The following is a 65252-nucleotide window of genomic DNA, read 5'->3' as shown; positions in this document are numbered from 1 at the left end:
TAATAAATATTCTTTAAAAAATTGTACCCAATAAATTAAAAACTGACTCATTTATGTTTGAAAACACAGTAGCCTACAGGTAATTTACATTGTAAACGGTAATTTTGTACAACGCTAAACAGTAGCGCTGACAGGGGGTCCAGGGTAACGTTACCTTTGGATCCGGGTCTTAGGTCATTATAGGAGCCTTAAATCTTTCCAGGGCAGACGGCCCATAACCAAACAAACAAGTATTTATTGGATACCAGTTATTTTTGAAGAGGTGTCTTGTTTGGTTGACCTGGGCCTCTTATTGGTAGACCTATTGGGCCCAAAGTAGGCTATACCTTCTCAATATTCCTGAGTCGCTAAAAGTGGTTAAATTTAGTAACGTCACTTCAAACTATTCATTAATTGCTTTGCTATGTTTGTTTCAGAAACACGACGCCCTTTCCCAACAGCAGCAATTTTTGAAGCATTTGAAAAAGCAAAACGTCATCGAAGAAATTTAAAATACTCCGAATCACTTGTTGCAGTACGAGAAGCTGCTACATTGTCTGAAGCTCTTTCCGATTCAAGTGCAAAGGTCTCAACACTCTGCAGTTGTGCCGAAATTGTCCGTGATGTCGCTTATTCAATGTTTGAATGTGATTCTCTGAGGAACGCTATAGAGAAAAACATTCTTCCTTTTCTCGATGAGATTCTCCAGCAAGTGACTTCGGTCGAATGTGTAGACAAGACTTGTAAAATGGAAGCACTGTCGTGGTGTTTGTTTTATATCGGCTGCTGTTTGTTATGCGTTGAAAATCACCAGCTTGCTTCTGTTAATATCAGCAATGCAATAGACATGCTAATACAGCTACACGGGAAAAAAGCAAACAAACTCCGTTTACTAGCAGCATGCCACAAAACAAACGGTCACGCATATTTTGGGATGAAAAAATTTAAAATTGCTTTCAGCCAATATTCGAAAGCTTTAGATATTTATCAAAATGCAGATGGCTTTTCCACAGAAGAAGAGAAGTTGATGCAGTTAAAAATGGTAAAAGTTAGATTGGCAAAAGTTAAGAAAATTCTTGCTCAATCGCAATAGATTTAATATTTGTCTCAAATTCGAAAAATTTGTAGCTTATTGTTGTGGGAACGCTATATTAAGTGTTGTCAGAAATGGCATAGTTCAGTTTTGTTACAAAAGTTGTATTTTTCAACGATGAGCAGACATATATCCAAGCAACAACACTGCATTGACCATGACTTAAAACTATAATAAGTTTTATTATGATATATGCAGTGTTGTTGCTTTAAATATTTTATTACATATCATCCCCATTTTGCTGATTTCACTTTTTTTCCGTTATTATTCGTTTTAATAAGCAATATTTTCTTAGATATTAAACACAGGTTGATTTGTACTTTCCTCTTGTTTATGTGGCGCGTTGTAATTAAAAGTTTTGTACTACTATTTCTGAATTGGTTGTCACGGCTTGTTCAATTTTATATTGTCTATTCATTGGTTTCAGCTTTTTCTCACTTTCACTGGCACGATAGGATTACTCTATTAAAAACTCTTAAATGTGTCACCCTTTTTAAGTGAAGTTTTGGTTGACCGACAACTCCAAAGCATTACACTGAGTGGATCACCAGTCAGTGCCGGTCTTAGGGTATTGCGGGCCCTGTGCGAAATATGTTTTGCGGGCCCCAAGGACAATGATCCAATTCAGTAACGTATTTAGAAACGGGAGGGGGCGTTGACGGCCGGCAGGCGAAGCCTGAGGGCGTGCTCGCCGAAGGCGACACCCAGCGGCGAGGGGTCTGGGGGGCCTCCCCCAGAAATTTTTAAAAAATTACTTTGAATTTGGTGCATTCTGAGAGCATGTTCAACAAAAATTTGGGTATGAATATTACTGTAAAATGGTGCTGTCCGGTGGCATAACAAAAGGATAAGATCATGTTTTCTTGGGCATTTTTCAGAAATAAAGTTAAGTCCCTATGTTTTCTTGTTGCTAATTCCTGGCTGAGATATTTGAATGTTTGGTAACAGGGTAGGAAAAAATCATGATTTTTTTAAAAAAATCAAAAAAATCGGATTTTTTTGATTTAAATCGGATTTTTTTGATTTAAATCAGATTTTTTTGATTTTTTTTATATAAAAAAGCGTCGAGTCTACTTGGGGGAAGAGATCATTTTAGTAAGATAGCAGAATTATTTTTAACCCCTTGGTTGATTGAAAGGCTTTGCTTTGTAAGTGTTTAATCATTTTTATTATCATATTGTAGGCTAGCCTGTCTAGTGTCTATTGCACGGTACTACGACAGTTTATCGAACGACAATTAATCGAACAACAGTTTATCGAAACGACAGTTAATCGAACAACAGTTAAACGAACGACAGTTTATCAAAACGACAGTTTATCGAACGACAATTAATCGAACGACAGTTTATCGAAACAACAGTTAATCGAACAACAGTTTATCGAACGACAATTTATCGAACGACAGTTAATCGAAAACCTAACCCCTAACCTTTACCCTAACCACTAAGCAGTAAGCCTAATCCCTAACCATTATCCCCTAGCCCCTGAGTATTCCATTGCATATGTTCTTCGTTGTTCGATAAACTGTCGTTTCGATATACAGTCGTTTGATGAACTGTCGTTTCGATAAACAGTCGTTTCGATGAACTGTCGTTCGATAAATTGTCGCGTCACGCTATTGCACATATTTTTAAGTAGGTGTGATATGTTGCTTTATACTAAATCATAATGTGCATATCGAGATTGAGGTACGTCTCAGACTGTCATCTCACTACACTAAAATCTTTCCTTACGTTTGAGCACACATTACTTTGCTTTTTTGCTCAACTGATGCATAGCCTACAACCAGACTTTTTGCAAAGAAAGTTTAACTGTGTAATATAATTATGTTACCGACGTACCATACCAAAACAATAAAAGTTCAAATGACACAAAATTGCAGTTTATTTTGCATTGAGAAGTTTGTACATAAATACAAGCTCGCCAGCTTTTGCAGCGCCCAATCGATTTCAAACTTCTGATTGAACCAGACTAAAAGTGGAAAAAACTTGCTCAAAAACTATGTTTAGCGAACAACACTGTTTGTGAACTGCTTAGTAAACTAAGTTGCCTTTCAAAACATGCATAGCCTATAGCCTTAAGTATTTAAATATAACTTTTGTATTACAGAGAAGCAGTGAAACGTTTGTTGATGTATTTATTTTTATTTTAGCAAATAAAAAATCATTTGATTTTTTTAATTGATTTTTTTGATTTTTATTGTTTGATTTAAATCATGATTTAAATCAATGATTTAAATCATTTGATTTAAATCAGCCAACCCTGTTTGGTAACTAGCTCTTTTAATGTAGTTTCATTTAAAATTAGACAAACTTTGTTTTAGAGACATAGGTTGATCGCTTTTTTGCCAGATTATTACAGTTTTATTATTGATTAATTTTGTCCTTGGTTGATCAAAAAACGATCTTATTCCGGTAAGCCACCAAGTTTTATGCTTTAAAGTTAACCCAAAGTTTAGAAAATGTAAACAGACGCCATACATCTCGATGAGTATCAGACAAAAAGCTTTAAGACAGTGAACTTACTTCATTTCTGATATATTCAAGTTTTGTATAACGAACCCCTGTAATCAGCTATAAATAAAAGATCAGTGCAATTTTTCACAGCTGTGGATATTGCAGTGTTTCCATGGACTGTACGAGTTAGCTGCAGACTGCTATGGATACTAAACAGCTGTAGAGCATTATAGATCCTATACCATACTAATTTAGTGTTGATTAGAAAGCACAAAAGACTGAAAGCATAATTTTCAATATCGTGACATCACACGCGTTCCAAGGGGTGGGGGGGGGGGGGGTGTAACTCCCAAACTCTCACTTGGCTACGCTACTGATCCAATTTGATTTAAGAAAATCGGTTTACTTTTACTTGGTTGCATAAATATGCATACAAAGCATGAATGAAAATACATCAAAAACACAATGCTCAACTTTCATGAAATGTGTGCATATTGTTTTATGGGAATATTTAAGCATGAAATATAACAATGCAAAAGAAGCAAACCCAACCAAATGTACCTGTGCAGCAACCAGCAAGGACTCCTTATTATGCTTAAATTGGTCGGAATCCATCTGAACTCAGAAGTAGGTAGGCTACCTAGATTGAAGTTGTTTGAAATGCTTGCAAAATGTCCAGCAGGTTCACTTCAGAAAAAGTTTTTACTAAAACTGCTGGCTGCCAAACTCAAAGTAACCCTGCAACTGAAGATGGGCAATATTCTCTGTCAGAGTCAGTTTCTATACAGTGGCAGAACAGCATTTAATTAAATTGTTTGCCTCATTCCTGCAAATGCAAGTTAAAACATAATCAAGCAGGCTAGAAATGGATTCGTACATGAAACTAAGCCACAACAGCAAGACAACAAGGGGAAATTTTGAAGACGAGTGAAGGTGTTATTATTGAAGACATCATGCATCAAGTACATAAATCATGCATCTTAATACTTTGCGGTGAAATACCTCATGTTATACAAACATATTGAAAAATAAATACAGCTACTCAATCCAAGGAAAAAAGCACATTGAGATGTATATCTCAATAAGTTAAATATGAAGTAGGCCTATCATATATACCGTAATATTATAAAAAAATGAAAACCACTGCACTTGCTATTTGCATGCCACGTCTAGTAGCTCAGAGTAAAGACATGTTGTAAAATAATTTTAAGATTATGGTATAGCGCACACTAAGCATGCCATGTAGTTCATTAGGTCTATATAGTGAATGATGTAAAATACATGCAAAAATGCTATGGCCAGGGCCGTTTGAGAAAATATTTATCTGGGATTTCTTATCATCAACACTAAATTTAACTGAAAAGACATTTTGTACGCACACTAGCTCTTCGAGCAAAAACTTGGCGTTTAGGTCATTTGGGTAAAAATTAGCCAGCACATCACATTTAGAAGAAATCGAGCATTTCTGCTATTGATCTAACATCATTGCAAGCAGCTGGAGTTTGAATAAGGCAAAGCTGACCTCAGAATTTAGTGGAATTAATCTGTTACCACCAGTAGTGACATCATTTAAGATGTTGTCAAAGAAGTAGATTCACTGGTGTCGTTACTGCATTTACTGCAACTAGTATATTTTAAAAACTTAGAAATTGAAGAATGCTTTGTAGGCTATAATTGCTCAACAACTCTTTTTTTAAATCCTTTTTTTCTTTGCTCCACTTTTACAATGATTAGGTATAGCTAATGGATAAATCACTAATGGTACTCTATTATTGAGTTAAACAACCTTTGCTGGACAAAAATTACATTGGTATATCATCAATCTTCTTGCTTATGAGGCAGCAATTCAGGTAACATCTCCCAATTGTTGCAACTAGAGCAGTGTCTTCATATATCATTGTATCAATCAATCACAGTCCTGATTATATTACTATTCAGTGAAAAAAATCCAAGCAATGAATAAGTGTACATTGTAGTCTACTGCACAAACTGTACATATCTAAATACAATAACAAGTAGCCTATATTAAGATTTAAAAATTGTTTAGGTTGGGTACTACAGAGTAATCAATTTGAAACAATTTGAAAAGATCCGGGCCCCTTAAATGTTATTTTTCAACCCATGGAATAACAATGATATTTTAGTACCTTACTGGAAGTAACATGTATCTAAACACAGTTGCCACAAAGTTGAAAATTTTGGTTTCTGTTGTCACTGAGCAATGTTAAACATTTGGTAGCCTACATGGCGTTTTGAAAAAACCTGGGCCCCTCAATATTAGATTTTAAAAATTACATGCATGGGGCATAGTAATGATAGTTTAATACTGGAAGTAACATGCATTTAAATTTTCACAAGAGTGAAGTTTCCTGAATTCATAGAATATTAAGTGATTTGATACATGGCGTTTTAAAAATCCGGGCCCTTTAAATGATTAGTTTTAAAACTACATATCATATATATGGCATAATAACAATGGTTTTGTATAGAAACTAACATGTATTCTATTTAAATGCAATTGTCACAAAACGAAATTCTGTTGTCACACTGCCATGTTAACTATTTGGCACATGGTGAAATGTCATGGGGGGCCTAAAAGCATGTAAAGGTGGCCCGACGCGACAATTTCAGCACTTGCCTCACCCTAAAGCCGCAACTGACTTCAAGGATACCGGTACTTGGTTGGGAATCGAATTGAATATTTTCCATTGGACATGACAAAAATTACTGCATTTTCTGAGTAAATTGCGGGCCCCCTAATTTGCGGGCCCTGTGCGATCGCACGGTTTGCACACCCCAAAGACCGGCACTGCACCAGTAGACTACCTAACTGTACAATGCAATACAAAATTTGGAGTGCCAAAACATCTTATTTTATTGCCTGCTTTAAAGAACTTTATGTAAATCAACAGGCAGCAGTTCACTGTAGTGAAGGTTTAACTGACTAGGTTGACACAGATGAACACATCAATTGTGTGTTTTATTATATACGGCTTAGCAATGTAGATCTCAAAACTTTTGGCGGTGGTCCACATTAAATGCAGAGATGATCAAATGTTCCACTACAGCAGTAGCCTATGTTCATTTTTCATAAGACATTACATTTAGAATGGTAGGTTTAAAGAGTTTTCTTAATTTTCCTAAAAGTAATTGTTTCATAAAACACACTGGACTAGACTACATTTTTTTAGGATTAGGCCTATCTTAGTGCATGCTAGTTGTGATTTTGAAAAATGCCGTGCATATGTTGTTAACTTATTATTAAAAAAGGAAATGCTTCATCCGGTTGCAACGGATTTGTGTCGACTATTAGCTTAGGCAACTGTTGAACGTTTGCATTACATTATTTGACTTTAAATTGTATTACAAATTCACCCAACCATTTAAAGAACAGTGGTTCTTATCCTGGGTTCGTTCGAATCCTTGCAGTTTGAAGGTACCAATTCAAGGTTTTGACAAAAGTGTTCTAAAGTTATTAACAACGTAACAAACGTTTGACCGAATTATAACACTAAAAGTCTGAGAGCTTGTTTGCAAGTGACACTTTGCCTAAAACTGACGAAAGGGCTATAAGCTATAAGTTTAATAGGCACTAGGCAGTCGCTCTGTGGTCTAGCTTGTAGATCCAACTTATTTTAGCCAAGTTCAGATGAAGAATGCTATAGCAGTTCAGTAAATTTTGAAAAAAAACTTTTAGTTCATGTTTTGACAAGTAAACCAGGGTAAGATAAGGCTACTGATAAAACCTAGGTGTTATTTAAATAGGCTAAACTTAATTTTGTTCTTGGTGATTAGGTATCGTTCTAATAATTTGGCATATCTTGAAAAATAAATGCAAGTTGTCCAGTAGCCTACAGTTTTATTAAAGTTCGACGTAAACTTGATAATTGCCGTATTGTTCATAATTATGCGGTGCAACTCTCACAACAGACGAAATAAAGGTTTTTCTCTTTCTCTCTTTCGTGGAAGAATCATTGCGGGGAAGAACAATCACCTTCTTGCGTTTCCCCCTGTAAGTAGCATCATAAAAATGCCAAACGAAGTCTATCGAATCGGAACCTCGACCGGAAATGCTCAACACAAGACACCACGGTAACCGCTCTTTTTAGAGCGCGGCAGTTTCACTGTCGACAAGCACCGTCGTCCCACCATCTTACAGTTCAAAGCTGAGGGCATCAGATCCATTAAGATTGATGTGATCGAGCAACTCGCTTATAAGAACTGAGCTTTGTCTCCTCCTCCAGGAAAACCACTGCACTTCTGCAGACAAGCTAGTAATTCCACTCTACTCACTAGCTGGGTCTACCCAAAGCAAGAAACATGGCCTTGCCACGTTTGCCCATGAGAGGTTGAACTGGACGCTTGCAAACTGCTCCGCCAATGAAGAAATATAATGGGTTTGTGTGAAAATTAAAATTTACAACATCATCCATGTTTACAAGCCACCATCCTCACGCTTGAACCCATCATCTATACCCGCATTCCCCTCACCCAGGATTTATGCTGGTGACTGTAACTGCCAGCACGCCGACTGGGGTTACAAGTACATCAACAGCGACGGAGAATGCCTGGCTGTTTGGGCTGCAAACAACAACCTCGTCCTTTTTAACAACCCAAAAGGTCAAGACAACTTATGGTTTGGACGCTGGAGAACGGGCACAAACCCAGACCTGGTGCCACAAACCCAGGCCTCACCAGGTGCTGCCTCTATCTCAGCCGCAACAAGACTGCTCGATCGGCTGGACTCACAGAGGTTAGAGCGATGGAAAGACAACGTCAACACTATCGACTTTGTACACTCTAGTCGGATAGCATGGAGTAATGTCAACAACCTTACGGGCCGTTCAGCACGCCTTTCCCGCCAATGTCCCATCGCATCACAACTGGTGAAAAACCGGACCTACAAAATAGGCGACCGCAAGTTCTCCAAACTTGTAAAGAGGGAAACGTCTGATCTCTGGAAAATCTCCACACCAGACAAGGAAAGCATTTCTGGTGATTTCACATCGGATGAGTTCAACCCTAACCTCCCATCAACTAAGACTCGCAAAGCACCTGATCCCGACAGCATCTGCCCAAAACTTGTAGTCTATGCTGGCACCGCCATGAAGTCTTGGCTGCGCAAATTCCTGGCTTCCTACTTATGCCAACTCAAAATCCCTAAAATCTGGGGACGAGCCAAAGTAGTCGCGATCCCTAAGCCTCATCAGCTTCAAGAGGATTCGAAGAAAATTGAATGCCACTATGAAACGACATTTTGATAAAAAATGTAGTAGTTTTCTTTTTAAAGTCAAATTTTAAAAAAATATATTGCTTTTCTCTTAACAGACAAAATGAGCAAAAAGCTTCATATGTACAGCATTCACCTGCTGAACTACATTCGGCAATCAGTAGCCTACAGCTTGCTGCGCAGACATTGACATAACAAGCCACAACAATATAAAGTACCACACTAAGAATTTGTGACCACGAAACATCACATAGCTACGCATACGGTATGAAAAAAGTTGCCCTTAATGATGTAACAAAAACAGTTGTGCATGAAAATTGGTATCAGCAACAATGCAACCCCAACCCTAACCATTTGAAGACAGATAAATGATGAATATGAGAAATAGCTTGCGGCACCCCAGAGTATTGTAGCCTAAATGGCATCCAGTGTGCCGCGGCACCCCGGTGAGGAACCGCCATCGCCGTTTCCTATGCATGCATGTAGTGTGTCAGCTGCATAGCCGAGTGGTGAAAGCCTGGTAAGGCACTCGAAAGGGTGTCGGTTCGACACCGCTTAAGAGCATGCGGCTGTGTCTTTGATAGGACATTTGAAGACAGGCATGAAATTGGACATGAAGGTTGGCTTCCTTGCCTTCAAGTCTACTTAATCTTAATCTTCAGTCACTTGGTGAAAGCCTGGATATGAGTGCATTGTATTTCCTACTAGTAATTGCAAAGTCTTAAATTAAGATCCAATGCAGTATTATATTGTTTAAGTGTTCTTTTCATTTAAACTACTTTTTAGACCAATCATTTTTTTTAATTAACCACTAGATATTCAACTGGCTATGGAAAATCAATACAAACTTCAAAGTATGTTCAAGGCGTTAACAAAATCTCTCAATAAGAATCTGGCTGTGTATTCTGAGTATGCATCTTCATATGATGAAGCAAGAAAGGCGGTAACTTTAACTGTTCCAAGACAAATAGTATCGTTGTGTAAGAAGCATGTAGACCTTTCTCATAAATTTAAATCAGACTCTTGTGTTGTTCTTGACATTGGTTGTGGCACTGGTTTATCTGGAGAAAGAATAAGAGAAGTGGGATTTAAAGGACCAATTGATGACATAGATGGATGTCAAGATATGTTGAAAGAAGCTGCTAAGAAAACCATTTACAGGTAGGCCTATAGATGCTTTTGATTAAATTTTAAGAGTTTTAACAAGTTAATAAGCTACACATAATTTTATATGTAATCAACAATTAGCCTACAAAGCGTCACTGAAACTGGTCTATGACATTTGACCACATTTTGTCTAAAGCTCAAATTGCAGCTGTGCACATCAGGCTATTATTTCCCATACATCCGTCATTGATTAGCAGTCAAATAGGCTATTCAAAATAGTATTCAAATAGGCTAGAACTCAGAATGTATCAATATTTAAGTGCCAACATTATCAACCTCCCGAAAAAATTAAGCAACTGAAATGCACTGTCTCAAGATGGTGTTGTGATGTCAAACTTTGTGCCATACTTTTTGCTTCCTGATTGAAAATATATGCAGCTATAACACTGGGGAACAATTTTGAAATTTTTTTTTGTTGACTTTGATTTTGCACTTGATTTAGGCTAATTCCGGCGTGCTGATTTCAAAAATGCCACCAGTTTTCTTCTATCACGTCAAGTTTTTGCTCTACAGCATACATCCAAAATATGCAACTTTTCACGAGTTTAGCCGTGTTGCTTTTCCATACGTAAAAGGAATGCACAAGCTAATCATATAGTAAGTTATATACAAGGAGGTTCAACTGAATTATTAAGTAAAAAAGGCACATGCATCGATTTAGGTGGATGCTAGGCTATTTCCCCATTTTTGGTAGGAGGATGCAATCATCCAACGAAACTAGATTACCGTGATGAAATTGAAGTTAGTTGCTTTCCACTTTCAACCATGTATGTACTACAATCTACATGTTTGTTTGTTAGAATACTATCTTGTCTGCGTCTGCTGTTTCTCGTCGTCAGTGTCTAAATAATCCGGATTCTATTTGCTATATTTGCAGCAGTTTTACTATTTTTAGCCAAAGAAAAGACGTCATTTGTTAAACAAGCCTACTTCACATATTTTAAAAATAAAACTTGGTGATCAAAATAAGTCTTGGGCACCCCACAAGGTATGCAAGCAGTATATCGAGAGTTTGCGGATGTAGACCAAGGGAACACGTGACAAATTGGCATTCGGTAGACCCATGGTTTGTGGCGAGAGCACAAAGATCATTAGTCTACACAATTACTTTTGTTTGGTGCAAACTTCAGGGTATAAAAAGAAAAACAAACGTAAAATTGAGTATTCAAGTTTTCCATCAGCTATATGTCCAGTGCCTCATTCAGTTGAAATCCTAGTTCCAGTTTTCGTTCAAACACCTACGCTCGAAGATTTGGATCATGATGAATGTTTTACTGATGAATCAATCATTCTTTATTACAAAAATATATGGAAAATCAGCAGAGCCCAATGGGCATATGCATTTCGCTCTAACTGTAGAGCATCATTACTCATTAGTGCCTTATTCAAATAGAAACTAAATGTCACGATTTCTTTCTATCTCTTACCAGGAAAAAGACTTGGAAAGATTCAATGACGTAGTTTAATGGGTCAACCGAAAAGAAGTCAATTAAATGTCGAATAATTCTACTAGTGAAATGATAATCTGACTTCTTGAAGAACTTTAACGAACGGCTTCTCAAATCACTCTAATTTCTGCATCAACTACCCATTCACAACTCATAGCACAACTCTCATAATCAACTCGTAACAATCACCATAATAATAATCTCAGAATCATCTCAGAATAAAAATTACACAAACTACACCACTATTTATATAGTTGGTTGTTCAGTCCAGTAACTTCGAGAAGGTTACATCATAAAGAACCATCGCTCGGTCACGTAGCATTTAAATGTCAACAAGCAGAAGCTTATAGAATTCTAAAGAATGTCACGTTCGCAAGAAGATTCTTACATAATAACGATTTTGCAATCGGACATTTACAGATAAACAACCTTATGACGTCATGACAAACGACGCTCAGAAATCATGAAAAACAACAGAACCTTCTAGATTTGCATGCTTACAGATGATTCTAGAAATACGTTACATAATACAAATTTCTCAATCAGAGGTTACTTCAGGTCATAACCGATAATAACACAACGCACCAGAATTCCATAATGAAAACAACACGCTTGTTGAAGATACCAAGCAAGCCATCGCGAGGCATTGCACCTTGATTGTGACATACGCCCCCCCTTAGAATATTGTTGCAAACAATATAACAACACAATCAATACAAAACACACCATAAAACAATTAATTACTCAATAATCAGTTCTCATAAGTCTATCGTTGCATGATCTACCAACGATAGCTTTTCTCAAAACAATAGTCACGTTTTCTGCGAAAGTCTCCAACGTCCTCAACATCTTCAGTGCATCGGCGAGCGAGATGACCCATCTTCCTACATCGGAAACATCTCCTCTCCGGACAGTCCTTGGCGAGATGACCTTCCTTGTGACAGTTGTAGCAAGCCTTTTCACCAAAAGGGCAGCTCCTGGCTATGTGTCCAATCTCCCCACATCGGTAGCAGTGGTTGTCACGGCAACGTCTATTTTCCGAATGTCCGCCGTCAGCAACGCACTCCCTGGCGAAGTGTCCGCGTCTACCGCATCTATAGCAAACTCCAAATGGTCGTCGCCTGCCTCTTCTCTTCGGTTCTTCGCGCTCATTGTATCCATGATCGTGAGATCGTCGCTGATTATCTGCAGAACAATCTCGAGCAAAGTGACCATTCTTGCCACAAGAATAACAAGTAACTTCAGAATTTCTCTCAATAACATTTCCGATTATAAGATCAACTAAAGAGTTTTGTAAACATAACGCTTTCACAGTTCCACTACAATACGGAGTTTCGATGTATATCATCGCTAACGGTCCTTGGATTGAAGTGGTATCTATCTTTGTCACATGGCCAGTTTTTCCCATTAACTGATTGTCATTTACTAAATCTCTTCTCACCATTATACCCGTAGAACCAGAATCACGTAAAACTTTTACCTTTTTGTTTCCAACTTTTCCATCCACTACTGGCAGGTGATCTTCAGGTATTATTTTTCCGCAAACATCTTCATCCGGATTCTCCTCGTCAAGCGTGGGTTCAGGAATCATTAACGCACAACCGCATCGATAAACGTCCGTGTCTTTATCTTTTCCAGACTGATTGGATCGGGAAAACGACTTGTCCTTGCATTCCTTCGCTTCGTGTCCTTGCCTATTGCAACGATTGCACCACTTCCTCGATTCCTGATGATTTCTGTTAGTCTTCTTCCGGCAGTTAACAGACTTGTGACCTAAGCCATTACAATTAAAACAACGTACTTCTCTTGGAACAGCACCTCCTTTAAAATTATTTGTTTGCTCCTCGTCATCATCGCATGACTACGTCTCTTCAGCCGACAACCTCTCATCATGAGCAACTAAGTACTGTTCTGCCACACTGGCTATGTCTTCTAAATTCTTCGGACTTCTTTCCATTAAATAAACAGACAGATCTTTTGAACATGAATCTGTGAATTGTTCCTTAACTATAAGGTTTGCCAATCCGTCCAATGATTGTTCGGCCCCCGAAAGTTCAAACCATTTTAACAAAAGGTTTCTCAAACGTTCAATAAATTGACCTGGACTTTCGTGTCGTTCAGGCTTTGCCTCACGGAATCTTTGACGGTATCCATGCTCGGTAAAATTGTATCGTTTTAACAGAGCTAACTTCAATCTATCGTAATTCATGGCCTCTTCTTGCGAAAGTCTTGAATATACATCAAGAGCTTGTCCCGATAATAACATGCTCAGCTGGGTAGCCCACGTCGACTTCTCCAATTTGGCTATTGTAGCATATCTTTCAAATCTTAACAAATAACTATCCAACTCATCTTTTTCTTCAACAAATGATGGCAAATCTGGACGTCTAACTTGCGCCACAATAACATCTCGAGCATTATCATTAGTAGAATTAGATCGCTCACTAATGTCCAGCTTTTGTCTTTCTAATTCAAGTTTTAACTTTTCCAATTCATATTGCGCTCTTCTTTCTTCAGCTTCTGCTTCGCGTTGCGCCCGATTCTCTTCGGCTTCTGCTTCGCGTTGTGCCCGCTTCTCCTCTGCTTCAGCTTCAAATTGTGCTCGCTTTTCCTCAGCTTCAAGTTGTGCAGCTTCAGCCTCACGCTGTGCTCGTTTTTCTTCAGCTTCAAGTTCTGCTTTCCTTATTTCACGAGCAGCTCTTCTATCTTCTCTTTCGTCAGCTTCTCGCTGAGCTTTTTGGTCCATTATCTTGTGATACTCTTCCATCACAAACTGAGACTTCTCGTTACCAGTCAGCCCCATTCGTTCAGCCATGCTCCCTAAGTCTTCAATCATCTCATGTTTGACAGTATCCGCCATCTTGACATTAATTTATTATTCTTTCAATAAATCTTCGGTATTCTTCGGTTTTTCGGTTAAATTTTTTCGGTTTATCCCGGACGAGCCCCCAGAATGTCACGATTTCTTTCTATCTCTTACCAGGAAAAAGACTTGGAAAGATTCAATGACGTAGTTTAATGGGTCAACCGAAAAGAAGTCAATTAAATGTCGAATAATTCTACTAGTGAAATGATAATCTGACTTCTTGAAGAACTTTAACGAACGGCTTCTCAAATCACTCTAATTTCTGCATCAACTACCCATTCACAACTCATAGCACAACTCTCATAATCAACTCGTAACAATCACCATAATAATAATCTCAGAATCATCTCAGAATAAAAATTACACAAACTACACCACTATTTATATAGTTGGTTGTTCAGTCCAGTAACTTCGAGAAGGTTACATCATAAAGAACCATCGCTCGGTCACGTAGCATTTAAATGTCAACAAGCAGAAGCTTATAGAATTCTAAAGAATGTCACGTTCGCAAGAAGATTCTTACATAATAACGATTTTGCAATCGGACATTTACAGATAAACAACCTTATGACGTCATGACAAACGACGCTCAGAAATCATGAAAAACAACAGAACCTTCTAGATTTGCATGCTTACAGATGATTCTAGAAATACGTTACATAATACAAATTTCTCAATCAGAGGTTACTTCAGGTCATAACCGATAATAACACAACGCACCAGAATTCCATAATGAAAACAACACGCTTGTTGAAGATACCAAGCAAGCCATCGCGAGGCATTGCACCTTGATTGTGACACTAAACTGTAACTGTAACTAATACAATAACAACAATAAATAATATAATAATAATAATATGTAATAGAAACTAAACTAAACTCTAACTGTAGAGCATCATTAGTGCTTTATTCAAATAAAATCTATTTGAATAAGGCACTAATGATGCTCTACAGTTAGAGCGAAATGCATATGCCAATAGGGCTCTGCTGATTTTCCATGTATTTTGTAATAAAGAATGATTAATTGATACTTGATGGAGAATAGCTGGCCTGCTGCTTCTTAGTCTGGAGATCCCCTAGCCTATCCTAAATGGAAATCAATATATGTATTGTTTTAGTGATGGCAGGCCTAATGATGAAGATTTTGAAATTGAAGACGATTCAGAACGTGGTGTATTACATCAACATGAGTTGAATGATTTGGCACGAGATTTAGAACTAGGAAAAAAAGCTTTGGAACTCTTAGCATCCAGATTAAGTTAAATGAGAAAAATTTACTTTGAAAAAGAGCGAAGGTATCATACTTTCGATCGAAAGAAAGTGCGTTTTTACCGTACTTTCGAAGTGACAGCAGCTTTGTTACCGAGATCTGACCTTAAACCTGGTGATCTCAATATTGTACATGAGCCACTTGTTGACAAAGAGAAAATTATTTTCCCACCTCTCCATGTAAAGCTCGGCCTAATGAAGCGATTCGTTAAAGCATTGCCAACTGAAAGTGAAAGCAACTGTTTCAATTACCTCGTTTTGGCTTTTCCTGGCCGGTCAACACAAAAAATTAAGACTGGTGTATTTGATGGTCCACAAATTCGGCAACTGATCAAAGATGAACGTTTCAGTGGTTCAATGTCAGAATTGGAAGAAAATGCGTGGTTATCATTTAAAAACTTTGCCAAGGGGTTTCTTGGGAATACACGGGCAGAGAATTATATCGAAATTATTCAGAAGCTATTAGAAAGCTACAAAGAACTCGGCTACAACATGAGCATCAAGATGCATTTTTTGCATAGCCATCTTGCTAATTTCCCGGAAAACCTTGGTGCGATCAGCGATGGGCAAGGAGAAAGATTCCACCAAGATCTAAAGGTGATGGAGGAAAGATATCTGGGAAGATGAAACTTGCATATGCTGGCTGACAATTGCTGGAGTATTAAGCGAGACTGCCCATAGCTTGAACATGCCAGGAAAAGCTACAAGCGTAAATTTTGCCCTAAAAGTCGCTCTTTATTTGTCCTGCAGAAGCAATATCCGTTTTAAAAAATAGAATATAGCTGTACAAATGTTTATTTGAAAACCATGGAGTTACTTTCGGTTGCTTGTAGTTCTTAAAACGTTTTATACAATAAACGCAGATGTCTTAAATGTTGTACTTTTTGTGGGTTATGAGACAAAGTGGTGGGTGCCTAGCTCAAAAACGTGACGTGATAGAAAAAAACTGATGTCATTTTTGGATTCAGCGCCCAAAAGTTAGTCAAAAACAATTGTTAGATCGAAGTCAACAAAAATTGTGTTCCCTTGTGTAATTGAAGCCGTTTGCGATAAAAGTTTATAAGTCACATTTTGGCGTTTTGAGAAAATGACGTTTGAAGTTCTCAAACTTATGCTAAAAAATTTAAACAATAGGCCTACAATATTATTTTTTCTGAGAGTATGTGGGTTTGACAGAGGTTATTGATACATTTTTTGTATGTAAGTGTTAACCAGAGCTGCCGAAGCCGGATCTGGAGCCCGAGCCTTTTAACTCTGCTTGCTGTGGAGTCAGAGCCGGAGCTGGAGCCACAAAAAAATGTAGCAGTTAAGGCTCCAGCGTTGGCTAAGAAACGCATGAGTAAATTTTATTAATCTATGTAACGAGACGAGAAATTATGAGAGATGACCGATTATATCACATTCTGAAGCACTTTTTACTGAGCAAATTGCTTCGTCACAGATCAACTAACAAAATCATACATACAAATCATACCTTACTTTAAACGTATGTAAACGTTAAATCAATAAAAAATACAGGTAAATTTTACTAGTTGGTACTCAAACCACAAAATCCATCATTTTTACATTGATTCAACGTCTAGTGACGTTGCAGATGAATACAGTCTCAATTTGAAAATTATGGATTTTGCTGTCTCGTTAGTGACATAATACTAGCTTCTAGCTGATCCTTCTAGCAATTGCTAAACTCAAGCAGAGTTACTACACTGTCCAATGTCTATATTTCTCATATTTGTAGTTGTTTTGAAGAGAAGTGTTTCAAAAACTCTATCTATTACACTTAATTTCAAAACGTTTATGTAATTTGAACACACGTTTTACTTTTTTAGAGCTGGAGCCTGTGCTACTAGTACAAAACCTAACAGCTCCGTAGCTGGAGCCACTGGTGTAAAGCTTGACTGCTCCAGCGCTGGAGTCAGACCTCTTTTGTAGAGGCTCTGCAGCCCTGGTGTTAACTTACTAGGTTCTGTAGTTTTTCTGTATTTACAAATAAAATGGACTTATCAATTTTTTTACACAAAACTTTTCAACTTTTTACAATTTCGTAAAATAAATAATTGCGATGTCGTAAAATAATAACACTGCGATCACAACAACGCAAAGCAGCAAAGTGACATATCCACTTCTAGTCAGCTGCTCCCTTTATGTTGGCTTGCCATGTCATTTGCCGAAACACAGCCGCGTGCTCTGGAGCGGAGTCGAACCCACGTCCTTTCGAACGTCGCGCAGACGTTCTCACCACTCCGCAACGCAGCCGGCGATTTTAAATGCAAAAAGCATTAATAAGACGCAAATTAATACGAACACTTGAAAACGAATTATGAAATGTTATATCTAAATTACCTTGCTTTACAATGCAGAAACATGGACATTGTCATCACAAGTGGTAACACTACTTGAGACATTTGAAATGTGGATTTATAGAAAAATGCTTAAAATTTCATGGAAAGATATTACAAATGAAAATGCACTATTTAGAATGCAAACCAACATGACAATTCTATAAATAATTAAAACAAAAAAAAATTGAAATATTTTGGCTACCGGTATATGATTTGTGATAATTCTATTTAAAAACAACTATTAGAAGGAAAAATGAACGGAAAACAAAATAGAGGTAAACATCAAGAATTTGAGGATACTAAGTTGTTGAAAATTTGGTGCTCACTTCAACTTCTTTGATTTAGGCCATCTGCTGCAAGTAAGCAAAGCCTTTGCACTTATTTGGCATGTTATGTTTTTACAAGATAATAAAAAGAGCTCTCAAAGCATAAATTTTCACTTTATTTTTCAAACGTGATTTTGACCTGCAATGACCAAGATTGTACCCAAATGCTATAAAACATATTTTTTTACAGCAGCAGTTCGGTTTCGTAATGAAAACTTTAAGGGGGCAGTTCTACTTAGAATCGCATTTTTCGTACTTGTCATAAATAACAATCTACACACAAAAGTTCACCCACAAACCTCAACAAACCATATATTGCTGGAAAAAGGAGGAAACAAGCGGAGATGGGCAAGATCACCAGTATTGGTGATCTTGAAGATCAAGATCAAGATCACCAAGAATAAGTGATCTTGAAGATCAAGATCAAGATCAAGATCAAGATCACCAAACTAAGTGATCTTGAAGATCAAGATCAAGATCGTGATCTTGAAGATCAAGATCACTTTCAAGATCACTTTTTGTGTACTTGAAAAAAAATGAAGTTTTTGATCAATGATGTTGCAAAAAATAGTTACTAAACTGTATAAGCAACCCGGGTAAAGGTATATAGTTGGTATTGCTAACTTTTACTTTTAACTACTCGATCGCTGGCCTAAGAAATGTAATGAGTTAGTGACTGTTGCTATTAGGCCTATCAATTGTTGACGTAGTTTGCGTAGAATCGCAACGTCACTCCAAGGCCGAGGTTAATTACAGTAGTCATCATCATCATCCGTTCAGTCGTTTACGACTCTCGGTCACTCTATACGTCATCTTTCTCCACATCTCTCGATCTCACGCAGCCTCCTTCAATTCATGCACTCCCATGCCACTGTCATTTACAATCGTGTCAAGCCATCTTGTTTTCGGGCGCCCCCTTCCTCTTCCTCCGCTCACCAAACCAAGCATGATGTCTTTTTCCATTGATTTGCTTCTCATTATGTGGCCAAAATATAAAAGTTTCTGCCTGACGATTCTAGCTTCTAGGGATATGTCCGGTTTAATTTGTTCAAGCATTTTCTCGTTTGTTATTTTGGCTGTCCAAGGAACACGCAGTAACCTTCTCCAACACCACAATTCAAATGCGTCAATCTTTCTTCTGTCTGTTTTGTTCATTGTCCATGTTTCGCATCCGTAAGTTGCAATTGGGAATATTATAGTTTTGATCAGCTTGATCAAATTACAGTAGTAGCCTACTGAAAAAGCAATTAGTTTTATGCTTTTTATTTATAATAAATAAATAATAATAAAGTTTGAACTGCATCATTTTTTACCAAATTTTTGTCTGGTTTATGTTGGAGTTTTTATTCGTGTTACTAAGTTGTTTTAACTTTCACTGTGTTATGTCAATGTTTATTGCATCATTTACCCATCTGGCAACCTTGATACTGTTGTCTGCTATCAAAAAAGTTCCAGAGGTTTGCGGTCAAACAAACCGCTCCATACTCAGACCCTAAACAAGTCTTGGTCTGGTTGATTTGCTGCAATAAACCACTTTACATGACCAAAGTCGGCTAGAGTCCAGATTTTTTAATACCGCCATTCTACACTTTTGAAACATCTAAAATTGGGTCAAAGAAAGCAAACATTTCTTTAAAATTCACACATGGAAATTGTGAACAAAGTTAAATCATTTTTTATTATACGTCAACATAAAGTACACGGAAGTTGACTTATTTATTATGACCAACACCGAAGACTTTTTCAATTTTAAAATGGCAACACTGACCAGATTAGATGGAGATTTTAAATCGTCTTTTGTTCGACACATACCAGATTAGCAGTGGCTTAATGTTAGTAGTCGCCACTAACTACTTTGTACAGTACAAGTTTTAAAAAAATGCCTCTATCTATGAAGTAAACTTTAATTTTAAAGTGATCTTGATCTTATTGTTCTTCAAGATCAAGATCACACAAAAAAAAGTAGCTCAATTGGTTAGCGCGTCACTTCTGGTACGAAGAACCTTCAAGATCAAGCGGCGCTGGTTCGACTCTCGGGGTATGCGCTTGAGCAACGCACGTTAAGGACTGCTCTCCATTCAGCGGCATCTAATGGATGGAATAGTTCCCCAGCAACAAGACTTCAACAATCGGAAACTTCACTCTGACAATCTCTGTGACCGGGCCTGCGTCAGTGATTCAAAGCCTCTACAAGTATGCAAAACTGCCAGGATTAAGCTCTGCAAGAAGCTTTCCCAGTCCGAGGATAAAAATTCCATCAATCAATCAATCAATCAAGATCACCAAAAAAAAAGTGATCTTGAAGATCAAGATCAAAATCACGATCTTGATCTTCAAGATCACTTGTGATCTTCAAGATCAAGATCACGCCCATCTCTGGAAACAAGCTATCCAAAAATATTTACTGTACTTTGTTAGGCTGGGGCAATCCATTAAGGGTTTATACCATTTTGAATTTGTACATAAAATCAACCGATTGTCTCTATTGCAGCCCTAAAAACTCGAAAATGGCTAGAGATAGGGACTTCAAACTGCATGGTGATCTAATAGAGTATCCTAGCCATAAATTGATAGAGGAGATTTCTTTTAACTCTTTTATTTTTTTTTTTAGTATAAAAAATTTGATAATTGCTATGCATCGAGAGCAAATTTGACTTCAGGATTTGGTAATAAAATATTTATTAGGCCTACTCTGAATATTGAAACAAAACTCAATCATTATGTCCGTAAGGGCCTATTACTATATCTGTTAAAATTTTTAGCCAATTCTGACAAGTAGTTTTCTAGAATAAACATTTTTAGTGCACAAAAACGTGATTTTGATTAAATCGCATTTGAAAAATAGACTTAAGAAAATTTATGCCTTTGACTTTAAATGTGACTTTAACTTTAAATGATTCTCAATAAACTTGGTTGACCTTTTGAAAAGGTGGCGCTATTTAGTTTATTCATTATTAGATTTTGTAAGGGAAAATACAAAACATCTTGCAACTAACATTCTCACAAAAATGCAAATTTTTATTCACATTTTAAACTGAGGTGCGTTCAGAAAACCTTCCGTTTGAAGCCTAATGATGGCAAATAGGTAAAAACTGACTGCATATTCTGAATCTACGATAAAGTTCCAATATATATCAATAAAATAAAATGAATTTGAAAAATTTTTTCTAAGTAGAACCGCCCCCTTAAACTACAAAAATTTTGAGTGGAATTACTGATCACAACATGACTTTAAATTTAACAAATATTTTCTCCGGGAGTTTTGAAGACCATTGCGCAGATTCACATCATGCAGTATAAGCCTATCATAAAAATGTCTTCATGTTACATTTATACAATATGCATTTAACCATTGAACTGATGACTGAATATTTGTGTAGAAACACATTCCATCAAGTTTTGAAAATGGGGACAAGTATGCCCATGGAAGATAACACATATGATGTCATAGTTTGCATCGGAGTATTCAGCTATGGCCACGTGCCCCACAACTATTTATGGGTAAATAAATTATTTAGTTAAAACTTTTATTTTACCGCAAATAGTTTCTCTTAACAAATTTTAGTAAACTTGCCATACGTTGTTATTGTTGTGATAAAACGTTGTTTGTGAAGTTTTAGTGACGTAACATGTCTAACGGAAGTTACGTAATATTCCCTTTTTGGAACATTGGCAGTTTCCCGTAATTACAGTAGCTACAAGGTTTTCAGGTATTTACTCCACTGACTTAGAATTATGTCTGTTTACTTGTTAGAGTTGCAAAAATGCTCAAGTAGTCGGAAAAACCATTTGTGATTACGCATCAACAATAAACTTCGTCATCATAAAACATCTATTTGTCTGTGATTACGCACTGGAAATAAGTTTTGCCACGCTCTCAATGGAGAAGGAAGTTGCATTTTGAGCACATACGTTTTGTATTCTTTTTAAACATGCTTCATCGACCTAGGGTTGCTGCTCCTCTAGAAAGTGGTGTAGGACTTAAAAGTGGAAAACTTGCAGTGGTTCAGCAGCAGCACTACTTGCTGCTGCATGGTGTTTTTGAACGCTTAGCAAGCACAGAGTTACTTGACTGCTAAAATTAAAATGCGTCTTTTTCCGGTTTCCAAGCTTACAGTGGATCCTTTATGCATCTCGTGGACTTCCAATACTGTGACATAGACCTTTGTAGTTTGTAAATGTTTCTCGGCAGTTAAGTTGAGCAAGACTTGATAGCAAGCGCAACATTTTTCGCTCACTCATCAGCGGCCCAGCACCAATCGAGAGCTCTGTAACATAAACTATAGAGGTACGGTACGTACTGATAAGCCCACTGAACATGGGCATTTCGTTTTTAATTTTTGCTACACTTGATGACATGGACGTGGGGAGCCAGGAGTGCAAGGGGTGCAACCGCACCCCCAAACTTTTTAATTAGTCAAAAATTTTGGAAAACTTGATAAAAATAAAAATTGGGCAAGAAATTTCAACATGTTTCAAAAATTTGATTGAGATTGAACTTATTTTTGATTTTTTGCTCAAATAATAGTTATGTAAATGTCACATAGAGTTTTTGTGTTGAATTTAATGCATTAAAAATTAAAAAAATCTCCAATGCTACAAACGTATAAGTTCAATATCAACACTCTCAGCTGACATTGTAGCCTGCAAGTTTAATTCATAAGATTTGAAATAACTTTTTAACTTATTTTCAACATCTGAAAAAATCTAGATGCTTGCAAATTTTATGAAAAATATATGCTAATCAAGATGTGCCAATATTGACTTTGAAAGTGATGCTTTAAACACATTACTTACAATATCAAGATGCTCAGCTGAAAATGTAGTGTGCTGTTTATAAAATTTTTGAAATACCTTATAACTTGTTAAGATTATAGATCATTATAACAATTTGTATTTTGTAGTAACCAACATGTATAACCCTATTATTATCTTATTGATGTAAAATGTTTTTTTGTATTGAGTTATTTGTATTGTTATGGTGCTTTCGTATTATTTGTGAATAGGCTACTGGTAGTTAACTAACCACATTTACAGTATATACCAGATTGTTGGCAGCAGTGTAGAATTTTTAATCCGGTGGCCTATGTTTTGTCGCAAAAATATTTGGGCTCATTTAATTATATTTGGGTCAGAATTTTTTCTCACCTCCAAAAATTGACTTTCCCTACGCCTATGCTTGACTATGCCGATAAAAATTTGTTGATTGGAAAAGTCTTCATAGTTCTCGTGGAGGAAACACCGGTATGATTAGCAAAACACGATGCTTACTAGTGAGTACAAATGTGCGATAGCCTACTCAGCTTCTGCATTATGTCGGGTAGATTATTCCTTCTATATAAGCTACATGTTATTTTTGCATAAAAAATAACATCCAACAACATTATCTGACAATGGCAATTTTTTGTTGATCGACTCCCATAAAATATCTTCTTTTTTCTGATTTAGTAGTTTCTTTAGGTGTATTTGGCATTTTTTGAAATTTCCATCCGGCAATCCTATACAGTACTGCTTTGTGAATTTTTTTTTTATAATTTTACGGTTCACAAGTGATTGCATTTTTTTAGTTTTGCTTTTATCATCTTAATACAAAAAAGCAATTGTAAAACAATATTATTATACCCCACAAGAACACGAGCAATTGTAGACTTTTGAATAAAGTTTTGTATATTAAACCACAAACCTAACCATATTAATTGTTGCTTAATTTTTGCATTTTCTTTCTTTGTATGAACCTTCGCCACTCCTAGGGTCGAGGGGATTTGCCTCTTACCACCCTCGAGCAGTGGTGGCAACTCGGTCTAGATGTTTGGGCAGGTGTCAAGCAGCCACTGAATTGATTCGTCACCTATTTGGCGCAGTTGCAGATGGTGTGGTCTGCAGATTGTTCCTTTTCACCACACTCACAGATGGTTAATGGGTCCATCCCTCATTTATACAGAAAGATAACTAAACATTTTCTCTTTCTGACATTGCAGGAAATTATGAGGGTATTAAAGCCAGGTGGAGTGATAGCCCTCAACTGTTCTCACTTTCTGATTACGGATTTATCGGGAACAGCTAACAGTTCGATTGAGTCTGTTCTTAAAGGTATGGTGAATAAAAAAGTTTGCTTTCTTGCAGAGAAGGTAAGTATCTTAACAATATATCCTAAGGAGTTTGAAATAAGATTCAAGCATTAGCTTTAAGAAGTGTAGGCCAAAAACTTTATCTGGCGTCAGTGATGTAAAGCTAGAAAGAAAATTTTATGGAAGCAAAATCTACTATTTGGGGGCCAAACTTCATCCAACATGAATTATAATGCAATTAAAAGGTTGTAATGATATTAAATATTTTTATTGGGGCAAGATAAAGTTTTAAGGGAACGATTGCCTCTTCAAGCCCCCTATCTACGTTCCTGTCTAGCGTTTAGAAGACTTACATTTCAGCTCTTTTTTTTTGCAATTTAATTGTGTTTAAACTAAACTTTCTATATTTTGTCCGATGATACTTTAATGAGAATCAAAATAATAATCTAACTTGACAAATTTATAGCATATTATATATGGCATAAAATAATTCTACATGAAGTGAATTTACTAGCGGCTAGCCGATCATTTTTCAATTAAAAGAATGAAGAAACATGTGATATCTTATCTAATGGTATCAATACATCATTTTTGTAAACTGTAAACAAATTTTATGACACACCACAGTTGAAACAACAGCAAATGTTTACAATACAATTGCACTATTTGTAATAGGTTAACCTGGACTCGGACTCTGGCCATTGGGATATCAACTTTTACCAATCTCCAAATACCACTATTTACTGCTATATTAAAGTGTAAATAGACGTGTGAAAATTTTTTGGATATTACAGCTTATTCTTCTTACGGTCAAAGAACTGTGTAACAATATATTGAATACAGAAAATAAAGATGCTCTGTACCGTAATAGAAATTTTATTGTACATTTTTGTAATATCCTGCAATCAATAAAGGAATTCGTAATCAAACGCTTTGTTTTAATGAAGTGGCTCAGCGTTTACTTTACCCAATCAACATAAAAACTCAAAAATCATCCCATATTTCATTTTCCCATGCACTTTCATTTTTGATACCCGTTCTAAAATCTACAACTTTATTTAAAAAGAACTTCAAGTTTACGATACATCAGCCTCTATAATTCCTATAATATATCGTGGTCGTCTCTTTTTGTTCGGTCCTGGTCCAAATTGAGACAAAGGCCATTCGCTTGTGTGGTTGTTTAAGGTGGTCGTGACTACGCGAAGGCTACGCACACACTCTTGGCCAGCTCCATGTCCACTGCGGTCCAATAAGATCGGAACGTACAGCTTCATGGGGAACCGGTTGCAACGGGCTGCCGGGTGCTCTGTTCATTGAAGCCCGCCTTACATATAGTATATAGCCCACTAGTATGGCATAGAACGTATTCTTCACTTCTATTTGGCAAAAGCGGCTTGGGAAATTGGTTTCTTACATCAACATAAGTTTGCCTGTTTTTATTGTATAAGCAAAGAAAAGCAGTTCTTCTATAGCAAAGCTGTGTAGCCGAAGCCTGTAGCCGCGGAACCATTCATCGGAGCCGGAGCTGGAGCCGCTTGCTGTGAAGTCGGAGATACAAAAAAATGCAACAGATTGCGCTCCAGTTTCGACTAAAAAACTCATGAGTTAGTTTTATTAAGTCTATGCGGCGTGACAGACGCCAAGAGAGATGACCACTGGTCATTGACCAGCCATGTCACATTTTGAAGCATTTGGATTGTTTCGTCACAGATCAACTAACAAAATCATACATATCATATCATACTGTACATACTGTACTCATATACTGTATATTACTCATTATACTGTACTCATTATACTGTATCATACTGTACAGTGTACATTAAACGTATGGAAACGTAGAATCAATAAAATATAATGATTATTTCGCTAGTTGTTAGTAAAATAATAAACAGCAAGGCATTTCGTGTGATGAGTGAGAAGTAATGCGCAGTCAATCGCAGGCAAGCCTTTAGTAGCTGGAGCAGTGCTCAGCAACCAGATACAATTAGAGTTCTATGATATGGCTTTAAAAGTGCTGTGCAAGTGTGTAATATATCACTTCTGATAAAACGTCATGTCATTTTCCTAACATTTTAGATAGTAAAAGTTGAAAAATGATCAAAGGTTGTTTTATGTATGCTTACATTGAAAATCAATAACCTAAACGAACGAAAAGCCACAAACAATGAGTTTCTTACAAAACTTTTTACATTGCAGTTAAGTACAACGATCTGTCCAAACTTCCTCTATCGGCAACCGAACCCTTTCTAGATTCCATCTCAAATTCTTCATCCGCGTCTCTAGGTGAAGTAATCAATAAAGTAGAGTCTCTCCTTGAGACACCATACACCACAGGACCACGAGAAGGTTTTTCAAGGTGTTTTGTGTCCCAAGGGTCCAAAGCGTTTCCTGCGCATGATATTTGAGAAGTTTTTGGGGTAACTTTTTCTTGTCGGTTTGAAAAAGATTTGTTTTCTTTAGGATTACTTTTGTTACTTGCGTTGTTGTAAAAGTTGTGCGTGCTGATTTCACTCAGTCTTTCCAATGTCGATTTGCTGAATTTTGGCTGGTTGCTGCGTTGGCTAACCTTGCGGTTACCAGTCTCTCTGCTCAATGTAATCGGTTTGGCAGCTGTCTCGCCGGGTATTTTTGGCGGCGTTGGAGGTTTTGGAAAAAGTTCCTTTTGCTGCGGAGCAAAATTACCAACGTTTATAATGTCATCGTTTTTAGGGCCACTGATAGCCGATAGTTTGTCTTGAGTTGCTGTCGAACTTCTAGATAACTTTGTAGACTCTTCGTTTTCGTCTGGGTCTTCTTTGAAGCTAATATTTTCATGATTCATGGGCGATACTTGAGCATTTGGATCGTTAGTGATTGGAAGCTGTTTGTCAAAACCGTTTTCGTTTGTTTGTTCAGGTTTTGTTGTGGATTCTTCATTGCACTAGAAATAAATATCTACAAATAATTAACTTGAAATTTGATTAAATTCACCTCCAAAATATTCTGCTTAAAGCCTCTTTTCACTGCAAGATGAAATGCAGTGATAAATTAACCAAATTTGTAAATATTTTGCTGTGAAGAAGTGAGAAACGTAGACTATGCAAAATCAAGCACAAGATACTTATCACGTGAATCATAAACTAAGGTATTTAATTTGGGATTTGTTTTTGTTATAAGTTTATAAGTCTATGATTAAACATTACCGGTCCCTTGCTAGCATCTTCAGAAGCTGTTTCATCCAATTCTTCTTTAGTAGCATTATTACTTCTATTTTGTTTTGGTTGATGTTCAATTTTGTTTTTCTTGGTGTCATGGGTCTCCTCTTTTGGCACTTGATCTGGAAAAACATTGAACAACATGACAAATCCGAACTTAAATAAAACCTATCTAAGCATGTTCGTACAGACAATCGTGGACGTCGCTCCAAGGACCAACGATCCACACAAAATGGTATGCAAAAAAAGTGTCGTCTTCCAACCATCAAAAGCTAGGTCTATTGACTCTGTTGCTGAGTATCGCCTAATCCTGAAAATGTATGTTGTGGAAAACTCTGTTCTATTTTCACCAAGTCCGTGTCTTGAAAAGAAATTCTTTCATGCTTGAAATAGACACAAATTCTTGCATCTGTCGCTCAGCCGTCCTGCGTACCTAAGCAGACTTCTTTATCTCTATTCATAAAATATGACTCAATGGAAAATTCAGATATGTATTTCTTAGGGCAGTAGTAGACTATTGAAAGTCATTCAATCACAGTTTACCTACACGCAAGTTTGAGTACACCAACTCCAAGTGCTGATCTCTAAAGAGGTTTTATTTGATCAGGGTCGTCAATTAGTCGAAGCGCCTCCCAATGAAATCTCCGCAATTTTCTAATTAATTTTTTCACCTAATTTGAAATCAAATAAAACTATTTGGTACCTGATAGTTTGTTGTGAATTTGAGGTGGGGATGTCGGGGATTTTGTGGCTCCAGGTGAGATGGTTGCTAAAGAGTTTCTGTTGCAAAGTAAATAACGTTGTTAGTTCCTTCGTAGCTACTTCAATACAATCAGCATTTTGTCGATTTATTATTTTTATTTGAATTTCAATATAGTCATTGTGCTAAATACGCTGTTGTTGCTTGTTTATTTCTCGGTCTGAATCCATTACTTCATGCTTTAAAAAATGTCTTTGGAAGTAGGCTATTTCAAAGTATTAGGCCTACTGTATGTGTAACTCGAGCTAAAATCGAATCTGGAACTATTGCAAGGAGATTGTGGAACTCCAGTCGCTTGGCCACAGAGTTGTTCAAACAAATTTAATTAAAAAAAAAAAATTGAAATACGTATTATATTTATGATTTTATTGATCGATATTCAAGGTTGTTAAAGAACGAATTTAAACGTAGTAGTGAGAGAAAGAGAGAGATGTTTGTTTTATTTGCCTTTCTAATACGATTGGAGAAAAAGAAACACAATTACATAAAAATCAAAATATAGCAATAGAAAGGTCTGGTAGCACCGTACAACCTTACGGCCAATCAAGGTAGTCGGCTGTATGGCTTGAAAAGGATCATATGTTAGTAATGTATTTAAGTTAAATATTCATGGAATATCGAGTGTTAAAAGTGTTCATTATTGACTACTTATCTAGAGTACGTTTTACTATATCAGTCGTTTTACTATACGTTTTACTATATTTTACTATATCAATCAATTACACAGGAAATACAGTTGAAGATTTAAATAACAGTACCGTTATCAATCTTACAAAAACAGCAGAAAAGTATAGAAAAGTAAAGCCTAACAATGGTTCAAAACTGTCAACAGAAACTTTAAACTTTATGAAGAAGCGTAGAGGTCTCAAGCAACCAATATCAGCAAGGAACAAAATCGAAAAAGCAGAACTTGACAAACTCATCAGTAAAAAACAAAGAAGAGACATAAGAAAATACAACTCTGATGTTGTTGAAGAAACAATCCGGAAAGGTCGAGGTTTTAAAGCTGCCTAAAGGAAGCTCAGCTTGGAAAAAATTCATATGACTGGAATAAAAGAACAAGATGGCTCTATTACGAAATGCAGAAACCGGATAATAGAAAGAACAAGAGAATTCTATCAAAATCTCTATGCTAGCAATCAGGGTCAAGGGCCGGTCGACAACTCCAGTGACAAATCTCAAATTTTAGCAACCACTCCAGAAGTAAATATCTCTGAAATAAAACATGCAATTGGTCAGATGAAACGAAATAAAGCGCCTGGTGAAGATAATATCACGCCTGACCTAATTAAAGACGCAGAAGAAACAATTTCATCACCTCTTGCCCATCTGTTTACGGAATGCATTAAAACAAGACAAATTCCTTCCAACTGGAAGAATGCTATCATCATACTGCTTCATAAGAAGGGAGACCAAAAAGACTTGGGAAACTATCGTCCGATTAGTCTTCTTCCAACAATTTACAAACTTTTTACCCTAGTAATTACCAACAGAATTGCTAAAGATTTGGACTACCACCAACCGAGAGAACAAGCAGGTTTTAGGGAAGGGTTTTCAACCATGGACCACTTGCATACTATCAACCAATTAATTGAAAAAACAAACGAATATAACATCCCACTCTGCCTTGGACTAATAGATTATAAAAAAGTGTTTGATTCTGTTGAAACATCAGCTGTCTTTTCAGCACTGGAAAAACAGGGAATTGACCAATCATACACTCAACTTCTCAAAAACATTTACACGAAAAATACATCTATAATTCGGCTGCACAAAGACTCTGAACCATTTCAGATTCAAAAAGGGGTACGTCAAGGTGACACAATATCTCCAAAAATTGATGGTGAATACATAAATCATTTACGTTTTGCTGATGACATCATCCTTATATCTGAGCAACCTAAACAACTACAAACAATGCTAAGTGAACTCAATACAGAAAGCAAAAAGATTGGCCTTCATGTGAACCTTAACAAAACGAAAGTTATGTTTAACAAACTGGCAGACATCGGCAGCAATATTCTTGTGGACGGAGCGACTATCGAAAAAGTTGATCACTATATATATCTTGGCCAAAAAGTTACAACCAACTCCAATAAAGAAGATGAAATCAAAAGAAGAATATCACTTGGATGGCAAGCCTTCGGAAGAGCAAGTTCGATATTTAAGTCAAAACTGCCTTTTTCTCTCAAGAAACAAGTTTACAATCAATGCATCCTTCCAACCGCTACATATGGTGCAGAAACTTGGAACCTTACAAAGAAATTAACACTTAAACTAAGAACTATGCAGAGAGCACATGAACGAATCATGATGGGTTTAACATGGCGAGATAAAAAGACTGCCGAATGGATCAGAAACCAAACGAAATTACGAGATATATTGAGCACAATCAAGAAACTAAGATGGTCCTGGGCAGGTCATATAGCAAGATATCAGGACAATAGATGGACTAAAAAATTAACAACATGGACACCACGAGAAACCAAAAGAAAGAAAGGAAAACCAAAAGTGAGATGGAGGGACGACATTGACAAACAATGCAATACAACCAATTGGTACCAACTAGCACATAATCATGTAAATTGGCATGAAAAGGGGAAGGTTTACGCTCTGCAGTGGGCTCTCACAGGCTGAAAATGATGATGATGATACCAGCCGACAACGGAAAATGATCGCTTGAAATGTAAAAATGTATGTTTAATTTAACGATGACTGTCGGTTGCGTGACTGCGTGGTCATAGCCCTGGTTCGACACTCGAAAGCGCGCCGGATCGACACCGCTCAAGATCATGTAGCTGTGTCTTTGCCAAGATACTTGAAGGCATGCCTGAAGGTGGATACGAAGACTGGCTCCCTTGTCTTTTCGTTCACTTAATCTCAACCATAAATTTTTGGAGTAAGCCTGGATACGACAAAAAAATGATGAATTAAGCAACATTGCTTCATACTTATGTTTGAAGAAGAGAAAAGCTCCAGCAGCTGCGAGACCCAGCAGTGCTAAACAGGTAATTACTATAGCGGCAGTTACTCCGCTTTTAGGACCATCCTTATCTGTTTCATCCGTGTTGTTGTTGTCCTTAGTCAAGTTTTCATCTTCATCTTTCTCTGCAATTATCAGTAAAAAATTATTATTTTGAACTTGTTTTCTGAACCTACTATTTTAACAAACTGTAGTCTATAGGTACTATCACAAATTTTAGTTCCAATCTTTGTTGTAAATTATTATTTTCGACAATGCAATTCTCGGCCTGTTTTGTGCCAGTTCACACAACCTTGTTGTATGCATTGTATAAAATTAAAAAACAAGAAATAATAAGATTACTTTCACAATGTTTTCCTGTAAAGTTGTGCGTGCAGTTGCAATTGAAATCAGTAGCCGAAGTTTCTGTGCATGTTCCATTATTGAGACATGGTGCTGAGAGACAAGGAGGATCCAAGACTTCACAATGGGACCCAGAATAGGGTAAGGGGCAGTGACATCTAAATAAAAATCTATAATTTAGCTTGTCCAGTAACCCAACTACAACAATGGTGATACAAAGCAACACAGGTTTATACACTGAAAGAACTCTCAACTGGTGGCTAACGTAAACAAGATAAAGTGTATAGGCTAAAAAATATTCCAAGTCCGTCTCAAAAATAGCTGGTCGAGGCAAACTTATCTCCAGAGATGCAAAAAGGGTTGTTGAGAAAAAGTGATAAGTTAAAAATGATTGACTTAGCGATACGTCGCTTTTGGGATTACAATCCGTAGTCATTTCTGTTTCAACACAAGAGTCGACTCGTTATGGTATGATACAACAGTTTGCCAGTGTACTGTACTAAGTTCTTTTATGTATATATATATATAATGTACTAAGTTAATTTTATGTATTTTATGTGTACTGTACTAAGTTCTTTTATGTATAGTAGCTATGTTGCTTCGTTGATAATGCAGTTGCTCTTAGTCGTTATCAAAGCGACTACCAGTGCTCGAAATTCCACTCCTGCAAGTTGGAGAACAAGTTCAGCGATGCCTAGCCCACTCATTCAGTGCCAAGTTTAGGCCTGGGCTGCACCACGAAAACATGAACATAGAACAGGTGATGGACTTTTTTTTAATTATTTATCAAAAAGGTGACTCGCATGAAGAAAAAATGAAGAATACATACAAACTTACTTATAGAAATCTTCCGATTGTTGGCAAGTTGCATCGTTGAAGCACGGGTTCTGAGCACACAAAATGCCTTTCAAGCACAAGTCTCCCGCCCAGGCTTTGGTACAACCATCAGTGCACTTACCGAACCTTTGGTCACACAAAGCTTCACCATCAACCGGCTTACAGTGGCCGCATTTCTGAGTGCAGTTTAGTCCAAATGTCCCATGGGGGCATGGTTCCAAGCAGCTACACACATAAGATAAAAAATGTGAGCAGAGTCCCTATTAGTAATAAGCTTAATTCTGAAAACCTTGGTTGTTTTGGGGTAAAATTTATGAAAGGGGTTATATCATCAAACACTTCCTCAAACTTGATAGAATTTTTTTTTTGACAATAGATTGCATTGTGTAAACGTTTGTTTATATGAATTATGGACAAACTTACTTGCTTCCTGTCCATCCAGCCTGACAAAAACCAGTACAAGACCCATGTATTGGGTTACAGGTGGTCCCGTTTGCACAATTACAAAGATTAGAACAATCCGCTCCAAAGTACCCATCAGCGCACATATCCACGCATTTCGTCTTCGTGTATCCAGGCTCGCACTGTCCGTTGTTGACTTGACAATCACCAGTGATATGATGACAGGCGGATTGATTGACGCAATGTCCGCATTCTTTGAGACAGTCCTTTCCATAAAATCCATCATCACATGTCTCGTTGCATGCTTGCCCTTGCCATCCAGGCTCGCACACATCCTTGTTACTGCTGTGGTTAGTGACAGGACAAAATCCAGTGTCTACTTCACAACTGGCGTTATTATGACAGTGGCATTTTTTCAAGCAGTCTAACCCCCAAGTCCCTGTCACACAAGTTTCTCTGCATAAGGGCGGTTGGTATCCAAAATGACAAAACAACGTAGTGTTTGCAGAGACTGAAACATTCCAAGACATTGTTGTGTTCACCGAGACTTGCACTTTGGAACAATGCCCTGAAAACCTGTCACAAAACCCGTCGTCTGAACATTTTCCACACGTTTCGTTACAATTAGGGCCATATGTTCCATTTTCGCATTGTTTTTGGCAGTTAATTCCAGTCCATCCCTCTAAGCATCCATGTGTGCAATTTCCAGTAAATCGGTCACACTTGTTTCCAATGCAATGGCAAGGTAAATTACAAGTATGCCCATATTTCCCTTCCGAACATTCTAAAAAGAAATCATTATAAATTCATTCTAATAAAAACAACACCAGGATGTAGTTAACACAATGAAAATGGTCTGATATAGCTTTTGGTGAAATTAAGTCGGAAAGCCACATAAAACGTTTTACAAAATGATACCTTTTATAGCGAAAGCAAAAATTATCCCAGACAACCGTATAGATGTTTATCAGATCTGGTCAGATCCTTACCAGATCTGATAAAAATATTTACCAGATACTGTAAAGTGGTTGTCTGGGATGTGACCAATGTTGACGCCCTCAATTTGACGGCGTCAACTTTTTGTTGACGCTGAGGCTAGCGCAGTCAGTTTATTTTTTAGCTGACGGAAGTGATAGCGCCGTCATTTATTTTGCCGATTTTAAGCGTAAGCGCTATGCGTCATTTTTTGTTTTCATGGAAAATCTCGTTTCACAATGTATTCTGGCCAGCGCGACTTATCCGAATCACCCGCTTTTGCGTTGGTTGGAATGGCTGCTTGGAATACAAGCGGAAGAAGTTCGCCAAATGGTGATCACTCATATCGTGAGCAGTATCGAGAACGAGGGATCAGAGAGAGAAAGCTAAAAATTAATGAATGTCATCTCGGAGGTTGAAGAAACTTTATTTCAAGAGCTCTATGCCCCTGAAAAGAGCGATGCTGGTGCAGTGGACCTCGTTAAAAAAATTATACAATAGAATTCGCCTATAGTAACTTTGGCTATAGTGACACTTCGCCTATAGTGACACCTGTTACAAAGTCCCGTTTGCATACGCAACAGTTGAGTAGAATTCGGCTATAGTGACACTTCGGTTATGGTGACACTTTTTTTGCGCTCCCTTCAGGTGTCACTATAGGCGAATTCTACTGTAGGCCTATATGCTAAGCCATCACAGCACGCTTGGAACAGTGATAGGCTACCTTTCCGAGTAAACGATTTCAAGACTTGTTTTTGAAATACAACACATCATTCACCAATACCAGCCAGCGCTGCTGTGGAACGCATGTTTTCACTTGAAAAGGACATTAGGCGTCCCAAACGCAGCAGATTGTCAGACAAACGTTTTGAAATGCCTGTGTTTCTACAAGGAAATAACTAATAAGCTAAGCAGCTAATTACAATAAAGTCTCAAAACATAATACCTGCTCTTTATTTATAGCTATTGTTAGTCTAAATTTGGTTGAAATGCTTCCGTTTTGTGAGATCTTGGCTAAAATAGCGCTAGAAATTAGCGCTGACGCTGACGCCGTCAATTTCTTTAAGAGCTTACGCAGGACTTTACGCCGTAAAGTTTTTAGGTAATTCGCGCTGACGCTGACGTCGTCAAGTTATTTCATTGACGCTTACAACACTGGATGTGACATTGTGAAGATCATAGCTTTAAATTAACACTGTTACTCAAACTAAACAAAGTAGGCTGCCCTACTTATAATATGTTTCTGGTACACCTGTAAAAGCAATAATACTATAGTGCAGTAGCGTAGCCTACAGTTAGTCGATTTTGCAAAGTAGCAATACATTAACAAGAAGCATTGTGCCATTGTGTCAATCAAGCATACCGTATGAACATATTATCCCTGTATATCCAGTAGCACACGTACACCCGTAAGGATCAGGAAGACAAAATAATTTTTCTGCACAACCTTTTTCTTCCTCCTCTGTGAGATTGGAACAACTGTGTTGACAAAATGCACCAAATCTGTTCGGTCCGCATCCTGAAAACAAAGATATCAAAATAAAGTCAAAAAGAAAAAAGTAACTAAAAAAAAAATGGTTTATTAGTATCACCATTTAGGTTACATAAAAAGCCAAAGTTTTTTTTTTTTTTTTCTTTCTTTCTTAACATATGTTGGCAACTGAATTAAACTTATTTTGAAGTGATGAATCAAAACTTAAGCACTGATTTCTATGACATCAGGTTTCACTTTACTATCCAAGACAGGGTAACTTGAAAGCAAACCAGGAACAATAGACTTCCATTACAACAACAGATACACAATGTCGGTTGAAATTAATCAAAAATGCCAAGCTTCTGTCGTTTCATCCAAAATTCTTGTACTTTCATGTGACATTGGGCAGGTTACCAACTTAGCTTACCACCTACAATGAGAAGAAAAAGAAGCCATTTATCTAGCAGCACAATGCTGAACACTGACAATACAGTAGAATAAAAAGCATCTACGGTCACCACTCAAAAAACTGATGTCTTGAATTATCGTACTGAGACATCTGTTGATCACATGTGGAGGTACTGGATCTGGCACATAAACCACACAAACTAATGCTTTAGTTTTCTTCACTCCTGATTTCTGTGCACTTTTCTGGTGCCGCAGTGCCTATTCTCTTTATCCACCTTGTCTTATAAACAACGATCTGCTTATTGTGAGTGGATACATGCTACCCACCTCAATGAATTACTTACCAGCAGGGCCGGTTGAGAGTATGAATTGGGCCCGTTTGCAATGGCATCTTCAGAGAAATCCCTGCCGACGCTACTGCTTACCAGTGACGTCATTTATCTAATCTAATACGTGTCACATCGTTAAATGCCTTAACCATAAGCTAAGGCACCAAACACGATGCATATTATAAAACTAACACACAAAGACCGTTGTGAAGATGGGAGTGTTCTTCCTGGCTATCAGCACAAGGGCTGAGCACTCACTAGTACAGCGAGCAATTGTGATTGGCTAACCATAACGGTGTAGCTTCCACGCTAACCATTTAGACCATCCACTCCACTATATGTCTCTCGGCAGCCGATTGTGGCAAGAATTGATATTGATAGACACCGTGTTTCTCCCATGAGGCTGGGCTCGTTAGTAATCACACCACTAATTTATGCCTGTCACGATTTCTTTCTATCTCTTACCAGGAAAGAGACTTGGAAAGGTTCAGTGACGTAGTTTAATGGGATATTACCTAAAAGCAGTCAATTAAATGGTCGAATAGTTCTACTAATAAGACGATAAGCGAAAATTCCTGAAGGAATTTAACGAAGTTCACTCACAGCTTCTCATGTAACTCTAATTTCGATCACAATTCATATCAGCACCTACTCTCACCTAGGCTACTTGTATTCAATTACTTCAACTCTCAATCAACAATAATCTCTGCATCCATTACCCACTACCACAACAACAACAATCTGCAACTCATAATGATTGATTTACGCAAATTACACCACTATTTATAGCAGGTTGTTTGGTCTAGTAGCTTCGAGAAGGTTAAGTAATGTTACATCATAAAGTACTCATTGTTCTGTCAAGTTGCACTACACGTAAACAAGCAAATTAAAGAAGCTTCCAGATTTCACGTAGGGTAGAATGTTCTAGAAATACGTCACATAATAAAGATTTTGCAATCAGAGGTTACAACAGGACAGTAACCGATAATAACATATAGCATCCCACAATCAAGACAAGACGTTCAGTCAAGATACAAAGCAGCCCGTCCCGTCGCGAGGTCTGCACATTAATTGTGACAATGCCACAAAGGTATTAGTTACTGGTTTTGTTGGCTCTTTTTTTTCCAGAAGGATAAGAGTTAAACTGACTGGGTCAAATACCTTTGTAGCATAAATTAGTGGTGCGACACTGACGAGCTCAGCCTTATGAGCGAAACACGGTGTTTATCGCTATCGATTCTTGCTACAATCGGCTGCCGAGAAACACACGAAGACCATGATCTGCTTTTTTACAACCTGCGCCTAGTTTTACAAGACGTTTTTTTTGCAAAAAAGAATCCTTAAACACTTGAAACTATTTTGTTTCTTAATTTAGGTTTGCTAAGTTTGAATAATGAAGCTTACCAATTTCACAAAGACTTCCCATAAATCCAGGTGGGCAAATGCACGTGCCATTCTTGTCATCGCAAACTGCCCCGTTTTCACAATGAGGACAATCCAATTCACAATCTTTACCATACTTGCCTGACTCGCAACCTGCAAAAAGACAATTGTCAGTCAACGGCCATGAAATGAACAAGCTTTGAAGTCCATGATGATACAGTTTAGTTGGTTTTTGTATTATTTCATATTGGCGTCGTCATGTTTTCAAAGAGTGAAGACCAAAAAAATCTGTATGATTTGTTTTTTCAATATTTGTATAGGATATTAAATGTTTTTCACTTGTAGCCCCTGCTCAAAATAACATTTTTGAAGTTTTCAAATTTTTTCCATTTTTGGTGGTGGTCGCAAAGTTTAGTTGCACAAACTTGACCGCTCAAATAAAAAATTCTCGAAACATCTGTGACATAAAAAATTGAAATGTTACATCGAAGATTGTAGCCTACAATGAGTGATTGTGAGACTTTTTTTCAAATCGCTTATCATAAAATCATAAACCACTTTTTGATTTGAAAAAAAAAAAATTATGCTTAGAGTTCCTAAGTACTTAATTATTAAGGGATGATTGCTAGATAACCTATAACCTACCTCTAACAACCAGTCTTGTCATTCCTTGTTGAAAAATTCGTACATATTTGTCTCTGGTTGGATAGAATGCCACGTATGCCCCTGTCTCTAATGACTTGGGTATGGTAACTTGCAGACGGCCTTGTGCTGCTTTCTTTGGTATACCGCTCTCTGTACAAAGACAAAAGATGGAATCAAAAATGCTTCTACTACGTATAAGTAGGCTATGAGTTTGACATTGCAATGGTTAAGATTTCGGATCGGGTAAAAACTTTGAGAGTTTGATGTGTTAGTTGATGCGCTAATTGTATGGCAAATTATGCTTGTGCAGATTATTTAGTTGGTGCTACTTCATTTCAAAGTTGGTAAGCAATATATGGTGAATGCTTATGGTATGGGCTAAATAAGAAGTTCTATGGTAAGCTTTGGTAGCCTATGTTTAGTAAGTTTATAAATAATATTTAGCTGTTAGACTGTTGCGGTAGTTTAGAAAGACAAAATGTATTAAAAAAAATAACAGTTAAAATTGTTGCCACTTCTTCATCTTGATCGTTTGAGCTTCTAGGACTGAAGACATAAATTTTTACCCCCCAAGGTTAGTGATGCTCTTTTCAGAAAGCCTCTATCGCTTTAAACTCTTTGTCGCTTTTTAATATCCGAGGTATTTTAGAAATCACACGTTCAAGGTTTTATCGCCCCGTTAGCTCAGTGGTTACGCGCCCGACTCAAGTACAAGCGGCGCTGATTCGGCTCTCGGGGTGTGCGCTTGAGCTACGCATTTCAGGACTGCTCTCCATTTAGAGGCACCTAGTGAATGGAATGATTCCAAGGCAACAACATTCCAACGATCGGAAAACTTTACTCTGTCAATCTCGGCGACCCGCCCTGCGTCAAAAGCCTCTATAAGTATGCGCCACTACAGGCTATCAAGGCCTAGCAGGATTTAAAACGAACCAACCAACCATCTCATTGCAGCTATGTCTGCGATGGTGCACACCGCTATCTCCACATATGCAGTAGTAATAGAAAACCAATATCGTAGTCATTGCTAAAGCCATGGCCACCTAAAGATACGGCCTGATTTGTCACATTTTGCAGAAATTTTCAGGTTTTTCTAACTTTGGGCGAACGTTTAAATAAATTTTTCTAAAAATTAGATTTTTACGCTTCCTTTATTCTTTTCCCCAGATGACACAATAGGTTTTAACATCCTCACATGTTGAAAAACAAAGAAAATTTGATTTTGTAGATTTTAGTCAGACTGTTAATTTTCAATAACAGTCTGATTTTGCGTTTTTCAACTTACTTTTTCTCATTTGCTACGGCTTCCCCAAGGCAACAAAAAAGTTTTTTGTCATTAGGAAACAGCAAAAAGTAAAAACATCTCAAAAAATGTCAGTCAAGCACTAGCAGTAGCTGTAATCAAAATTTGCAAAATGTGACAAATCAGGCCACATCTCAAGGTGGCCATGCTAAAGCCTAATATCACCAAATCGGAAATTAAATTCACATCTCTCACAATTAGAGAGATCAACCAACTTGTCACAGAGCTGGTTTGATCCACTGCTACTGTTCGATCAACTTGGAACTGGACAATGTTGCGCTTAGCATCTGTTGATGCGTTGTTGCTTGCTGATGATAATCTTATGCTGGTCTGGTCAACAATAAGTATAATGCATTGGGATAATGATTGTGGTGCTACTACATGCCTATAACTCGTCTGACTGATTTTCTTATTTCAATATCAAGCACGATTTAACGATCTTGTTTTGACGGTTTTTCTAGACCTCTGCAACCTTTCTGTGCTGAAAATGTGTTGTTTTGGCTTTGATCATCAGAAATAACAAAAATAGAAAAAATAATTGGACATGGCGTTTTCGAGCTGCAGAACAATAAAATTATCTCCACTTCTTTACAACCTTGATTAAAACAACTTGATATTCCAACTAACCTACCCTTCAATTTTGTATAAGACATTTGTTTATCTCCGCCACTCACTTGTGAAACGAAACCAAAATAAATCGTTGAATCGTCGTCTGCGTGCTTGTATCATTCCCATTGTCACTGACTCTCCTTTGGATGCTTGGTAGGTAAAACTTGTTGGGAAAACAAGTCCTGAAAAGCAGTAAAAGAATCCATCATGATTTGAGTTTGTGACGTAACTACAGGTTGGTGTGAGTTTGCATAGCCGAGCGGTGAGAACATTTGTACAACGTTTAAGACCGTTGAACATGAACGTTGGCTTTTCTATCTTTTCTCCCCTTGAATCTAAATCTTCATTCTCAAGATATGACCAAACAAACTTGATGTAAGAAGAAAACAAAATTGAGCTTTCAGTTTTTTTTCTGGCCATATTCTCCAAGCAAAGGTCGTTATATTCGGTTACGTCTATTTCACGTAATATAAATGCAAAAAATAGACCCGTGCTGTGACTGATGTTTTAATGCTTTCAATTTAACTTCAGTATTTAATTGCAACTTCACAAAATTATTGATTTGCAACATTCATGCTAGTTTGCTTGCGTGGTAAATATTAAAGATGCTTGTTTGCTAATCCCACTCATGACAAACATTTTGTGAAAAAATAATATTCGGATCTGACGAAAGACTAACTTACAAAGAGAGAGAGTAATGGTCCACATCAGAGAAAAACGATGTTAGAAATATTAATGATATAATCTTTTATTGTTGACCTGCAAGAAGTCCAAAATTGATGGCATCAAATTTCAATAGTGATTCGCATGCGTTTGTCTGGAAGGACTCAGGTTTTGATTTTCTGGGGAAACTTTCATGCCTCGTCATGAAGAGATGATTGACAAATATACTCGGAATCTTTTATTTAAAATCATGCGAGACTTGTATCAATAAAACCAGTAAGAATCATTTACAATGCAGTTGTGTATAGTATTCATAATTTTCTATGGTGCTCTTATGACTATTATCATGAACATTCAAATACCAAAGTCAAATACCATTTTTAGACATGATTAATCCTGTGATTTTTGAAATTTCTTCAGTTTTATTATCCCTTGCCGTGCATGAATAATATCCATACTTCAGTGGACCCGACTTGTCTAAGAGTGTCAGTTGCTTTCCCGTCCAAGGTTCTGGTTCGATGCTGAAGCGAGTTTTGAAATTAATAAGTTTAGTTTAGCGTCAACACATTTTAAACGTACTATGCAAAGTAGGTTATTAAAATACAATGCAAGAAAAAACTAGATCAATGATGAAAACAAATCTACAAATGGAGATGAAGATTGATTGATAGAATCTTTACCCTCGGACTGAGGAAGCTTCTGTAAGAATTTGATCCTGGCAGTTTCGCATGCTTGTACAGGCTTTGAATCACTGACGCAGGTCTGGTCATCGAGTTTGACAGAGTGAAGTTTCCGATTATTATAATGACGTTGTCTGTAAAATATTCCATCTACTATCGGTGCCGTTGAATGGAGAGTTGTAGCTTATTTGATGCGTTGCTCAAGTGCACTTCCCGAGAGCCGAACAAGCGCTCCTTGATCTTGAAGTTTCTTCTTTCATGAACTCACGCGGTTAACCAGCTGAGCTTGAGATGATTGCATAAGTGATTTATTGCCCTATACTTATCAAAGTTTCACAATTACTTATTCTTAATTTTGTTCAACCATATCTAGTATGAACTTCTGCCCCCATATTCACCTTTCATAGAGATGTTCTTCAGTGACATTAGACCCGGTGCCAATGTCAGCGTCGATTGTAAATGGAAACTCATTGAAGTATCTGTCTTCACCAACGCATTTTATCGACACATTTTGATTGTAAGCTGCAATAGGATTATCAATCACCAAAGTCACGTCTAAAATTCCTAGAAAAGAAGTGAGATTACTAATAGTGGTGATTTATAATTAATAACGATGATAATCATAATCAATAATAATAAGATTTAAAAAAAAAAAATTAGTATGAAATTTACTGATTATAATAAGAAAATAATGATTAATGACAGAATGTTAAGTAATAGGCTACCTAATGATACCGGTAATAAATAAGCTCAATGATAAGGAAAGTAGCATTCGAAAAAACTCGACGTTATTTTTCTTAATTGATAGATATTGTTAGATGATGTTAGATGTTGTTCATAAGTTTAACTTTAACTCTTTTTGCTGAATTGATAAAAAAATAGCAGGTCTTTAAATCTTTGTGCAGTTGCTTGGTTTTACTGCGCATGTTTGTTACATAACGAAACAAATTTTCCATCACTGGTTTGTATGTAATTTATAGCCTCCTTTGAGAAAAGTAATTATTTCAAAAAGTCTAGTATTTATAGATTTGGTCAGATAGGCTATAAAAAAAAATTCTGCGTTATTTTGATATTCTAAAACGTTCATAAATTTTTTCATATTATATTTTTAACGTATTTCAGCTCTTACCTGAAACGGAGCATAAAATTCCAAATATTGTCACAGCAGTTCTCAGGATGTTTGTTAGCATTAGGTTTGATATGGAAAGGCTACTAGTGCAAACCATAAAATGAAGGACTTTAATTGCTTTTTTGTTACATAATTTTTACTTCTAACAACTACAATGAATTACAGTTAATGTATGGACTTTTAATGAAGTCTAAGCTACCCTTTTAACAAGCGGTTCAACAAAACTATTCAAAAGATATAGTTTTAAAAAAGATCACATTAATGTTCTTAATCTAATAATTCTTTATCTCATTGATGCTCTGTTGTTCAAGTAACACCATTCCACTTGAAATACAGAGAATCCAAACAGCAACTGTCTGTTCACCTAAACGGTAACCCACTCCCACACTTCATGATAGGCCTAACAGAAAAGAAAAATGAGTCAAGTGCTAATTTTTGATGCAGCACGACCGTTACCTCAATTTCTTGAGCGTCTCCTGCCCCACACCTCACACATGTTCTACTTCTTGGTATACATGTATTTAATCAGACTGGCATACTTTTACTTTCTATATCTCAGACATTTTCAAAGTTAAATGTTCCACCTGCCATCACAAAACATATGCCAGCTTTATGCTTCCACCGTTTACTTACTCACTTAAAATCTTCATTATCTTGTAATATATTAGTCTGAGCTTGTCACAGTTCATAATATTATTTCCTTAATTATTTGTAATCTTTCTATTGTTATACATTGCTAGGATACAAGTCTCGTCATTTCAATCGATATTTAACTTATCCTATGCTTCATCAACACTTGAAAATTTATTTAAGCATAAGAGCTCTTGAATACGACCAAACTTGAAAAAAAAAACAGTTCAGTTTGCAATCTGATAGGCTAACTTTGTTTCAACTGCGATTGATTATGAACTTAATGTCAAAATTGGATAAGTTAGTAGGCTACGTGTGTTTGTTTTCGTTCACTGATATCAAAAAGAGGCAAACATTGTTTTTGTTTTTGTGATATGACTATAGCCTACACCAGGGGTTCTTAACCTTTTTTGTCTCGTTTACCCCTGGCCGAATGAAAAAAGTAAAATTTACGCCCACCGTTTTGGTGGTCCCTTGTGATGCCATCGTGTCCAGTCAACCATGCGAAGAAATACAAAACATCCTTTTTTGTCTGGATTTACCTTGGCAAATATTAAAAACAAGCTGTTTATTTGACAAAGACACGATTGTTCTTGACGGGGTGCTGTGAAAAATAATGTCTACTCAAATGTCCTAAATAACCATGATAAAAGCACACAAGAATGTTTAAGTTTTTTTTTTTATTAATAACTGACACGCAATTTCAACACTCAATCAGTGAGACTTTTGTTCTTGCTTTCCACGAACAACTTTGGAGATTCTTGGAACAGTCGTTGAAAGAGCTACTCGCATGCCGTCTTTGGGAACTAAGCGAGATCGATATTTTGTTTTAATAGTCAACAATGAAGAGAACCCTGCTTCACACAGATAAGTAGTTGGAAAAGGTATAATAGCCTAACTTGAAATGCACGCTTGACCAGCGTAGGAAACTCTTCGACTAATCCACACCAAAACTTGGAAAAGTCACCATTGCACGATAAGAATTTGGAGCAAAGCGTTGTTGAACATTGAAGATCAATCAATTCATCTTTGCAATGATCATGGTCAGCAATACTTTCTAACTTGGCTTCGAAGGGACGAGTTATCCAAAGAGCAGTAAGGCTGTTAAAACTTTCACCTTCGAAGTAACCGTTAAAGTTCTTTTTAAAGCGGCAAGGTGCTGGCATATTTCGACTTTGAGGTCAGAAATCTCGTTGTGACTTCTATACTGACTTTCCAATCATCAAATGTTGGAAAATTTGCGTAAATTCCTTTTTGAACTCTTCTGCTCCACAGATCTAATTTTGTCTGAAAGCCCTGAATTTTATTATGTGTATCTATAATGGTAACACTTTTTCCTTACATTTGCATATTGAGCTGGTTCAAACTTGAAAAAATGGCTGTCAAGTAAGCCAATGCACCAATAATTTTTTTGTCGCCAAAGTGCTTACTCAATGGGAATCTGCATTCTCGAAGAAAAATCTTGATTTCACCATGTAGTGTAGTTCGAAAACTCGACACAAAACAAAACCCCCAGAGTGCCACTGAACTTCGGTGTGATAAAGGACAACAGAGTGTTTTGTTCTGATAACTGGAAAAATGAAGTTTGCTTTAATTTATGACTCAGTAAATTTACCCTCTCGGTAAGTGAAATTTACCCCCAGGGGGTAAATTTACCCCCGGTTAAGAACCCCTGGCCTACACTGTAGTCAAAAGTAAATCATCAACACGGAAGTTTAATGTAGGTTAAGAATTCTCCACGTTTAAGGCAGAAAAAAAAGGCAAAATTCATTGTTATAATTTCTGACAACCGCTAATTTTTACAAATGCAAATTATTTCTTTGGAATTCTCTTGATAAAAAGTAACACAAAAATAAGGAGGATAGGCTTATGCATTTGGTTTTCATTTAGTTTTAATTATAAGTAGGGCAACCAAAAGTCAATAAAGTCAAAATTTTTCTGCCTTGTTCAAAGTTTATAAAACGTCCATAAACTAAATTTCAGGCTGACAAGAAGAGAGGTTTCAAAGTTATTAAGTAAAAAAAAGTCAAAATTCATGGTTAGGTCAAAATTTTCTTTTAATGTAGTTTTTCTTCTCTCTATTGATATTTTATTAAAAGCTACACAAATACTGATTTTTTGTTGCAATTTCTGTTGCTATTCTGACGTAATAATCGATTTGTTGCAATTTCTGAGGTAATAATCTTGTTTCGCCCACTACTGACGATTGAATATTAGCCAACTACCCTGCTGTTGATGAGTTGGTTGCCAGGGTTAAAGCAGTGACCATTAAAAACAGGTCAAGAAGAGCTAGTTTTACTTCCATTGGCCAACTTCCACAGCCAAATGTAACTAGATGGGCCCTTGGTTGAAAGCTGCTTTCTATTATTCAAGAAGTCTACCAGAAGTAAAGAATATTGTGGAAGACTTCCATGATGGTGGTGTCTTGCTGCGGCGTGCTCAAGATGCTGTAAAAGCTCCCAATTTAGCTACTCACTTTGTAGAAATAGAGGAGCAGTACAGCGCACTGTTCGATTCAATTCAGAAGATGGAAGACAGTCGATACACCATTCAAGAAGCTTATGAGGTCCCTTAACTTTGGTGTTGATGGCTGCCGAATTGGAAAATATATTCAAGCAAGAATCTCAAGGAATGACATCAAGTGCATTGTAAAAATGGGACGAGATGATATTTCACCACATTTTTATAGCCTGCTGAGGAACTCCCAAGCAACTTCTGTATTTCTCTATTTTAGGAAAAATTTTGGCGAGAGACAGGAACTTCAAAGGCGATAATGTGAAACATTACTTGATGTTGAAGTATAATAGTGCAGGACCCTCTCAGTAATTTCGGGATATTTAAAGACACTCCATATTTATCTTTTGCAGTTTTTCGAGTGACTTTCATTATACCTGTTCGCTGGTCGTTAGATGTGGTGTCCTTGAGTCTTCCACATTTTTCTCATATTTCATTAGAAAAGAAGATATCCTTACCTAACGGTTTGATTTATAATATGCTTTGTATTTCGCATTTGGGTTGCAAACGCAGAAAGCTGTTGGTCAAAATTAGGTCAAAATTTGTAACTTATAAAGTCAAAATTTCAAGTTTTTAGGTCAAAAAATTGGTTGTCCTAATTATAAGACAAACCATAACTTTTTTAGTAGAGCGTTAAATTTAAAAAAAGTCACCGCATCTCCATGTTGTGTTTTCTTGTAGAAAAGCATAATCTGTGACCAGGGACGGATTAAGGTAAAAAGAGGCTCTACGCTATTTTCCTTTTGAGGCCCCCAACCTCCACCATAACAGCCATATTATAGAGACGAGTATTTCAAACAACCACTAATATCACAGTAAATTAGTTATGGGGAAATATGCATGCAGGTGTTAAAATTAACCATTTGAAGATAACCAAAGTTTGCCTTCTAATTGTAAACTTGTTGTGAAACATTACTGCATAATAGGAAATGCTGGTCAAACAAAAATTGCACATTATTGTTAGGCTATGTTTTTCAAGGAAATAGTGAACTTACAAATTTTATACTGCCATTATGCGAAATGCTAATATACTGTAACTTAATACAGTAGATAGGCCTAATCATAACTACAGCCTATATTCTGTAAGCTACTTGACAATAATGGTGATCACATAATGCATAAATCCTACCAAATATTCAGGTTTTGTCTTTTTTTTTCTTTTGTTGTTTTGTTAATTTCTTTTTCATTAGCCGAATTTTCGTGGCAATACAAGTTCTAATTTTCGCTTCTTCTTTTTTAACAGATTGATCATGTTTGATCAGCCGTGATCTCCCTTATGAACTACCTCCATTTTGTTCTGTCTTTTGTTTTTATTAGTGCTTCCGGCATGCTTTTTAGTCCTGTAATTTGCTTGATATTGTCAAAATATTTCATGTTTTGTCGTCCTTTTGTTCGTTTGCCTTGCACCATCCCAGTCAACATTGAATTTTCCAACGAGTTGCTTCTTGCTGTGTGTTCGAAATATCTCAATTTTCTGAGGTTAATGTTGTTCATCAGACTCCATTTATCGTTTATTTGTTGGGAACTAATTCATTTGTTTTTCTTTCCATCCAGCTGATGCGCAATAGTCTTCTCTGACACCACATTTCAAAACTTTTTAACTTTTTAATGTCACGTTTTTTGTATGTCCAAATTTCACATCCATATGTGGCAATTGGGAAAACGAGAGTTCGCAGCAATCTTAATTTTGTGTTTTTACCAATTGACCTCTGTTTCCACACCGTTGTAAGTGATGTCATTGTCACAGTTGTTTTTGCCATAGCAATTCGCCTTTTAATTTCCGTGCTATCATCATAAGTGTCAGTTCCCAGCAAACATTGATTGCTGGGCCAGCGTCGGCTATATGCTGGGTATGTTGGCACAAGGCTGGCAATTTTGTCCAACATTTTGCCAACATTGCCAACATTACGCCAACAATTTCAATACTTCTTATTATGCGTTCAAAAAGGTCTTAAAGATTTTGTTTCAGGTTTATTTGTTTTAAACTGTAAAAATACTAACACAAACCTCTTTTCATGTGGTATTGCTTCAAAACACAGTTGTGTGATTGGCTGACATCGGTCAGAAGCATTGCCAGTGTTGTGCCAATTCATAACAATTTCGGTGTTTTCTTCAAAATTATGCAAATGTAATATCATCATTTTGCTACAATTTTACATTTTAATAATAGGCTATCAATGCTGTTATTATTTTCTGATACCGTACAAGTATACTATGAATACTTAAGACCAGCGTTGGTCAGAAGTGTAGCCAACAGTTTGCCAACAAAGTAGTTTCATTTTAGTTTGTTTATGTCAAACTGAGCAGAGGTCTAGAAAAAGGCTGGAGCAACAAAACGCGAACGCGATAACGTGCTTGATACCCAAACAGTTTAAACTTTCCATTAGCCCTACACGTTTCCACAAAATAAACAATTGCAATGTCGGCTATATGCTGGATGTGAGGGCACAAGATTGGCAATTATGTCCAACATTTTGCCAACAATACGCCATCAATTTCAATAACTTATTTCTTATCATGCGTTCAAAAAGGTCTCAAAGATTTTATTTCAGGTTTATTTGTTTTAATCTTTAAAATTACTAACACAAACTTCTTTTCATGTGGTATTGCTTCAAAACACAGTTGTGTGGTTGGCTAACATCGGTCAGAAGCATTGCCAGCGTTGTGCCAATTTATAACAATTTCGGTGTTTTCTTTAAAATTATGCAAATGTATACCATGATTTTGCTACAATTTTACATTTTAATAATAGGCTATCAATGCTGTTATTATTTTCTGATACCGTACAAGTATACTATGAATATTTAAGACCAGCGTTGGTCAGAAGTGTAGCCAACAGTTTGCCAAGTTTGTTTATGCCAAACGGAGCAGAGGTCTAGAAAAAGGTAGGAGCAACAGAAACGCGAACGTGATTCCGTGCTTGATACTGAAACAGTTTAAGTTTCCATTTGCCCTACACGTTTCCACAAAATAAACAATTGCAATGTCGGCTATATGCTGGATGTGAGGGCACAAGATTGGCAATTATGTCCAACATGTTGCCAACAATACGCCATCAATTTCAATAACTTATTTCTTATCATGCGTTCAAAAAGGTCTCAAAGATTTTATTTCAGGTTTATTTGTTTTAATCTTTAAAATTACTAACACAAACCTCTTTTCATGTGGTATTGCTTCAAAACACAGTTGTGTGGTTGGCTAACATCGGTCAGAAGCATTGCCAGCGTTGTGCCAATTCATAACAATTTCGGTGTTTTCTTTAAAATTATGCAAATGTATACCATGATTTTGCTACAATTTTACATTTTTATAATAGGCTATCAATGCTGTTATTATTTTTTGATGCCGTACAAGTATACTATGAATAGTTAAGACCAGAGTTGGTCAGAAGTGTAGCCAACAGTTTGCCAAGTTTGTTTATGCCAAACGGAGCAGAGGTCTAGAAAAAGGTAGGAGCAACAAAATGCGAACGCGATAACGTGCTTGATACCGAACCAGTTTAAAGTTTCCATTTGCCCTACGCGTTTCTACAAAATAAACAATTGCAACGTTGGCTACTTTATTTCAGCTTCACTGGATTTATTCTTTGAAAATATTAATAGCCAACAATAAAATGACTCTTTAACTAAATGACTCATGTGGTTTAGTGGAAAAACACAGTTTCTTTCGCATACCGTATTCTTGTACCAACAACGCCATGATAAAAATCGTTTGTTCATATTCAATTGCTTCAGATAATTTAGTGCAATAAATGTCTTGTGATTCAGAGAACACTTCCAGAAAGTTTAGGCTTTGGTGCCTCCAATACCCAACTAGCATAATCCGTTCTGTTTACATTGATTCAACGTCTGCAGACGTTGGTAAGGTAACTAACAAGCGATAAACTTAAAAACGTGGTTGATAATTCAAGTTGCCAGGTCTTCATTTTTTTCTTATGTTCAACAAAAGCTTTTTTAATTTTCAAGTTTAACTATACTAAAATGTTTTGTAATATTTTTGAAAACATTTTTTCAGGACTAACCTCAAAATTTGCGTGCAGTTCAAGAAAATTTAAAACAACTTGTAAGCTTAATCGAATTCACTTGTTGATGTTTAGTAGCGCTCGACACAGCAGCATGATTGTGGTGATCATGTAATCATTGAGTTGCGGCTGCACTGCCGCCGCGCTGCTGACCTGTCTGCAGACGCTGAATCAATGTAAAAAAAAATCGATTGATGCAGTATCACTTGTTGATTTTGTTCTGAGAGCAGTCGCTCACTGTCTGATTTTGACCACGTGGGTGAGATTCTCGTGTCGCCAACAAAGGGGCGTCTTTACTTTAAATGTAGCAAAGCTTGCACAATAGGCCAGCTTCAGGAGCAGTCATGTTGCGTCGAAATCTCTCCTCAATTTCTTGAAGCGAGATTTCACAAAACGATTGCTACTTTTACTTTCAACGATCCGGCAAATCGTTTTTTCTACTCCCGCGGTGCATAGAACAACACTGCAGGCACAATAATTGTTGTGAAAACTCCATTATGACGTCACTACTTAAACTTTGACTGGGCAATATGACGCGTTGAAGTGAAAGAGGCAACAAAGCTTTAGAATGCGGCGATGTGTTATATCAACGTGAGGAGATGCAATTTAGCAGAAGAACTTGGTTTGTTTTGATGAAGGAAGACAGAGGCCATGACTTAATCCTTTGCTAAAGGGATTATGACGTCACTCGATTCACTTCGACTGTTCAAGCATGGCGGTTGTGCTCAATACACAATTACGTGGAGAGCCGAAAGCACAATGCTTATGTGAACAGCGCTAAGAGGAATTTTCGCTTCTTGCATCGAAAATATAAAAAATCGAATTCAATTGAGATAGGCCTATTACGGCCGAAAGAAGTTTTAGAAATGATCAAAATGAAACTATAAGAATGACTTACGACAATGTTTATGAAAACCTGGTAAGTGAATGTCTTTTATTCATTGAACCTGAAATAATTGTGTAAAGTCGTTTTTGTCACTAGGCTACGTTTACACAATTTAAAGAAAGTTATAAAACTCAATTTAGAGAAAGTTATAAAACTCAATGACCAATGGAAAACTTTCATATGAAATATTCTCGTGACAAATTTAGTGCCAGTGCTTCTAGATGAGTGCTAAGAAGATATCAGCAAAGTAGCAGAGCTTGTGATGTCCCACAACATGTGTAGGGTTCTGCTCAATCTTTGATTTTGCTGCTCCGGCAGTGTTTGCCTGACTGCTTGAATGTGTTTGTATTTTTATGTCGTGTGGATAGGTCTGTGATGGTTGTAGAGTATTTGCAAATGTAGCTTTCATTGCCGTCAACTGAATAATAATAATAATAACATGTTTTATTTTGCGCCCATTGCGACAACATAGCCTACAGTAGCCTACACTGCGACCTACATACGCAACAAAACAGACGACTGGAATCCCAAAATAAACTTTAAACGTTGGCTGTCATTTGTAACAGTCGAAAATGTCTGTAACAAGTGCTGAAGCTTTTTAATATGATGGATGAAACCCCTGTCATTACATTCGATTTACATTTTGCAGGTAGCAAATTTAAGTCAAGCTGTTGGCAAAAATGCAAGCGATTGTATCAGTGGACTTATTACCAACTATTATTATCGAACACAACACAGTTCAAAGCATGTCGAGAAAAAAGAAAGGAAAAAAAAAACGTCGTGAAGTCTAAGCACTCGTTTGATTGTTTAAAAAAGAATCTGAAAAAGATTGTTCTTGGTGAGTACGGATAAATGTTTTTACTACGACTAAATGATTATGTCATAACTATGCCATTTTGTTCTTTTGATTAATGTATGATGTAATTGTGAAGAGTACCGTATTGAGTAATGTATGAAAATGTTTTAGTGGTGTATTCGCAGTGATGTGAACAACGAACATGGTGGTTAGTAGGCTATGTCGGCATTTATATACTGATTTAACACTTCTTTTTTTACTTTCATGATTAGACATGGTGATGGCGCACGACAAAGCTGCTGCCGTGCAGCAAATTGATGAAGAGTTTCAGAGTGATTTCGAAATTGGAAGGACAGGCAAGGTGGCTGAAAACGGCAAAAACTAACTTTTGGTGAGCTTGTTATATGTTTGAAAGACAACAGCGCATGTGTTGCTTTAGTTGTTGAATAACTACTGTACACACAATTAGAATGTATTGGAACTTGATTATTGCTCTGCGTGGCGCAGAATCGAATGATAAGTTTTTTTGTCACGCACGTTGGAGAGAGGGATATTACATTGATATTGCAGATTGTCAATTAACTTCGTAGTATCCTGAACGACAACTGATCAAAATCCTACACAGTGGCGTAGCCAGAAAAATGTTTTGGAGGGGCCAAATATTTGATGAATTGAAGAGAACAACAAAGTGTTTGATTTAAAGCCATCGCCACTTGATGTGCAGTGGCGTATCCTGGTGGGTTGAAGCAATAAAACTGGTAGCGGGGTTAGAGCGTGCCGAAGGCACGCGTATTCTCAGGGGGTCCGGGGGCATGTTCCCCCGGAAAATTTTTGAAAAATTACACTCAAATAATGGATTATAGCGCTTTCTGAAAACACTTTTAGGGTAATATTTGTATGAAATTTATTAGCAGATAAACAGCTATTAACTTATTAAAGATAGCTCTTACACACGAACTGGCAAAAACTGCGGCTAAATTAGAGAACACCAAAAACAAGCTAAACTAAAACAAGCTAAACAGCTAAACAAAAACTCAATAACTACACAAAAGCCCAACAGAGTAAGCCATTCTGAAATTGCTTCCACAAATTAGTTCAAAGAAATGTAAATCGCGTAAATTTTGGGCGATTTACGATTTGGAAAATTTATTGGTGTCTTTCTGTGTGTCTAAAACAAGTCCTTGGGGGTGTTAATAGCCAGATCTCTTGGAAAACGATATAAATTTCTACAAACTTTATTGCATTTTCAACAAAGGGCTCAACTTCGGAATCCAAAGTTTGAAAATTTGGGGGGGCATGGCCCCTTTTGCCCCCCTGGTTACGCCTATGATTCCTACACTGTTGCCAAACAGCCCTCTTGATTTAAATATTTTTGTTTCATTCGCAGGAATTCACAATGATAAAGATACACAAGAAAAAGCTGCTGATGTGCAATGAATCTCCATCTGTCAATACGATTTTATGTGGCTTGTTTCTAATAAATGTGAAAATATACGAAGCTCGGCTGTTACTTTGCTTTGTCACAAAGGGAGAAGTGTTGCTTATAAATCCGTGTTGCTGCTGTTCTTTCGCCCAAGGATTAGCTAGGTTCAACAATAAACTTTTGGTGATGAGCGAGGTTTAAGTAGCCTACAGAGACGTTTGGCAAATGTAGATGCCAATGCTGTTCAGATGTTTTATGCACCAGCTTGCTTTGCATGGCCAACCTTGGTCAAAGCGCGGGCATCACAATAGTCAATAGATCAGATGAAGCAGCATCATGGTGCATAAAAGTCAACCAGAATTTAGGCGCCAGATGAAGCAAAATGGTGCACAAGCCATCTTGCCAACGTTGGCCAGATACAAATGCCAACGTTGGCAAGATGAAGCAAAATGGTGCATAAAACATTTTGCCAACGTTGGCAAGATACAGAAGCCAACGTTGGCTAGATGCAGAAGTCGACGTTGGCTAGATGCAGACGCCAACGGTGGCAAGATGCATACGCCAACGCTGGCCAGATGCATCCAAATGGTGCATAAAACATTTTGCCAACGTTGGTAAGATGCAGAAGCCAATGTTGGCTAGATGCAGAAGCCAACGTTGGCAAGATGCAGAAGCCAGCGTTGGCAAGATGCAGACGCCAACGCTGGCCAGATGCATCCAAATGGTGCATAAAACATTTTGCCACCGTTGGCAAGATGCAGAAGCCAATGTTGGCAAGATGCAGAAGCCAGCATTGGCAAGATGCATAATCCAATGTTGGCAAGATGCAGAAGCCAACGATGGCAAGATGCAGACGCCAACGCTGGCCAGATGCATCCAAATGGTGCATAAAACATCTTGCCAATGTTGGCGTCTGCATCTTGCCAATGTTGCGGCCAACTTCTTGCCAATGTTGCCCCAACAATCAATGTTTACTGGGTTATGACACTGCTAAGATAGCAGAAATTACTTACACTTTCAACAACATTACCACCAATGCATAAGCTTGGACAAATTTCATCTTTTTTACTTATGGCCATCACTTTTGTTTTTGTGGGTTGCAATCGCAAACCATATTCTTCACTTCTTGACTTGATCTTATTCAAAAGTTCTTGCAGTTCCGTTACACTTCCACCGACCAACACTATGTCGTCAGCATATCGAAAGTTGGTTATTATTTTTCCTTCATTTTCACAGAGCCATCAAAATTCTCCAAAGCTTTTCTCACTATGTGTTCAGTGTACAGATTTAAAAGATATGGTGACAATATGCATCCCTGTCTGACACTTTTTCCAATGGAAAACCACTCGGTGAGGTCACTTCCTGTTCTTACTGCTGCTTTTTGAGCAGTATACAGGCTTCGCATTAAATTGGTCAGATGTGTAGGAAAGCCATAACCTTTCAGAATTGTCTACAATTGTTGGTGCTTCACTGAATCAAAAGCCTTTCGATAGTCTAGAAAACGTAAATGAGTTGAAAGGTTCCGTTCTCTTCGTTTCTCTATCAGCAATTTAAGATTGAATACTGCGTCTTTTGCTCCATTGTGGGGTCTATAACCAGCCTGATCAGGAGCTAATTCGTGTTCAATCTTGTTTTCTAGCCTTTTTTTAATTATTGTTAACATTATCTTGCTGGCATGACTAATTAAAGCAATTGTTCGGTTGTTGCTGCATTCTGTTATATCGCCTTTTTTTGGTAATTTTTTGTAATTTTTGGTAATTTTCGCTTCACACAAACTATATATCACTGCCGGTAGGTAGAGCAAGATAGGTGAAATTTAATTGGATTTTGAACAGGACAAAACTTTTTGTTGGTTTTGCTGTCACCACGAAAAGCAACCAAATAGTTGAAAGGTCTTCAGAGTGTTTCGGAGCAAGAATTATGATCTTCTACAAAGCTGAAGACAAAAGCTTTGTTTTAGATGGATCTAGAAATAGACTCGCGTCGTATTTTGGATTTCTTTTTCTTGCATTTAAAGAAAAAGTATTGGATGTTCCAAGATGTTGCATTTGGTTTTTGCAAGGCCGTCTACGTTTACTTGTAACAGTACACCTCCAATGACCCTTCCGACAGGTGGAACTGCCTGCACTGAAAAGTGCACTTGCTCAGGATCAGGATGATGAGTTTCTCTTATTGGACACCAGTGCGGAGGGTGGTGTGGCGCCACAGACCAGACAGTAGATCATGTCGTCCATGACTGCCCAATTCATCAACCACCACATGGAGCGCTTGGACTGAAGGCCCTGGATGACGAGACTGTCGAGTGGCTGATGACATCATGCCCAAACATATAGTCCAGAAGAACAGCTCATACGACGAAGAAGTGCGGAGGGTTAATCCTGTAACTGCTCTGGGTGCCCTGTGAGTAGCGGTTTCTGGTTGTTGCCATTCGCTTCACAAACGTGAATTATCAGGACTCACGTCGAGGAGGTTGGCAACATGAATCCCAATGTCATCAACCTGTGATGAAATGGCATAGTGTTTTAAGTGACGGTGTATTACTCCATCAACTCGGTACTTTTAATCGCATCGTGAAGGATGGGACCACATACACACATCATCTAACCGGACTGCAAATCAACTATATTTTACATTAATTTAACGTCTGCAGACGTTGAATCAACAGTTAGTTTGCTGTCTGAGAAGTAGGGTCACTCATTAGGGATGATAAGATAAATACACTCCCCTTCTCTGTCAATGTTCAAAGGAAGCAGTTGCCGTTACTTTTTTATTTCTTGATGACAGCTGTTAAAGGTTGAAAGCATATGAAATATGAAAAGTGACCCTATAAATAAAAATACCTTATTGACATTGAAGAAATTTTGTTACAGGTTAATATATTAAAGTACATACCAAAGTTTTCGACAAGTTTTAAAACCGATGTATTTGAATGTCGTTCAAACTTTTGTCGTTTTATCAACAGCATGTCGTCTTTGGCTTTGTGTACTGCACATTGTAATATAGTTGAGCAATGAAGCAGGAATTCTTATTTAAACTTTTTATTTTTGAGCATATTGTCAGCAAATTGCAGCGCTTTCAAAAAAACATTTTTTCTAATATACTGTATCACAAACAAAACTGTGACTGTACCACGCGAAACTACTTCGGCACCATCTAAAAAGCAAATAAATCCTTGTGCAAATTTTCAGCGTTGTCATATGCAACATAACCAAGCTATGCAGTAGCCTACATAGTTTAGAATGAAGCAGTATAGTGTTATACTAATTGCTATACACTTGTTAATTTGTAAAACTCTTTAAATTTAGTAATTAAGAAAACTTGTGAGAAATAGTTTAATTGTCATGTGTTATGCGTATCAATGATGATGACTTTGCAACAACAATAAAGTGTACAATTGCGTGCCTGTCGGGGAGGTGAAACAAATTCAGAAAATTGTCTGACAAATTTAATTCAAATAATTGCATGCTTTTAATTGCATTCATGTGGAGATACACACACAACCCACGAGTCAGCAAACTAGTACGAATTTGCACTTTTGCAATGGTTTAACTAAACGTAGACGCATGTTAAAACGATGTAAATTTTTTTTTCTAGCTTGGTAAATATAGCCATAAATTTTCCAACAGCTAGCTCCAGGCTTATACGTCGCTGGTATCAGCTTGCGTTAGTCTCTCTGATGTGAAAGAGATGCATTCACAAGAAATAACCAGTTTTAACTATAGCAGTTTTGTTTTTGAAAATTTATAATTATGTTTAGCACCGCCTGGTTTAATATATGACTGTCGGCACGTAGACAAGGCCTGCAAGTTTCAATCACTTTTCAACGACCAAAAGGGACTTGCTATATTTTCAATCACATAGGAAAAGACTATCTTTTGACAGGCGTCAAACTCGAAGCAATCCCCGTTAGAAACCGCTCGACAGCGTGTTTTGTTTGTGGGACAGTAGGAATTGATCTCACTCGACTCAGCTACATAAAACTTAGCTGAATATTGATTTTCCATTTATACGACCATTTTCAGTCAAGCCGATACAAATAAAATATGATCCATTGATCTTACTCTTTCAATAAAACTAAATTCAAAACGACCCAAAATAAAAGGAAAAGAAATACAATGTTTCATTTTTAAAGCATTTTTTGAATAAGAATCTTATATTCTTCTAGAATACATCTACAACAACTAAATTTAAAGTGTTGTTGGAATTCTGTAATTCCGTTCAAGAGCACGCAAGTGTTTTTTGGCAGGACATTTATTGACTTGCCTAATGGTGACCACAAAGATTAGCTTACTTGCTTTCTCTTCCTATATCGCTCGCCATGTTTCCACTTTTCTGCAACAGCAAATTAAGAAAATAACACTCACTTTTCGCAGAAAGCTCAATATCACACTAAGACAAAAAATCAAACTCTGGTTATGATATTTTTCATATTAGTTTCATGTGGTGTTTCGCAAGATTTTTTTCAGTACAAAAAGTGTTAAACGAAACAAATTTTTTCGAAAACGCTGGGTTTCACTTAAACTTTGGAATCAGTTGTTCAAAAGCGACATTTGCAAACGAGATCAATTTGTTTGTTATTGCCTTCAAATGCTAAGCCACTCTTCATGACGTAGGATGAGAATTCCCGAGCGCGCTTAAATTTAGTTTTAAAAAATTTCAACTGCATTATGCACTCAGATTGAAGTAATATTTAAGCTTAAACTTAATCGGTTCACATGAAATTCAGTGGCCAAAAAAAGAAATTTAGCCCTACACTTTTGCGTCACAAGCGGCAAAAGTGTTTGTACGGCGCTTAATCCACATTTAATGACGTTTTAGAAAAAACAATTAAACCAACAGCACGTGTGTCATAATTAATTTAGACCTATAGCTGAAAATAAAAGTAGTCAGATCAATCGCTGGACAACAACGGAGAGAGCGTAGTCTTATCTGAGGCCAAAAAAATATATAGAGTTTCCACAATTTTTTTGCAAATTTTTTCAATAGCTTGATCTTAAATTTTAGAAAGTTACTTGCTTTGGTGATCCTCGGGATTTACTTGTAAATAATAGTAAAGTCCTGAGGTGAATTCTTACAAGTTGAAATATGTATTAAAAATTCAACATACCCTAACAAAGAAAAGCATGTAGACACAGAGAAATGCCCATTTTTGGTAGGCTGATGAGCGATGAAGCCAACTTGACACTGCCATTGTCCACTGTCCGGTACCTTCAGTAACTAGTATTTGTAAACACCAAGAGTCCATCCCCAGATAGCAAATCAACTGTTTTTCACATTGACTGAAAGCTTGCAGACGTTGAATCAATGTAAAAAACGACTGATTTGCTAAAGGGACTCTAGCTATAAACTAGGCAATTAGGCGCGCTGAGAGAAAATCGGGGCAGTAAGACACATACCAACAACACGGCCTGTCATGAACAGTAGAATTACATTGAATTTTTATCTGCTTCCAAAATTTTCTGTTTTGCTCAGTTGTCACTTGCTCAGTTGTCGCTTGCTCAGTTCACAACTGCTGACCTGTTGGAGACTCTTTTCAAACCTGGAATTCTCGAGGAAGAACTGATCACATTGCAAAGCGATTTTAAACTCAAACCGAAGTTTAATATGTTGTATAAATCTTTGTGACTGCAAAATCAAATCAAAGAAAAATACCCTCACGTGTGGAATCGGGTCGAAATTTTTATCATTGCCTTTCACAGCCATAGCCGTAGGAAAGTAAAACATTTTGGGTGGCAAACAAAATTTGCCAAGAATACTTTCAAAAATGCAACATTACCCACAATCTCTGAGGTGGTGAATAGTCCAATACAAGGTTCAGGAACCTTTTTAGGTAAAAGAGCCATGAAAACTACATTTTTAGAAATGTATTTTCGTAAGAACCATATAATGCTTTAACATTTAATACAACTAAAATTTAGTGGCAAGTGATGAGCTGTAAAAGTGGGGTCATGTGATTCCTGAAGATGAAAAAAATAGCGGCGGGTCTGGGAGACCTTCCCCAGAAAATATGTAAAAAATGCATTTAATTTGGTGCATTCTGAGAGTATTTTCAGCTTTAAATTGTATCAAAAAGTTAAGATAAAACTTTCTGTGAGCCACATGCAATCACGAAGAGGCGTAGGGGCCTATATGGCTCGCGAGCCATGGTTGTTGACCCCTGGTCTATAATAACTCCACAGTCATCAACTTGGCAGTGTACAAAAGTCAAAAAAACAGGCAACAAAACGTTCAACTTAGGTAAACAAGGCGGACTTAACCTTAATCTACATTCATAAACATGTCTGTGTTCCAATTAGCCTACCGTATTTAGCCTATCGTATTTGGCCTACCATATTTAGTCTACCATATTTTAGCCTACCGTATTTAGCCTACTGTATTAGCCTACCGTAAAATTACCCTTTTTATTGTAATTAACCTACCGTAAATAAACTGTTCAGCTTAATCCTTCTTGCGTTAAACCTTCACCTTTGAACAAAACTTCTTTTAGTATTTGATGTAATATTACAATGAAATCATAGTAGGCTATTTGATGTAATATTACAATATTATTGTCCAATAATAATATTGTACAACAGTGGCGTAGCCAAGGGGGGGGTTTTGGGGGTTACAACCCCCCCTTTGGCACGCGTGTGACGTCACGATATTAAGAATGATGCTTTCAGTCTAAAAAAAATTACCTAATTTTAAACAAAATTGCATTAAAAGAGCAAGTTTTGCCAATACCAAACATCTCAGCCAGGAATTAGCAACAAGAAAACATAGAAACTTAGCTTTATTTCCGAAAAATGCCGAAGAAAACATGATCTTATCCTTTTGCTATGCCACCAGACACCACCATTTTACAGAAATATTTGTAACCACATTTTTGTTGAAAACGCTCTCAGAATGCACCAAATTCAAAGTAATTTTTCAAAATTTTATGGGGGAGGCCCCCCAGACCCCCCGCCGCTGGGTGGCCAAAACCCCCCTTTCAAAATTCCTGGCTACGCTACTGTTGTACAATAATATTATAGCTCAATTGGTTAGCGCGTGACTTCGTGAAGAAACTTCAAGATCAAGCGGCTGGTTCGACTCTCTAGTTGTGCGCTTGAGAAACGCATTATGAAGACAGCTCTACATTCAGCTGCATCCAAAATGGATGGAATAGCTCCCCGGCGACAACACTTCAACAATCGGAAACTTCACTCTGCCAATCTCGGTAACCAGCACCAGCCCTGCGTCAAGAGCTTCTACAAGTATGCGAAACTACCAGGAATAACCTATTAAGGCTTTGTCAGTCCGAAAATAAACATAAAAAAATAGTCAGTTCTTTCGGTATCATCACGTTAATAACTAGACATTCTTTCCGAAATATTTTAACAAATAACTGCATTAGTAGAATATGGACAAAAAAATCAAAAAACTTAAACAACTTTTCGATCCTAAACCAGAAAAACCTCATAAGGTTACCACATCCCTTGGTTACCAGTACCCAACAGGTTTTCAAAATTGTACCTATGAGTAAATGTAGGCTAGTATCTTAATGAATATCTGAAATAAGCTGATATCTGCTTACCAATTGCATTCTTTTACATTCAGCCTAATTTCTGCAGATACAAAATCGAAGTTTTGTGGCCGTGCTAACTACTGATATATAGCCTACTACATGATTTTCCATTTAGGCACGTTTTAAACCTTTTAAGGTTTTTCCACCTTTTCCCGTTCATTAACGTGCTGGTAGGTCTATAGGCTATTGATTTTTGTACTTAGTAGTATTTTTTTCGTTCCGGACGCGTTAATGACGAAAAATAAAATGATTGATTGAAGTCATTCAGCCCCAATTGCAATACCAAATACAAAAGCTTCCAAAATTGATGATGCCACATTTACATTCTAAAAAAAATGCTAATGTAGGCCTACCTCAAATTAAGCTACAACACTATACAAAGTTCCTAAACTGGTAAAATGTTAAAAACTCATGGTAAAAATTGATTTGTCTAAACGACTAGACATTTTTGTCTAAATGAATTTATTAATAACCGCATTAGTAGGATATAGAAAAAAAAGTAAAAAAAAATTATCAGGTTACTGGTGCCCAGCAGACTTTTGAATCCTACCCATGAAGAAATGTAAGAAAATAAATCAATATTTTTTTTTCAAGTCCAAACCTTAAACCATTTGACCAGGCACTCACAATAGCATTTCAAAAAAAAATTTTACATAAATTTTTAATAATAATTTTTTTTTAATAAATTAAAAAAAAAATAGTTTTTCCATCCCTTGTTCACCTACTTCTGCCGCATTGATTGCTAAACCGTTTGCATCTTGCAAGTTTAGCATGATGATGTGATAGAAGCGTTTGTTCTAGATTGCACCGTCAGAAGCATTTCTTAAACCGATTTGTAAAATTCATCTCAGCTTTTCTACTTTTTGCTGTTGCGTGTACGGACAGTTTTAGTAAGTTACCGTATTTGATTGTTGCAATATATAGTTTCTGTATTTGGCCTATTTAGCAATAGCCTACTATGAAGAAAAAAAAGAAATGAAAAAGAATAAAGCAAAGAAATGAAGGTTTTGAACATTCAGTGACTTTTATTTATTTAATATGTAAAAAAAAATTTTTTTGGGCTAGTTGTGCTGATATTTCCCTGCTACTGTAATAATTTTGTTTCGATTCAATTGTGCTGATGACTCCTAATGGAAGAAAACCGGTTCCACAACATAAATTATATTAAAATATTTTTTTGAAATGCTATTGTGAGTGTTAACCTGGCCAAATGGTTTAATTAAGGTTTAGACTTGAAAAAAAACATGTATCATAGTACCAGATCACCTTTTCCAGTTAGTTTTTTCTTACTTTTGATCATGAAGAAATGTAGCCTACATGCTAGTGAAACAAGCTTATTTCTGTTGGCCAGTTATGTTCTTTTGCACTTACTTTTTGCAAATGTTCAATCGAAACTTATCATTCTGCCCAAATTGCAATACCGCATATGCAGGGGCGCCGGAACGATTTTTGACTGGGGGGGCAAGATTACAAAAAAAGGGCACTTTTGTTTACTAAAAGGCCAATTTTTTTCAAGTTTTAAGATAAGATATAGCCTAGCGATAATGCTAATCTATCAGCTCACTATGTATTGAGTAATGATAGCCTACAAGTGTTCGGTATACAAAGAAGGGCATCATGCTATGTTATAATGATGTAACCTACTGTCAAGCCTTAAAGCAGCCTGCGGCCATGGCCGCTAAGTAGTGCTTGAATGACCGCCGGTGCTACCTCCTCAATCGGCCAAGTTGGCCGCCGGTCTCTTCTAGCCAATTATTTAATTTTGCAATAGAATGATCGTGGATTAACTGTCGAAAATAAATTATGTAGTATCAAAGAGTGACGCAAAATTAGGTCAGCGCGTCATAATCGCCACTGTTGCATTGTGCGGGGAATGTTTGTTATTGATGGAATATATCCATCTGCGATCACCAGCGCTGTAGGCTAAGTCCTGTTTGTAATGCCCGACGTTTATTTTAACAAAGTCTTAATCCAAAGTGCTAATTTACATCGGCTGGCAATATTGTCATTTTTATGTCGATTCGATGTTGTCGGACATTGAATCGTTGTTAAAAAGGAGAACTAGGTTAGTTGACATCCGAGGGGAAAACATTTTTTGATCATATTTTGCAAAAATCATGCTTCTTTCAGTAATGTCCTTTACATCATTGAAATACTTATTTTATTACCTTGCCGTCATCGTCAACACATGTCGAACGTTGTTTTTCGTTGCTAAAAAGAATTCTAGGGGAGTGGCGAACTTCTTTAAAATCAGCCACATTAGAGACACTCGTGCGAGTGTCGCTAGATGGTCCCGCAGTACTGGATTACAATCCCGATAAAGCAGTTATTGCTTGGTGCAACGATTCTACTGTAGAACGTCGCCCAGACTTCAACAAAGCTAAGTGATCATTTTAGCATTGTTGCAAGTTTAATTCTATTTACTTGTGCTTTCGTTATTTTTATTTTGTATTTTGGCCTCCAAGCACGCAGATTTGGCCGCCGAGAAGAAGCTCCCGGTAGGCCACAATGGCTGCCGAAAAAAAAACGAGTTTTAAGGCCTGTAGGCTACTGTGTTGCAAAATTTTGTGCCGTAAATATTATTTTGAGGCAAAAATGAAAGATTAAGAAATTAGGCTAAAAGCGAATAGCTGTAATTGTTATATTGCAAAATGTGCAGTAGCTTACATGACTTTAAAAGGGCACCATTGCCCCCCCTGCCCCTCCATCTGCAGAAAAATTGAGGGCAGGGGGGGGCATTCGCCCCCCCTGCCCCCCGCTTCCGGCGCCCCTGCGCATATGCAACAGTTTCCAAAATCGCTGATATTAAGACATTTTAGGCCTACATTCATTGGAAAATATCGATGTATCTCATAAATTATAGCAAAGTTTCTAAACTGCGGTGAGAGTTCGAAACATCATGGTAAGATTGATTTGCCCAAATAACGTAACATTTTTGCCCAAATTCGCGACGTTTTCTTTTCAGCCTTAGAGCTACAGCCCCCTGCCCCCAATCTCCTATGGCTATATGTTCTCAGCTCATACTTGGCAGAGTGTGCTTTCAGTGCCGTTACCACGCTTCTGGATAACAAAAGAAACGGTTTTGAGATAGTTAGACGGGAAGAGTTGAGATTGTTCCTCTCCAAACTGAAACCCGATATCAAGAGGCTAATGACATTGCACCAGCCTCATCCGTCTCATTAGTGTTGGACTTTAAGTTGCAATAAATGGAAAAGGTTTTGGTTTTACTTTTTTTGTCGAAAAAGGTTTTAATATTGTGTTCGTTGTCCAGGGGAGCGCAACTACAAAAACGTTTGGGGAAACACTGTGCTAAACGGTTAATTTTTACCAGCTTCACCCCCACCCCTCTTGATAAAGTCAATTATGGTTACTGTCACTGACAAAACATAGGAAATAAAGCTGATTTAGTGATCATTTTTGTGATTTTGTAGTAGCTTGTTCTGCAATCACCAGAAGAACGCAAAAATATTTTATAATCAGGTGCCTAGTGATTCGTGAACAGGCTCATTCTGTAGGCCCATATAACAGCAAACAGCCTGTTTCAGAAGTGTCCGGCAATTCGTCACGTTTTTTTCTTTCACGAGCATTGTCTACGTGATTAAGAAAAAGTTTGCAAAATCGCGAGGCGGCACAGGAAAAAAACAACAAGCGCGTTTCCAACGCTTCTCTATCGTTTTGTCAATGGGCTGCATTGCAGAAACTTTAATAACAAATATGACGTCATAATCCAGCGGAAATAGCTTGCCGGCTGCCAGAGATCACTCCATGACGAATTTGCCTCGTGTTGTTGCCGCTTGGCATCCAGAACCTGTTAACTTTGCCAACTTTTATGGAAATTGCTGTTTACATTCAGGTTTTGTTTTAGGTTTGTAGCCTATTGTTATTGATTCTCTGGCAGAAGTGCGGACGCCTGAGCGAAGTCAAGAAGTTTTTACAAATTGTGCAAAGTTGTTCAGTAGTATTTAATATGGCTAGCCAAATATTTGGGTAGACTATGTGTGCTCTAGAGCGGCAGCTTAATTTGTTTCGAGTCAAGCCATGTTTCCATTATTTCTATTCTTGTGGTGGTAGGTATGGGTGCGATTCCAGGTCAGATCATACCAAATACTTCAAGAACGGTAGGCCTACTAGTACTTGCCTTCGATAGTTAAACAATGGCTGGCTTGAAATACCTAATGCAAATACAGTATTGGCAGGTTCATTTTAAACGAATAGTTTGCTTTACGTAGGCTATAGCCTAGTACCTAGTTTACTCTATTCTAGCCTTGAGGTGTGATATTATGCAGTTTGATAGACAGGGGTGATATTTTTGAAAGTAGCCACTTTAACAATAACAACTTTTGTGAGAGCCAGTAAAGCTTCGAAGCAATCAACCAATCAGAAGTACAGGTAAAATAGCGTTTCAACCAATCAGAAGTTACTAGTTAGAGGTAGAACAGAGAAAAAACGCAAACACTTCTGATAGAAAGTATTGTAAATTAAGTGACCGTTCTGCCGTGGACAGCGTGGTCTCGAGGATTAGGGCTAGAGAAGACGTCATTTCTAGGACGTGGGTTTGATTCCCACTTCTGCCATAACTCTTTTATTTTCTGTAATTACCAAACAAAGTTAAAAAGCACTGATCAACTCTCTGGCTAAGTGCTATTGTGGACAGTAGCCACTTAAACATGTTCTGATTGGTTGACGATGGTATTGGGTCTTACTGAGAATCAACATGTTAAAGTGGCTACCATTTTTGAATACAGGATTTTGAAACCATCTCGCCATATTATGTTTAAAGAAAGGTTTTATTCTGTATTAGGCTACATGATAAGCATTACAGCGCCCAGGAGCATAGTTTGACTGTGGATGTGGCGCTATATAAATATTGTTATTATTATTATTATAAGGTAGGCTAGGTCACTAAAGTTTCAAACCTGATCTTTAGAACAGTTAGGTTGCTTGGATGCCCAAGATCAATTCCCTCTCTTTAGGCTATACGGAGTGGCAAGGCTCGGGAAATTATATCCGCTGTTTGCTTTTCAACTGTGATTGTGTTTCCTCCAGTTCAGTTAGGCCTACTCTTGATTGTTG

General features: G+C 37.1%; 3 protein-coding genes across 4 annotated transcripts; 2 read left to right on the top strand and 1 right to left on the bottom strand.

The window, feature by feature from the left end:
* Positions 1-9587: 9587 nt before the first annotated feature.
* Positions 9588-25148, top strand: LOC145776645 (methyltransferase-like protein 27). The gene is made up of 4 exons (XM_082587877.1): positions 9588-9919; positions 21557-21677; positions 24155-24304; positions 24920-25148. Exons 1-4 carry the CDS (start codon positions 9588-9590, stop codon positions 25004-25006), a joined length of 690 nt encoding a protein of 229 aa, XP_082444003.1. The 3' UTR covers positions 25007-25148.
* On the bottom strand, positions 25117-42449 carry LOC145776644 (uncharacterized). The gene is made up of 14 exons (XM_082587876.1): positions 42364-42449; positions 41633-41798; positions 40930-41075; positions 39957-40073; positions 37980-38129; positions 37356-37487; positions 35104-35259; positions 32787-33549; positions 32364-32588; positions 31527-31684; positions 31153-31309; positions 28145-28221; positions 27430-27563; positions 25117-27167 (listed from the first exon to the last, which is right to left on the bottom strand). Exons 1-14 carry the CDS (start codon positions 42422-42424, stop codon positions 26433-26435), a joined length of 3177 nt encoding a protein of 1058 aa, XP_082444002.1. The 5' UTR covers positions 42425-42449; the 3' UTR covers positions 25117-26432.
* A 7374-nt stretch (positions 42450-49823) lies between these two features.
* Positions 49824-52704, top strand: LOC145777563 (uncharacterized). Of its 2 annotated transcripts, XR_014290330.1 has the most exons (4): positions 49824-50447; positions 51064-51252; positions 51483-51601; positions 52598-52704. XR_014290330.1 is itself a non-coding variant. In XM_082588976.1 (3 exons), exons 1-2 carry the CDS (start codon positions 51018-51020, stop codon positions 51593-51595), a joined length of 348 nt encoding a protein of 115 aa, XP_082445102.1. In that variant the 5' UTR covers positions 50460-51017; the 3' UTR covers positions 51596-51601; positions 52598-52704. The 2 variants fall into 2 exon arrangements, 1 of the variants encoding a protein (XP_082445102.1); XM_082588976.1 differs by lacking the exon at positions 49824-50447 and having other exon boundaries at positions 50460-51252.
* The last annotated feature ends 12548 nt before the right edge of the window (positions 52705-65252 follow it).

The sequence above is a fragment of the Aplidium turbinatum genome, chromosome 9, assembly GCF_918807975.1.
Source record: "Aplidium turbinatum chromosome 9, kaAplTurb1.1, whole genome shotgun sequence".
Classification (NCBI taxonomy): domain Eukaryota; kingdom Metazoa; phylum Chordata; class Ascidiacea; order Aplousobranchia; family Polyclinidae; genus Aplidium; species Aplidium turbinatum.
Note: the sequence above shows the minus strand (reverse complement) of the source record. Positions and strands in the feature narration are given on the sequence as shown.

Excerpts from the sequence above, each read along its gene's own strand:
- LOC145776645 (XM_082587877.1), top strand. The coding sequence starts at position 9,588 with ATGGAAAATCAATACAAACTTCAAAGTATGTTCAAGGCGTTAACAAAA. Across the intron at positions 9,920-21,556 it reads GCTAAGAAAACCATTTACAG|AAACACATTCCATCAAGTTT; the intron begins GTAGGCCTATAG and ends ATATTTGTGTAG. Across the intron at positions 21,678-24,154 it reads TGCCCCACAACTATTTATGG|GAAATTATGAGGGTATTAAA; the intron begins GTAAATAAATTA and ends CTGACATTGCAG.
- LOC145776644 (XM_082587876.1), bottom strand. The coding sequence starts at position 42,424 with ATGCTAACAAACATCCTGAGAACTGCTGTGACAATATTTGGAATTTTA. Across the intron at positions 40,074-40,929 it reads ATTAATCATGTCTAAAAATG|GACTTGTTTTCCCAACAAGT; the intron begins GTATTTGACTTT and ends ACTGCTTTTCAG. Across the intron at positions 28,222-31,152 it reads TTTCTCTTCTTCAAACATAA|AAACTCTTTAGCAACCATCT; the intron begins GTATGAAGCAAT and ends ACTTTGCAACAG.
- LOC145777563 (XM_082588976.1), top strand. The coding sequence starts at position 51,018 with ATGATGGATGAAACCCCTGTCATTACATTCGATTTACATTTTGCAGGT. Across the intron at positions 51,253-51,482 it reads TCTGAAAAAGATTGTTCTTG|ACATGGTGATGGCGCACGAC; the intron begins GTGAGTACGGAT and ends TTTCATGATTAG.